At 40.1% G+C, this 72,089-nt stretch overlaps 1 protein-coding gene across 2 annotated transcripts; it reads left to right on the forward strand.

Moving 5' to 3' along the window:
• The first annotated feature begins 21,653 nt into the window (after nucleotides 1-21,653).
• ptchd4 (patched domain containing 4) lies at nucleotides 21,654-58,812 on the forward strand. 2 transcript variants are annotated; one of them, XM_062410798.1, is made up of 4 exons: nucleotides 21,705-22,253; nucleotides 31,400-31,895; nucleotides 52,886-54,455; nucleotides 54,504-58,812. In XM_062410798.1, exons 1-4 carry the CDS (start codon nucleotides 21,705-21,707, stop codon nucleotides 54,565-54,567), a joined length of 2,679 nt encoding a protein of 892 aa, XP_062266782.1. In that variant the 3' UTR covers nucleotides 54,568-58,812. The 2 variants fall into 2 exon arrangements, with proteins under 2 accessions (XP_062266783.1, XP_062266782.1); XM_062410799.1 differs by having other exon boundaries at nucleotides 21,654-22,078; nucleotides 31,399-31,895; nucleotides 52,886-58,812.
• The last annotated feature ends 13,277 nt before the right edge of the window (nucleotides 58,813-72,089 follow it).

Here is a 72,089-nt window from a genome sequence, read left to right on the forward strand (position 1 = left end):
AAATTTAATTTCAACTCTGCGGAAAACTTCCTGACAAGTTCACCATCTGTGCTCGGTGCAGCTCCTGCAATCAAGTGCTGGCGGAACAGGAAAGAGACAAAAACTCCAACTGAGGGATCAGGAAGGAGCAGGGAAAGCAGACAATACTCTCAGTGAGGGAGACGCTAGTCCCATATCTCTTTATTTGAATTTGATGAAATGATTGCTGACATACAAGTAGAACTCATGCAGAAGTGTTATTGATTTCACAGCTGGTGTCAGATTCCAGGAAAACAACATCGAAGAAGTGGTGCTAGTTTGAAAAGATGATCCGCAAACCTTAAGGTGCTGAAGTGAGTCATAATAAAAATACAAGATGGTTAATTTTAATAACTAGTTATTATAACCTATCAGAAAAGTTGTTCATCTCATAAACATTTTTGGCTGATCACGCAGGAGTGTTGTGAGTTATGGTCTGTATCCATTGAGAACCTCTTGGTATATTTAAACACATCAAGTCATTTCAACTATTAAAGTTATGTTAAACTAATAGTTACATTCAGACGTCAGTCCTTACGTAATTTTAACCTAATTTCCATAGAATCTGAAAAAGAAAGTACAAATGAATAAATGCTTTACCACTTTTGCCATTTTGCATCAATCAAACAAACAAAGATAATGTGGGAAAACATGATGGAATTATATGCATTTATCTTTGTTGTATTAATTTGAGGAACATTAGTTTCCATGTTGCACTAATTAAACACAACAAGTCTGTTCTCAGTGCACTTTGTACAATTTTATTTTCATTAATTCACCAACTTCTCCACCTCAGCCAAGCATAATTAAATAATTTCAAATTTTCTTCTAATATGTAAATGCACACAGCTCTGGAACACAATTTCTAGTTTGATTTGCGTCATTGCCCTCTTATAGGATTGTTGCTACCTGCGTTGTGTCAGGTGAACACCAAAGCTGCACTATTTTCCCCAGTATATTATCTATGTGGAGTGAAGGATGATTTGTCTGGATTTTTAGCTTTTCAACCGAAAATACTGTGACTTTTCAGTCATTGTCTATGTATGTGTTTACAGATTTGTCTACCCATTTGCAGATATGATAATGAAAAAGTCCAATTACACTCACCCATGAATTCTGAATACATATTTACATTTCTTTGTCCATATTTGCCAATTTGATGAAACACACAGTTTCTAAATATAAACTTGTCTGTGTGATGTTTTTTTTACACATATGTAAATCTGTTTCAAGACCCATGCACACACATTCTAAAGACAGATTTGCAATTTCCTGTACACTTTCACATATCTGACTACACACAGACGGATTGAGACTCACATTTGTCTATACTTTTGCAACAATAATGGCCCTATGATTGTCTTGAATAGCATTAGCAAAGCATTAGCATGGACATTATGTTGTTATCAATATAGAGTACAAAAGCATTCATGAAAAATATAAACAAGAATTATACACAGCTAATAGCAAAGGTCATTTATTAACTTTTTTATCAAAAGTCAGTTTTCAGCTGTGTGCTGTGTTTACCCTCTCACCAGAAGTGGAGGAATCCCAAAGTGTTCCATATGTGGGCTATTACAGAGGGGTGTCTCCAGTACTAGGGTTGAAATGCTCTTTTAAAAGCCAGAATAACGTGAAGCCTAGGATATAATGCCATAATAAATTAAATTAAGTTGATTATGGATATTTTGATTGATAATATTGCATATTATAGCTTATTGATTTCATCAATGGTGGTTTGTCTCATTGGAGGGGCTTTAATTATAAAGTCAGGGAGAGGCAGTCCTCTCTGAGTGCAGCTTGGGCCTGGATAGGCAGCAAGTGCTAGTGCCCTGTGGCTGGTACATAGCAGTGGTTCATAATTTGAGGAGCTTGTACATTGTTGTTTTTGTTTTTTGTAACCACAATTTGACCTTTGCATAATCCACTTTGTGCCTGTTTGGCGACGGCATTAAAAGAATGCCTTCTTGTTGCAAGATCTAAACTTTCATCTCCACTTGGTTCTTTTATGCATAAACTGAAAAGGTGCATACACATGTATGTGATCACTAGTGACTGTAGCCAGACGGCAGAATGAGATACAAGAAGGAAAACAATGTCTGAATAGCAGATAGCATTGTTAACCTTAACCACAAAGCATCTTTACTAGACATGTGCCAGCTGTTGCAGCTCATGTGATACATATTCCAGTGAGTCTTTCAAACAATTAGTAGAACTGTTATTATTTGTTTCCTGTCTGGATATTTATTTGCTCTGTTCAAACTCAACTGAGCATAACAGCTTCAGTGTGAGTGTTACGGGTCCCAAGATTGGGACCACAGCAGCAAAGTTAAATCTGTAGAAAACAGGAAGGATGCAGCAGCAAAAATGAGGCGATGCATTCATTTCTTTACCCAGACAGCATCTTATTAAAATATAACACAATTTCAATTACAAACATTAACAATATAGAATTAATAACAGCCTGTATGTGTGGGAGCTGATCTACACAATGTGTAAAGTAAACAATATTTTTCTCATCAACCTCCTGCAAGACGACAGGCAGGTAAAAATTACACACCTCACAGGCGAGTGTAGCTCCGCCCACCTAGTGGCGCGAATCTCACTCGCCTCACTGCCCAGCGGAGTTTCTCAGTTTTTACACATCTTAAATAAATAATCAAAACAACATTAACATAACTCAATGACACCCGTGGTGATCATGGGAAGCTTTAAGAGGTAACAAAGGTGACTCTCAGTCACTACTGACCTGTAGAAAACAGGAAGGATGCAACAGCAAAAATGAGACAATGCATTCATTTCTTTACCCAGACAGCATCTGGCATGTGGGCGGACGTCACCCCCAAAGAGAGGTACGGGGTGCAACTGCTCTCATGCCAAACGTTCCACCTAGGTGCTGCGATCATTCACTGATCTCTCTTCTTATTTATTAGAAATAACCTTAAATTTAAATTACTATTAAAGTAATCAAATAAATTACAATTACTGTTAAAGTAATTAAATAAATTTAAATTACTATTAAAGTAATTAAAAAAAATATTTTGGGGTATACCACACGAGCACAAATGTTGTGTTCATGCCTGAGGCACAAATGATTTGACCGGGCTGTTCATACTTCCCCAGATACCGACGGCAAAGTATCTGCCTGTCATCCAAGTTTACAGCCACAGTATCTGTCCGAGGAGTTCTGAAACCATTGATCACTGAGGTGAGCCACCCTCCGGGTCTAAATGTTTTCAATAGATGACACAAGCCTCCAGACTGCACAGTTGTTATCAGAGTTATTCGAGATGTGACTAATTTTGCTTGTTTTGTATTCAACCAACCACTAAGTCAAAAGGTGTAACTCAGTCCGTTGTCGAAAGACTAGTGTGGAAACAAGGGAGACTGTATATATAAATAAATAATAAAAATGCCAATTCAATCCGCTCATTCTTCACTGCCCGTCTTGTCCAGGTAAATGGTAAATGTTCTGTATTTATAAAACACTTTTCTAGTCTTGTCGACCACTCACAGCCCTTTAAGTAAAGTTTTTACCATTCAACTACTCACATACTCACACACAAACATAAAGTGCATATATGTGCAGCACTTTCTCTATGAAAAGGTGCAAATCTGCGTTCTATGTCTTGCCCAATGACACGTTGGCATACAGACTAGGGAAAACTGGGATCTTAATGCATATCTATTGTCAGACGACAGTAACAGCCAATTATCTTTTTTCTAAAAACAGGAGTTTGTTAAAAAACAAATAAATTCAATATGAAAATAATGATTTAAACTAAAATAAAATGTCATCGAAACTATAACAGAAAGTTATCTTCTTCATCCTCCTTAACCTTCTTCTTCTTCTTCTCTTCTGTCTCAAACTGCTTCCTGCCCCTCCTTTGGTCTTTGCTCTTCTTGAGTGTCCTTTTACTTCTTCTCTTTCTTTGGAGTCTCCTCTTCTGCTGCTGACTTCAGTGATGTTTTTTTTTAAAAGAATGAATCATTACTCCAACCCTTTCCTTGACCAATAACTATTTCTCCCTAAAAGTGAAACTTTGATCATTAAGTTTGAGAAAATGTTCTGAATGGTTTCGGTATTGATTTTGGAAACAATATTGTCCTGCAGATGGGAGCAGGGCACGCTGATTGGGCAACCAATCATTTTTAATGGTTGTCGTAAAAGATTAATTTGTAGTAAAACCTAGGTTATTTTACAGTTATTTTTAGTGAACGAGACAGGGCTCCTTAATGAAGGGGAATGGAGCTACTGCAGCTACTTCGAATGGTCATGAGGCCTAAAACTACAATTTCAGAGTCACCAGTTAAATTTGAAAATAAGTTTTGCCACAGGTCATACATTTGCACTCAACGTTTAATGGCTCCATCCAGCCCTAATGTAATATAACAGTGCATGTTGTAAACCAGCCTGTTTGGAATGGGCTGTTGTTTGGTAATGATGGTTACAGCTCTTTTCTGAAACTGTAAAAAATGAAGCTGTTGTCGTGATCGACAACTTAACTTACATTGATGAGTCCAATCTGCCGCTGATACAAATAGGAAACAAACCGATTTCACCCATGAGGAAAACTGTGATTGAACCGCTGACCCATGCCTTGTGTGAACCTGAGGAAATTTGTCAAGAAACTTGAGCCACATACAGACTAAATGATTTCTGGAACTAGTAGATACATCTTATTGTTATTCTTATACTCGTAGTCCATCTGCACCTGCCCCCCTAATGAATTGAAACTGTTGTGATCGTCCACTGTGATCTTGTTTCAGTGCAGCAACAGGATGGATTTATTGGGTGAGGAGGATCAGGGTACAAGTCAAACAACCTCTATCTCTGGTGTTGCAGACTTTTCTGTTCAGGATTTTTCGAGTGATTTGTCTCCTTCCTCCCTCCTCGTCTCTGGTAGACCTAACCCTGACCTGAGTCCAGGCCACATGAGCATTGTTTGACTTCCCTTAAACGCTGTTGTTTTTGATCCAGTCCAGTTTAAAGATACATTTCTTTTAGATGTTTCCTTAAGGTCTTGTTAAGGATTTACCATTTTGTTTTCCTTGCAGCCTCAACTGACCGTGAAAGATAATGCAGCTTGACAGTTTAATTGTGGCTCTTTTCAGACCCTTGATAATATCTAGGTGCTTTTGACCATGGGCTGCTTATAACGACTGCTCCAATTTGTCAGGCTTTAGTCTGCAGGATGGAAAAACGTCTCTTTGTAATTTAAGAGTCCATATAATCAAGCAGGAAAGGGAAAACAGGAGATCTGTATAAATTGATATTTGTCACTATAAGCCTCCCACAACCCACACATTGATGTTTCTATACAGCTCAACTTAAACAGGAAATATATTTGCAGGAAAAATGTTTGATATATTCAGTATCAAATTAATTGCGTCTTGCCAGATATAAACAAATTAACAATTTATGCTGATAACTGTGACAGCAAAACATAATCTGGTCATATTTTCTGAAAGCAATGTTCAACAAAAAACATTCTTAAATTTAGAGAATAAATGTATACTTTCATTTTACATGAGAATTATCAGAGATCTGCCTATTGCCTGCGTTAAATGAGGAATGTGGAATATTTTGCTAGGTCCATTTTAGTTTAGGTTTCACAACTAGCATAATGCTTAATAATTTGGCTCGTAACCTCCTGAATATCAAAATGATCAGGACTTTGAAAGGATTATGTCAGAAACTGAGTCTATTGTGAAAGAAGAACCACATGGACTTAAAGGCAATTCCCCCTTTTTTTTGGAGGAGGAAATGTTTGATGGTGGATTGATCCTCGGTTACTCCTATGCAGTGTTGCCACAGTTACTTTGAAAAAGTAACTTTGTTTCTTTACAGATTACTTGATTTTAAAAGTAACTTAGTTACTTTACAGACTAACTGATTTTAAAAGTAACTAAGTTAGATTACAAGTTACTTTATTAGTTACATTCAGCAGCTGCCGACAACGCCCCTGCCGCCTCAACATAAAAAAGACAACCGGTTTTGCCAACACTCGCTTTAATAGAAACTGCCGGAGGGTTCCCCCAGCGGGCGCCATAGCTGAGGTGATCCGCGAGAAGGGCCCGACACGCGTCCAGAGTCGCTGCCACCGATCGCCATACTCGGTCCCCTCCAACCAGTCCCCGCCTTCCGCACCGCCGACGGACACCACCCCGCGGCCCAAGAGAAAGAAAGCCAACGCAACAGCGATGCCGTGAGGCGTCGCGGACGAGGACCCCCCCCCCAAAAAAAACAACAACTCATTACTGCAGTCTCTGTGTTTTGCTTGTGCTTATTTACAGATGACTAGTTTGTCATTTTAATAGCAGCCTGCATCATTGTATATTTTACAGTCTTTGTCTCAGAATGTGTGGATTGAAGAATTCTCTCTCTCTCTCTCTCTCTCTCTCTCTCTCTCTCTCACTCTCTCTCAGAGTGAAACAGAGTATGTGGCAAACAATTTCAATTTATGAATGCAAATCACGACCCATCTCCTCTGTGCTCTTATCTCTGCAGTGTGTCTGTCTGTGTGTGTCACTGTGCACACAGTATGTAACACTGTGTATATTTGTATTCATCAAGTTGGTGTCAGTCATGCTTGCACACACACACAGATGCACGCACATACACGCACACGCACACACACACACACACACACACACACACACACACACACACACATAATTCTGCATACCAGCCTGCCTTCTCCATCTGGAGCTAAAAGGGAGATGGAATCTGCTCCGCTGATGAGTTTAATGATTTCATCCAGAGCAGCCAGCAGGTCAGGCCTTGAGCGCTCACACACATGCACACACACACACACACACACACAGACACACACACACACTCACACACACACACACACACACACACACACATACACACACAAACACACACAGAGACACACAAACACACATACATACACACAAACACACTTGCTTGGACTATATGATGAATTGAACCAATGTGGAAACATAAATAGGCGCAGATGCAATCGAATATCCACACATATTCTCATTCCCAAACGCTCACTCAGTCACCCACTGTACACACATTCATACAGACACAACTTGTCACGGCCCACACACTCAAAACATATTCACACCACTATGAGCACATTTCAGTGAGATTAGCAGCATAACAAAGATGTACCAGCTATTATACAGTTTTACGATGCATTATACACAGCACAACAGAACAACATGCAGGCAAATGAGGAAAATATGCATTACCAACAGAAATAATTACATTAAATAAAACACATCTATTGTCTAAATGTCTCAAAGTCATTCATGCTTCAAAATTTCTAGCTCGTCCATCAGCTGTGTGACATCCAGTCTGACAGTTATTCACTTTAACATCCATGCAGGTGTTCAGCACAACCATTCTCTGACACTTTGAACCGTTAAGGATAAATTATGTCTAAATTGTCCTCAATTTTGCAACACATGCTCTGCAAATACACACAACATAACCAAATACACAAACACCATTGACATTTAATTATGATTATTATTAAATTTGTGTCTTCATTCATGTTACTGAGGCTCTGTGAGCTCTCAGGTCCACTGTACTTCAAGGCCAAACTATCAATATGACCATAATAATCTAGAACTGTATCTGCTGCAGATGGTTAATTTCATGGCGTATGTAGCTCGTATTACTATAGTTCAGATTATATGATACTATAAAGAGGATATTAAATCACAAAAAAACTAGAGAAGTGTAAAGGACACCAACTTCCATCTTCTCTGATGTATAGAGAGTTAATGCAGAGTATATTTCAGCTACGAATAAATCAATGAATAAATTAGATTGCAGTAGCTCTAGGAACTGTGCAACAACACAGCAGATGGCGCTAATATATCTTGATGTTGGTTTCCAACCGCCAATAAACCGAACAAAGAAAAATTACTTATTAATTAATTAATAAGTGAATTATCATAATTGATCGGGAGCCTGGCTTTTAGCCATTTAACTTGCTTGTTGTTGTGAATTGCAAAGGGACCAGGAAGTGATGTGGACAGGGTAAAGCTAACTGAAGCTCTGTCATTCTCCTTGCACTCACTGTAACCAAACAGCTTCCCTCCTTCTGTGCTGCTTGAACTTTAACTAGGGTTGGGCAATATGACTTCAAATCAATCACAATTATTTCAAACTTTTGCATTACTCAGTGTCGGTCAAACAGAGACTCTGCTCCTCTGCTCTTTTCTAATCATCACATTCACAACTGATCTTTAGAGAAACCCACTGAATTCATAAATTATGTGTTCATGGATAAACGGGGAGTCATAATCTGCCTGAGTGTGGGACACACTCCTGCCTACGTGTGTGTGTATGTGCGTGTGTGTTGTCCCTGTTGCGCATAACACAAACTGACGATGTCCTTTATTTAGTAATTAATCAATGATTTTAATGATCGTTCTGGTCAGTTCAACCCTGATTTCCTGGTTGTGCGGTAAGTAACATCTCATGTTGTGAGCGAACTGTGTGCGTGCAAAATTACTTATTAATTTTTTTTCAATGTGTGGTTATACTGGTCAACTAAACTCAAGAGCAAATTAAACAAATGCTCAAGTCCTGTAGTCTACGTGTCCTAATAACTTCTGATAAGTGCTGGTGGTTATTGTTGTTGTGTAAAGTGAGCGCAGGCCAGAGGGGGAGTGCGGAGGGAGAACATGCAGCAGGGTGATACTGCAGGGAACTTAGCAGAAACCTGACAGTTCGGGGAACACATTGTCAACCAATTAACTAAACGAACCAAATGGACATGAGCAAGATTAGGTCGGTTGGAACTATAGTGGACCTTGTTGAGTGAACATCACAGAAAGCCTCCCAGTGGACAAATTTACAGTTTTACAAATATGCAAAGCTCATTAAGTGTTTTTGTCAAGCCCCTCTTTACAATTACCTCTTTCCTTTTGTGTAGTTTCCACTAATCTCTTTCTCCGGAAGCCCTCAGTATATAAGAGACTATATATTCTTTATTAAGTGTCTTGCTCAGGACTTAGCCGTAGATTTATGATGCTGTGAGCCCAGCAAAGGTTATCCACTCTGCGATCGTTCAGTCCTCCTCCTCCTCTTCTTCCTCTTCCTCCCTGCATCGGATTCCCCCTGAGACAATCAAATGACCTTCACCCTGACAGATTGTTTCAGCTGCATGATCAACACAGGCCACAATGACTCACCTCCAACAGAGTGACGAAGGAAGGGATGGGACGGAGGGTTTGTTAATGACACAAGGAGAAAGAGTGAGGAAGGGCTAGTGTGAGAGATAAGATGATGGGGAGACAGGTATATGGGAAGGAAGGGGAAGGGAAAGGGATACTTTCCATTATGCTTCTTCACTCGTCCCCATCACGGAGGAGGGGGGGAAATCCTCCCAGGAAACCCCCAGTCAATTCATTAGCAACTTCCTGCATGTGGAAGATGCTGGTGTGTGAAGGGTGGAGAGGAATACCAGCCGAGTGGGGGAGAGGCCTCTGGGACATGACGCAAATGGAAAAAAGCACTGTGAAGAGATTGGCCTTGCTCAGCAAAACAGTTAGCCAGGCTGTGTGATCAAAATAAAAAATAGTCTTCCTAAAGCATTAAAACTTAAATCCTATTTGTTTTAATTAAAAATAATGTTTGTTGTGTAAAGTATGTGCCATAATTAAGGACAAATATATTGAATTTTTGACTTTCAGGAGAGTGTAATTGAATTGTGTGTAATTTAAACTAAGAAAACATGACTAAATTCATGAAAATAAAGATTGGTATTTGATTCATTTTTCCTTTTTTTGTTAGGTTTTAGGACCAGACTAGATTTCAGATTGGATCAAATAAGTTATTAAGCCTTTTGGTTTAGCTTTACCTTTAGATTTTAGCGCACTCTGCCCTTTCTAGCTTACTATGACAAAGTAAGTTAGATTCCCAGTAATTCCCAGTTATTTAAAACTATTAATTTACTAATTTATTTTTTAAATGTATTTAGCAAACAAGATATGAATAGTAATACCAAAAATACAAATATTTCAACATGTCTTCCCTGATTTGGTCTGCTGGCTTTTTGGCCAAGCTACTGAAATCCTCATTGTTCACTATAAGTTAAGCAACTTTTCACAAGGCAGAATGACCACAGACCTCACCGAGCTGACCTGACTGTCCCCACTGACTGTAAATAACATGATGGCTCCCAAAAGTGAAGCCAAAATACCTTGATCACCCCCTGGTGGCTGGATGCAATATAGCCTGCTTCTGCCATGTTACAAGCGGGTAATGCCAAAGTAGCAAACTGGATGCCAAATTAATTTTTTCCCAAAGATCGGGTCTATCATTTTTGGTAATTTTTGTGCTGGTGTTTCTGGTCATTCTAGTCTTAATCAGTTATTTGATGCTGGAGGAAACAGGATGGAACATAATGATTGACAGCCGAGACTGGCTCCCGATCGGCTGCGCTCGTGTATCAGTGGGACCTCGATACCTCGGCTCCACTCCACAATTATTCCTGCACAGACACTGGCTCCAAATGAGTTCACCAGTGCAAGACGGCAGCACCTGAATCCAGGATATTTTGTCTTCATTTTTGTACAGTGGGAGGAAGTGGAGATGTATTCTCCCTCCTTATTTACAGTCATTGGTTTTCCTCCGTGCTCCACGGAGGAAAAGGCAGCTATGGGTGGAACTATGGGGAGTATGGGAGTGAGAAGGGATGAGAAGAACAGGTGGATGGGAGGTAACAGGCGAACGAGTGAATCAGGTGATAGGGTGGAGATAGAAGATTGCTGGAAGACATGAGCAGAAGAAGGAGTAATCCCTTATAGCCTGGAGGGCTTTACATTTCCAGAAATGCTATGTCAGCACGTTGGCAAATCGTTTGTGACAAGTGCTTGTGATTAATGAGGTTAGGAATGACTGCTCCAGCATCAGTTAACATGGCCATATTTTTTTACTCTGACTGCTTTACTGTGCATTTCAGAGGCAATCAGAAATCCTGTGCGCGGACACAGGCACCTTGTATGTCCGGAACTAACGCAAGTGTTATTTATGTGCTTCTCGATGATCTGTGTTGTAGATCATAGGTGGTGGATACAAGCATGCAGTGGCAGAAACAAGATTCAAATCCCTCCAGGTGATAATTCTGCAGAAGGCCTGTAGTCCATCAAAAATGTTCCTTGCCCGTTGTAACTCCCTTAAAGTTCAGTATAAACTGTGTACTATGATTGCTTTATAGGTTGTTGTTTGTTACACAGTAGACCTCTATAGCCTTTTAAATGGTTGTTGTATTTTTTGTTTGGTTATAATTGTTTGTGCAAATCAATTCAAAGCAACGTGCCACAATTACCGAGTCCAGCTTGACGCACACGTCCGCACAAGTGCGCACAGTGAGCCTGACGGTCAACCATTGTTCAAGAAGCAGTGCATGCACCTTTTAAAGGCTTCTATCGTAATCACAACTCGGGTGACTCTTTATGAACCAGCTCCACATCCTGATTCTGGCAAAGTTCAGAATCGAGTAAAAAAAAGAGAAGTGCAGCGATGATTGGGACTGAGCCATCAGGGCTCTTAGGTTTTTACTCAGAGTCTAAGAAGCTTAGGGCAGCAGAATCAGGGTGATAGCTGACATCCCCCTCACAATAAACATCTCCTCAGACAAGCTTTTACATAATTAATTTGTACTTCATTTTGATTGGATTCGTCTGCTTTACATGCCATTATCATCATATTTATTGTTGCTTCAGCAAGCGCTGTTGTTTTTCTTCAGCAGATAAAAACTGCTGTACAATTTCTCCATACAGTAGCTATAGCAGAAGAAAAGAAAAACAATCTCCAAACCCTAAATGGTATTCCATTGTTTTAAGAAAGCCGAAAGGAATTGACACAGTTTGTATTATCTCAGCTCAGCCTATCAGAAGGCTTATTGACAAGTGGTTGCATATGAATGAAATAATATTAAATTCAAGTGCCATATATAAAAGTGCCCAAAACACTATTTTTTCATCTTGAACTCTACCAATGTTCAGATTATCAGTGGATCACAGGTGAAAGAAACTAGTGTTGACTGTGAGGACATAGAATACCGTGACACTGAAATCTGATACTTGTCTGACAACATCTTACTTTGTCCACTTTTGAATTACCACAAGAGCATGCATGTCTGGAAAGCACAGTGCACAGAGTAATGCAAGTGATATGCTGTCCTAGTAAAATAAGGATTGGCTGCTTGTTTAGAGGTATTTTTAAAGAAGGTTAAAGACAAGAGGTGAGTTTGGGACACCGTGTACATTATTATATAAACCTAGTTATTGTTTGGTGTCACTCCATGTACTTATGTGGTTTAGCCCTTTTCTTCTCCAGGTTTTATTTTCAGAATTTTCATTTTGACTCCCAAAAGATGATGAACTGGTCCACTCTGTGACCAGATCAGAGTGGACCCCACCTCTATCAGCCGGGAGTGGTCTCAACTTCTGTCGGGAATTGAAGATTAACAATCTTCCCCTTACTGTAAATTCCCCCATTTAGAATTGTAAAAATGGGTTGTGCATCTCTAATAATCATGGCTAATGATATAACTGCAGCAGAGCTAAACTTGTGCAGTCGCCTGGAGGATAAAAGTTATGAATTATAGCTGTGGCTGAACTCCCTTCACTGACTGGGGAACTGTGGGTCAGTGGTGTGTGTGAATATTACTCCCTCTAGGCCACTTATGAGGCTTTGACAAAGCCACTGAGCCCTCGTTCTCAAAAACTCCTTTAACTCCCACATCAAGACGACTACAAAATCAGCCGGTTATCATCTTTTAACTGCAGCAGGAGACGTGACCAAACTAGAATAGCACATAACAGAGCGCTTATCTCCATGAAGGCCCAACAGCCAAATTACAAATTTGCTAATTTATTTCTCCAACATGGCCATAAAACTCTTTTGTACTTAGATGGATACAACTGATCAAATTAAACCAGCTCTGAGGTCTCTGCATTGGCGACCAGTGAATCACAGAATGGACTTCGAAATGTTGATCCACGATCTCTGACTGTCTTTCATACATTATTCCTAATATGTTTAAATCTCACTTGCGGTTTAATGCAGATCAAAAATCCTATATGTGTGAATATAAACTTTGATAATAGGAGTTAATCTTCTTCCTCTTGTTCAGTATTCTCAAAAGAAGAAACTCAAATAGTTAATTAATTATACCTGAATCAGCTCATTGTATACTTAGCTAATTGTATACTTGTTTCTGAAACATTTCTCTGTATTAAACAGATCTATTTTGTCCACTTCATTTTAATAAATAGTAGGCAGTGTCTCAATATTTAGGCCTTTCTTAGGAACCACGATTATCTGTATATGACCCGAGGTTGATTTAGTAAGCAACTGGAGGAAGGTCAAATTACCTCCGTGAGAAGGGACTAGTGCATTTTCGGAGGTTTTTAAACTTCTGAAAGTCTCCATAAAACAGGGTCTGGACTTTGTCTGGAGTTTGGCTTTCAAAAACAAAAAAAAAGTGGGAGATAGCGTTGTCTTTCCAAGTTGAGATCTTTGCCAGCCTCTTCTACATGTATGGCTCTTCTTTTTCATCCTGAGATACTTGTATTCGTTTCATTTCGTGTCAGGAACGTCTTTAGCTCACAATGAATCTTCAAGAACATGTCCTGCTTCTCTCATGAGCTCATTTGGCCTTTATCCAGAGCTTTTACTTGGGGGCTAGAGAGGGCGTTCTCCAACATGAAGGTTGCCGGTTCAATCCCCACTCTTCCCTATCTGCATGACAAAGTTTCGTTGGCAAGATACTGAACCCCTAAAAGGCCCCTCACAAATGTTGAGTATTCTAAAAAAGTAAGTCGCTTTGGACAAAAGCGTCAGCTAAATGACATGTAATGTAATGTAATGTAGACTTGCTGTTGTTGTTTGGTTGTTACATAGCAGGTCCCCACTGCCAATTAATGAGGACGGGCTGACAGATTGGAGTGTGCAATAAAACGGGTGGACATACTGACAGACGGAGGTGATTCATGACAAGCGTGTCTGTGTGTGTCATCACAGCTCTGTGAGGTGACAGGCCCTCCTTTCAGGGACTGCCAGTGCAACTGTTAGTAACCTCCACAGAACAGATGGAGAGGACAATCGGCACTTGGGGGTCATGACATATGCTTTTTATCATGTTGAAAATCCTGTACTGTATCTGCTACCTACATTTCCTTACCCTCATAAGGACATTGCTCAGTGCCTTCACTTCCCCCCTGCAGGCACAGCGATGTGATGGGAGAGCGTCGGTGAAGCTCAGAGGCCATAAAGATGCTAACTCTGCACAGGGCGTTCTCCATCCCCCACAAAGCAGCGGTCGACTTCCATCAGCTACCTCCTAGTTTCTTCTCTACACCCTTACCCTACTGCTCTGTCTCTGTGGATTAAAAGACCCTTTCATGTAGGTGAGTGGGGAGGGAGGGTGGGAGAGGGGGGTGGACCCAGAAGGGTATCTCTAGCGCTCACTCTCTCCTATGTGAAACTTTAAATCGAGTCCTGCAGGGGTTTGTCCATACTGCAGATTTATAAATCATGCTTCTTCAAGTGCAAGCACTATTGCATGTTCATGTTTCCTTCATTAATTATTAAAATCATGCATGTATGTGTCCAGATTTATTCCGGTTTTTCTACTTAGGAAAATAAAGCTGTGGTTTATCAGTTGTAATAAACATGGTCATCAAAACACCACAATATTATCTACTTGTCGACTTGTGTCCGTTAACTGCTGAGGGAATACATTTTTTTGGCATTTTTGCATGACATCCACTACCAACTATATTTAGAAGCCTCGTGTTCACAGTTATATGTAAGAGCAGAAAACTGTATTTAATGGAAGAGTTAAAGAGTTTAGGAAACAAATCCCAAGCTAACTGAAGTAAGGCTCAGACAAAAGGAGAATATAAAAGACTGCTAAAAAACATGAATGTTGTTTGTTTCAATATTTAAAAAAATCTGGTGTTGTGGGAAATTCTTTCTTCTGCAGAAGAGGGGATGTGGGTGGATGTGAGAGACTGGAATTTGTGAAACCTTTACCAAGGTGATTGCACATTGTTTTCAAAAGATGTAGAAGTGCTAAATCTGCCTACTTCTATTGACTCACTCATTTGCTAGTCTGTCTGTGAAGATTCTCAGTGATCAAGGTCATGTTATTTCCAGAGGTTGTTCAGAGGTTGTATATGGTTGTGCTTCCAAAAGCAAGTCCAGTTGCCTAAAAATACTAAAATAAAATAAAAAAATCCTTCATTAATCGCAATCAAGGTAAACGTTTTAAATTATTGTGATATTGATTTTTGTCAATATCACACTGGAAACAGCCACTTAAACGTATCAGAATAACATTTACTGAATAATCGATGCCAATGTTTTTTTATTTTATTTTCCTATCTTTATTCAAGAGCCCGGTCTTTCAGTTCAAGAGCAGGAGTTATTGATTGCAAGCTTTCACTAAAAACCCTCAGATATTTAGCTTTCTTCTCTCCAGCTTCCGCTCTTCTCCTCGTGCTCACTCTGCTCAAGCACAGTGGAAAGACTAACATCAATGATGACATAAGCTAACTTTTGGCTGCATATACATTTCTTTTATCTTCCAATACATAAGTAATAAGTATCAACCATGGGTCTGCTGTGACTGAAGGTTATATATGTAACAAAGCGGGAAATAATGCCTCCATGATTTTAAATTAATTCCGGCACAAAAGCTTATAGAAGCAGCAACTTACAGTGTCTGTTCCGGACATTTTGTACTGGAGAAATGAAAAGGAAATAAAAGATACCATACAATTGATGTTAAGAGTAAGGGATTCTGAGAGTCTGCTCTGGGCTGCTGTTAACTGGACACTTATATGAAACTGAGAGGAATTTCATCATCTTTGACTCTTTAAAAAATGAAAATAAGCGTATTTGTGTAAAACAAGACAAAAATGTGTCCCTAAGATAGACCCCGAAAAAATTGCTTATTGGTGCTTTATGGTCTTTTTGGGATTGTAGACAGGAGACTATAGGTAATTACCTTCTTGGAGAGCACAGCATGATGGCCAGTTAATGACAGCCAATCTGGGTTAAGTGGGTTTACTATGAACAGTTAGGACTCATTAGGGTCTAGTCTGTGGGGAACAGTGGAGTACAAGCCAAATCAATCAGTGACATCCGCTACCCAACGTGCAATTAGCGATCCCAGTAGATTTTTTTTCACCAAGTCAAATTAATAGGCAGATGGGAAAAAAATCTTCTTATCAAGATTGCTGGAGAAAGACTAGCCCGAGGCTAAATTTAGCTAAAACTGGTTAAACAAGTCTTTCACTAAAGATGAATGGTCATTTGAGGAGAAGCTACAGAAGCTACAGTGTTTCTGTTCTTAAGATAATTAAGTAAGGTCTGTGTCAAAATGTTAACTGTATCAATCAACCCATAGAGCAATATGAAAGCACCTGCTATGCACGCCATGCAGCGCTGCAATGGATTCAGCAGGTTGAGATGTGCTGTCATACAGGGAGAAGGGCACAGTCATCGCCTGTCACTGTTCCCAAATGTTATTGATGGAGCAGAGACAGAAATAGAAACATGGCCTTATGTGCAGGTATTTTTGGGACAGGAGTGACACTGATATTCTTTGTACTGACTGTGAGCTATTTTCAGGAAGCCAGACATGTTTTCTTTTAATTTCATTGTCAAAAAGAGATACTGATGTTTTGTCTATTAAGTGTAATAAACTAGAACATTTTAAAGGTTCAGCACAAGACAACAGTTCGGACTACAGCGTTTGTATAGTGGAGAACCCACAACCCAGACTTAGCTGGGTCTTGTGTCATGTGAATGCTGTTTTTTTCCCCATAATAACTCCAAGCAAACAATGACATTTTATACATGTCTTAGAAACAAGTTTGTAGAATACAGTTTTACTTGGGCCAGCACACAACTTGACTTTTTCAGTCCTATGAGCATAACTGCCATCATTTGTTTTCTCCTACAGCGCAGCCTGAGGCCGTTTTCAATTCTTCAACATTTGTTATTCCAGCATTGCGACAATGGCCTGTTACTGCTCCACTCCAGAGTTTTGTATATGCAGTTAATCTAACAAGGAGAGGTACTTATAAGGTTTCCCCCTAGCTCTTGTGAGAACTCAAAATGTTACGTAACATCATAAAATATGATGGAGATATAACAGAGCAAAAGACCATAAGTCAGCAGATCTGCAAATTATTTTCTTCAACCCTGAAATCTCAAGTTTCTCTAACGTTTTTAGTTTTACAGTGCAGGAGATAACCTAATTTTTCTTTGGTTTTGCAAGAAACCAGACTCATAAAAAATGTATCTACACTCTGTGACAACATCCAGTTACATTTCAAATGAGCTATTATGTGCACACTGGTTTACACTGGTTGACACAATGCTGTGATCAGGTCGCCACTTGTGACCCTCTCCACAGTGACCACAGATTTGGGTTTCAGAAGGGAAGCACTTGGCATCCATTCAGAGGCTAAATGGAATGTGGTCATTGTTTGGCCTTTAATGAAGTCATTCCAGAGCAGAGGATTTACAGTTCTGGAAAGATCAAATAATGAGGTTTTTCTCACTCATGAAATCTACAAAGCCTAAAGTGTACGTGCAGATGTGAATCGAAGCTTTAGTAATGTGTGACTACATCAGGGGTTTTCAACTGGTTTTGTACCAGGGAGCACCTTTCGGACTAAAAAATAATCCGCAGCCCACTGATGTGCCTACGCATGTGCATTCCTAAGTGTGTTTTTGTGCATGCATGTGGATAGAAGCAAGTTTTAACATTTGGTTTTCCATGTTGGTTTTATTTAAAAACGTCAAACAAATCTAGAAAAATCTGTGTAAAAAACAACAAAAACGGTTGATTTTCAGTGCCTAAGAATTTAAAACAAAATTAAAATGCAGTTTGTAGTTGTACTGGATCTCAGAACCATATGTACATCAATATATAACGTTCATGACTTAAATGTTCAGACATGTAGCTGACATGTTGAGAGAACGTTAAAGTAATGACGATCAATAACAATCAACATAAACTGGGGCTGAAGAGTAAGATGACAAAGTAATCCAGAATACGTCCAAATGATAATCATACAATATCACACAAACAATTGGGGCGTGCTTAGGCCCGATTTAAGCGCGTCTATTCATTCTGTGGGGAGAGCTTCTAATGGATAGATGTAAGTCTTAGAGCTCTCCTAAGAAATTGTTTCTGAACTAGCGAACGTGGTAAAGTTGACTGTTATTGCAATTAATTGTTTTGGCTATTATGCCAATTTATTTGATATTTTCATTATTAATTCTGCCCTTTTGGGCCTTCTGTTTGGGCAAATAAAAATTCCCATCATACAAACTACATCTCAAAGACCTCCTGAGAGTTTTTCTACCTAGCCCAACCGCTCTTCTACATCTACCTTTAACACGCATGTACAGGGGAAAACTACTGGCAGTTTCTAGCCCCAAGCCGGTTTCAAGGTTCCCCTCATCACCTTTATTTAATTTTAGACATATTTTTCATATTTTAGATATTTTTCACGAAATTCAAGAGTAATCTGGAAATGTGTTGAAATATCACAGACAATTTCACGGACCCCTGCAGTGCCGTCGTGGACCACCAGGGGGCCGCGGATCCCCGGTTGAAAACCCCTGGACTACATCATAAAATATCGTATTTCAGGGTTTGAAATTGAATGTCTGTATTTAAAGGGATCTTCCCTTTAAGGGTAAGGCATTTAATATAAAAGCAGCTTTAAAATATCTTCTGCCCCATTTCTGCCTCTCCTTGGCACTGAATAGACTGTGCCAACCATGAGCTCTTTGATATCAATGTTTGGTGTTAGATAAAGGACTTTTGCAGAAGGCTACTTCAACTCGACTGATAGCGTGCCACAATAGAAGTCTGTTTATCTAAAGTCCTCAGGAACAGGTCCCTTGTGCGAGTTGAAGAATCACGTTTTTGAATGCTGGAATTCTTGAAATTTCAAATAGTATTAAAAGATCATTTCAAAGAAGGATAAGAGTGGTGAGTCTCTGCAGTCGTCTAATAAACGGGATCCAGGTTGCGTCCTTCTAATCAGCAGGTACGTTCATACTGAGCCTGACAACCAGAGGGAACAAGTAAGAAGAAATATCCCTGCTGCATCCTTTGCTCACGTGGTTTGGTTGGCAGACTGGTGAATGAGGTTGAACTCATGCCAAGTTGTTATCGAGGTGCAGAGGTAGTGACTCTGCATGCCCTACTTTTTAATGCTACTTCCCTGTTGTCTCTGTGATTGTGAGATGTGCTGCTTGTACAATCGAACTCTCCCACGCTTACACAGTGAGAAGCCTGTCGTTCAGAGGACTCTTTCATGGCCTCCTTTGAATTCAAACTAGTAAGGGGCTTCACTGATGATTACCATTGTCAACCCAAGAGTATACAAATGGCAACTTCGATATATTAAAGCACGAGAGGAATCCTATTCCTGGGCTTTTTTAGTGATGAGATTTTAGACCAGGACAAGGGTCTGTGAGACTACTCAGGAAGCAGTGAGCAGCCACATGAGTGGGTTGGATAAATGTAGCAAACGCTGAAGCCTCTTATATTGAAAGCACAAATTATTTAAAAGGTTTCCATTTAGAGAGAGGATTTAGGGATTGAGAGAAACAAAACATATTTAACCCATTGAAATCTCTCTACAATATGGCACTTTTATAAAAATTAAAGACCTTTGGATATGTCTAAGAAAAACAACTGTCTGAAAATCTGGGTTACAAACTGAAAGTTCGGAGTCTGGGGTGTTTAAAAAAGACGTTACCCGTGATGAAACCTTGGATGAAACCATTTTTAGAATTGTAGTAACTGGTCAACCAACAAAAAAAATCAACATTTTTAAACCTAATGATATATAATGAACTGTCTTAACATATTTAAAACAACTCTGTTATACTGTGTGCATCACCACAAAAGACATTATTTTCTCTATCTATAAAGTTCATATAGACGTGTTGTTGGAATTGCGTCTGTAACAGTGAGGCTTTGTGCCACTCATCAGCAACACATGACATTGAATAACCATGTAATACTAGCGTCCTGCTCAGAAGCAGTTTGCTCAGTGCTGCCAATGGTGGCCGGAAGATATGTTGATATCATAACTGAATTTGTCTTAGCACTGGCTGCTGAAGCTTTGGTACCTCCGTAGCTGCACTAACAAACAGATAACTCAAGGTCAGGGAGATGCACCATGTCTGATGTCCAGAAGACAGGCCTCTATATAGATGCCTTTCAAATAATGTATAGCAGTTTCACAATGTCAATCACAAATACAAGTCGGGGAGTTGTGTGACAAATAGCCTGGAGGCTCCCATCTTCATTTGTCATCTATGGAAGCACAATAGATGGATAAGTACAAGTATGCCAGCATCTAGTTAAAAGAATACACTTGATTGACAGAAGTGTTAACTTCTGTCATATCTACACCAGTGGACCTAATGGGGACCAACGCCTGGTCCTAATGAGGCACAATGTCATGATTGAGGTCCTGGTTAAGGTTAGGGGTAAGATTTGAATTGTTGTTCGGTTAAGTTTACCCTTAGATATAAATTGGTCCTGGTAAAGGTTACTCATAAGATGTAATTTGAGGTTAGGTTAGATGATGTCAGTATTGCTATTCATGGTAATATGTATCGTTTTTGATCAGATCGCTACATATCTTGACGTAAGATCTTGACCCATTTACTGTGATACATATGGTATATTTGTACTAGCCGTTGCCAATAAGGACGGCTGTGCACGTGTGTGTGTGTGTGTGTTCTTCCTGACTTAGACCAGTGAACCCAACATACACGTGTGCTCCAGTCACATGTCTGGTCTGTACGAACCACTCAGCAAAGTGGGTTTTCCCCATTCATGGTGCCAACCATGACTCATCCCTGCGAGTGCTTGTGGTCTACCAGCAGCATCCCCCTGCAGAAAGACTTCACAACTTTCATGTTGCCTGTTGCCTCCACTGATCCTAAAATAACCAGGCACCCCCTCCCACACACAAACACATACACACGCCTCCCCCTCCATCCAGCATCCAGCCTCCTTCCCTCCTCTCAGACCCCCGCACACATGGTTACAGTTAAGTACATAAATCAGGCGCCACCGCCGCCGATGAGAGCTGTGGAGCCGGCAGACAGCGCAGTGTGAGCGCACATGCACATCACACCGCCACGTACGGCTCGTCGCTGCGGCTGCAGCCGGTGCAGCGAGGGAAGGAGACGCGCGGCTTCCTCCGGCACATGGAGGCGGAATGGCCTGAGAGCAAGACACGGAGGACTCAACTCGATCGGCCGCTGCACGATGATCTCCTGACTGTCTGCCTTGTCCTTGTGTGTGAGAGTGAGTGAGTGAGTGAGTGAGTGAGTGTGTGTGTGTGTGCGTGTGTGTGTGTGTGCGTGTGTGTGTGTGCGTGTGTGTGCGCGCGTGTGTGTGTGACAGTCTTGCTCGCGAATTGCTGCAGTGCTGTTTTTCCAGGTGTTGAGGTGCGTGCGTGTTAGTGTGTGTGCGTGCGTGCGCGTGTGTGTGTTTGTGTGCATGGTGCTGATGTTGTAGCCTCGTGTAATTATCTTACGAATGGGACTAAAGCCGGGGAACGGAGTCTGATGTCACATGTGCTTCATCGGAGGAAACGGGGCATCTGCAAGCGGGATTTTGTGGAGGATGCTGCGGCAAGTGATCCACAGAGGGCTCAAGGCTTCGTTCTACTGGCTGGGCTTATTCGTTAGCAGGCACCCCGTGTTCTTCCTCACCGTCCCCGCGGTCCTCACCATCATTTTCGGATCTACCGTGCTCAGCCGATTCAAGCCGGAGACGGACCTGGAGGTGCTGGTCGCCCCGACGCACAGCCTCGCCAAGATCGAGCGCAGTCTCGCCAACAGCCTGTTCCCGATCGACCAGTCGAAGCACAAGCTGTACTCGGATTTGCACACCCCGGGCAGATATGGCAGGCTGATCCTGCTCGCCAAGTCTGGGGGAAACATCCTGGAGCTGGCCGACCAGGTCCTGCAGGTCCACAAGCAGGTGCTGGATTTACGCTTCAATTACAAGGGGTTCAATTACACGTTCGCCCACCTCTGCGTCCTGAGCCACAGGGACAAGCGCTGCCTGCTGGATGATATCATCACCATCTTCGAAGACATCAGGCAGGCTGTGCTCTCCAACAGCACTTTCCACAAGGTGCCCGTGAGCTACCCGAACACCACACTAAAGGTGAGGTTTTATTGGGCACTGCAGCTCCTCTCTAAATGCATGACAGCCAGGCCTGTGTGTGTGTGTGTGCGCTCACATTGCCCCGCACCAACTCACCCCACCGTGGCGGTGACAGTGCAGCATGTGAATTGCAGTGGTGGCCCCTTGGAGCTCGCCATCATTTTCTGAATGAACACAGTGTTGGCTCAAGCTGTGGGGCTGTGCACGGCGACATGCAGCAGGCAGTGAGGGAACCCTCCACACAGACAACCAGTGTGCAGTTCTCAGCCTCCCTCCTTGGTGCAGGTGAATTGATTGGCTGCATACAGCCCCTCACTGCTGTGCTCTGCTCTTCCACACACACTCCCTCTTCCTCCCTCTTTCTCTCTCTCTCTCTCTCACACACACATACATAGGGATATCCTCTCTTTTTTTGATGCAGTGTCTCCCTCTGGCTTTTTCCTGCCTGCACATGCTTTGTAATGACAGGGCTACAGCAGCTGCTAGACTCAGGCATCCCGCTCGCCGGTATCTTCCTCTCTGTGGCCGTGTGGGATCTGACCGCACACATGCAGCGCTATTAGACACACACAGATGCTCATTCAGTAGGCAAATACACTAATGAATCGTGTGCAGATGTGCACTGCAGATTTTAGTCTGATGTGGTGATAGGGAGCCTGTGTGGGGCTTCAAAGTGGAAACACACAATTGAACTGAAGAAAGCTTAGTGTTTCCAAGTGGTACTGCTGACGGAAAGAAGACGATCAACTTGACAACGGCTATCAGCCTGGGTTGTTAACCAAAGCAAGACACAACCCCAAAACAAATCACGCTTTGAACAAGATATTGGGAAGTTGTAATCCCAACTGAATGACTGGTTTGAACCCTCTCAAATCCCAGAGATCTCTTTACAGCTAGCACCTGTACAAATCCTAGAGGGACATCACATCGGTGGGCTGGTGGACTTCAAGTCTCTTTACTAGCCCTCTCTGTGTGGCGTTTTTTCAGTGAACGTGCCCCATGCTTGTTCTGAAACTGGGATCACCATGGCTTGCTGTACGTGGAGGTAGCTGCAGGTCCCACAGTAACTTTGGTTTCTAAATATCCAGCATCCTCAACCCCCGGTGAATGCTTGTCTAAAACAAAAGCACTATCCTCCTCTGTGCCCAATGGCAGAAACCCTTTTTCTCTGCAGTAAATCAAGTCTTCATTATCCAGGGAGATTCCGTTTCCAGGGGGCTGAGAGGATTGCAAAGTGTGACAGCCTGACTTATAGGGAACCATTTGAGATGTAGATTTGTTAGGCAATTCATAATTCAATCACAGTTACTTTATTGTGATCAATTTGAGCAAAAAAAGATTAAATAATCAAATCTACTGCAGAAAGTCTGTTGGGGTTCGGTTTAATTTCAATAAATTAGCCAGCTTTTTGCATTTATATAGATTAAATTGTATCATCCCCACACCACAAGCCAAGTGCAGTGTGAAGGTTATTCTATAGGGAAGGTAACACTATTTGCATGCTGTGTGTATTACATGAAGGAAGGAGGCATTCAAAATGGTACACTGAGAAGCATCGACTCCACTCTACTGTACAGCTGTGCCAGAATGGACACACAGGTTACACACAGTCCCTTTAATGATCAGTTTCTTGGACACTAAATTGTGGGGTACATGCCGCTGTACTCTGCTTTTATCTCATAATGTCGGCTCAAACTGTCACGAGCCCATATCCAGCCTATGACAGGCCTGGGATTCAGCATGGCAGGTTGTAACTTCCATTGAGAGCTGCGCAGCAGTACGGTCTACGCGTGCAGCATCAGTGTCCGAGTGGAGCACGACGACCATTCATCATCCTCTTGCCTTATTTTTTTCATATATAAAAACTGGACATTTACGAGATACATGGTTTCGCAGAGGCATTGGCGACAATCTGATTTTATGTCTTCGCTTTGCTGTGGGGTTATAATACACGTAAAGTTGCACATGTAGAAATGATCGACTGAGAGTTTAATATGCCAAGAAAAGTAGACATTACTGTCGTTACTCCTGGATAACCAAGCAATTAGAATGAGTAACTACTCTATCACAAAAACATCTCATATCCCATCTCAAGGATCATGAGAGTGTGGTCCTTTACAGAATGCGGTAATAATTCTTCCTTAAATGACTCATTTTTACCTGTAAATGTCTCACCTTGTCATCTGGCCTTCGGATTGGTAAAGATTCATTACACCTCAAAATACGACAGAATGGCCTTTCTCACTCTGACACCCCTGCTGCTGCCCCAGTGCAGCTGAGCGTCCCTCAACCTCTTACTGTCTAATTTGCAAATGGAAAGCAAAGAAGGGGCGAGTCATATCCTTTGCACACCGTAATCAATACCATTTAAAAAAAAGACGTCATCATGATGTCATTGTGAAATGGCAGTGGGACATTAGAGGGGTCACTATTTTACCAGATAATCAAATCTTTTTTCGATCAATAGAAGCTTGAGGTTGTGTTTGTAGTCCATTTATGAACTATGCATGATGAATGTATTTAAACTTCATTGTGATTTCTTTTTGACGTAATTTCTCATATGCCATCATCCATCTATCCATTATGTCCACCGCTCATCCTTTAAAGGTTGTTGGAGTACATACATGTACACACACGTGCACAGTAAAAAAAACTTTCGTGATGTATAAAACCGCCATCATTGGAAATACTGTTTTTTAGCTTTTGCCAAATGACGATCAGCTCCATTGTAACTTGGCGCTGACAGAAGCTTCAGAGCCTCTTGAATACTGTGTTTATTCCTTTTTAATATCTGTTGATATCTGGATACAACTAACATTCTATATTTAGAATCATCTATCAAAGGACACCGTGACATGTGTAAAAGGGGCTGTCGAACCAACAGAGATTCATCATGGATTCTCCTCTGCTCAGCTTTGCAGCAGCCTTATAGTGAGCTTCAGCTCTTTAGTTAACTGTCCCTTCTGTAAATGAAGGTTGTTTTGGTTCACTGCCACCCCCTTGAAAAAGCGGTTTCAGGCTGCTGCAATAGGTACATACATACAAGTTCAATGAAAGCTGTTTATGAAACTTGATTCTGCTGCCTTCAAATGAGCGAAAAGAGTTAGAAACAGATTTCTTTCTTGTGATGTGACTGAATGTCAGCACTTTATTATTCTACAGTCAAATCTTCTCATCAAGGAAACGTGGCCCTTGTATCCTGTAGTCCAGCTATTCTTTACCCCTGCTAACTTGAGCCTACTTGATGTAAAATGATTTTGAAGTTTTTCTTTCTCATTACACAAAATGTATTCATACGGGCACAGACACTTGCACATTAGCAGCAGGTTCTCTGCAACATGAAGGATGTTTAATTCTCCCTTGAAGGCTGCTGTGACCTCTTTCCTCTCCAGCTCTCCTCACTCTGTATCAGGCTTGCTGCACTCTCCATGTTCCTGAATCCTCTTCCTCTATGTCGGCCTGTCCGACAAGCTGTCTGGGCTTATTCATTTGCCGGACTTCTTATACCTCATCCTGCTCTTTGAAGTCGCAACCAGGGTTTACTACTGTGCTTACTTTACATTAGTAGTATTTGTAAAAAAAGAAAGACAAAGAAAGGCCTACTTTTTGCGTAGTGGAGCTTTTTTCCCAGGATAAAATTCTTAAAATATATACGCTTTGTTTCGCCCTTTCTCCTTCTAAAGTTGTCAGCTGTCGTAAGAATATAAATAGATTAAAGAATGAAATAAAATACATGCAGCAATTGGAAGTAAATTCATTAACAATAGCCATCAGGACTAACAGATACAAACTACAGTGGTTCAATGGTTAGCACAGTCACCTCACAACAAGAAGAGTCCTGGGGATTTCTGATTGTTCTCACCATCTGTGTACTTTTTCACACAGTCCTGACACTGCAGACACAGAGTGTCTGCGCCAGTTTCCTCCAAGTACTCCGGCTTCCTCACACAGATGAGCATGTAGTCGTCTTGTATCATAAAGTCGTTTTGTTGCCCTCATCCAAACCAAGCCATCATTTGTAACAATTTGAGCCACAGACAAACTCATTACCTTTAAGGGGTTCTGATATTATACTGGTCTGTTTTTCAAAAAACTCTGTTTCTCAGTGTGTACATGTAAGAACTGAGCCTTTGGGAAACAATGACATTACAGTTTACTTTGTGAAGGCCCACCACCATTACTGTGGCTTTGTGTGATGATCATGTGTCAGACACAATAAAAACAATGGCGGCCATATGCAGGTTTTTGTTTGGTGAGCATTACATACAGTAGGTCTCATTACAAGTTGCAGCACACTACCAGCATTCAAGCACGTTTGCAATGTCATGATAATGAGATTAATAAATTGTTATCTCAACGTAGATACTGGGCCTCCACAGTGAGTGGTCTGGTACTCAAAATGGATTTATTTAAAAACACACATGTGCCATTTCTGAATTACATTTATCCATACACCAATAATAATGTGTCTGACAAGTGCTAAATCCTGGATAGATACATGAGAGGACTGTGAAATAGAGTGCTGGATTGAATGAAGTTATTTAATAGTTTGGCTTATATGCTGCTTGGCCATGTCAAGCCAAGGTCAATGTTTGTTTTACACCCCCCATTGTATTTAATAAATCATAACACTAAAGGTGAAAGCAGCAGTGGTGTGAAGCTGCAGGAAAACCACTGATATGCAGAGGATATGATCCATGGCACCTTCAAATCCTGCAGGAGAGCCGATGTGATCTGAGGATGGGAGGGAAGACAAGGCACGAGACTTGGCTGATAAGGTTACATATGTGTGTGTGTGTCAATAATTGGCTGGCCCCAGGGTGCGTTTGCTAACTCTGCAATAAGAAACAATCAATAGTGTCCTCAGATGTCTCCTCAAACTAGATTAAAAGCCCCAATCAAGTATTTTCATTATTAAGTGCTTTAATAGATAGCAGGTCTGGGTGATATTATTGAAATCAATACTAGGATATTAACATGAATGAATTTTCTTTGGCCATCGGTGGGTCATAAACTTAACATTTCTTGTACTTATATTCCTTCAGCCTCAGGGTTTCTATATATGTTTTGCTAATTGCATTTTTTTGGAGCAGATTTGATTAAGGGAAGAGATTCAGGAATTTTCTTTCATGCAAATTCACAATATCAGAAAATGTGTCTATTGTGAAATCTTTTTGTTAATTTTCAACCAAGAATGCAGAGGTTTTTAAGAAAAAACTAAAGATGACTGCTTCCTGTATCTTGCATGTACTTGGTGTGTAGGTTGTGCTTGTCCTCAGGAATTAATACGCTGGGCAAACAAGATGCATTACATTACCCACATAAAGGTCAGGGCAGACACAAGTCCTTGACAGGGTCAGTGACAGAAATGGTGCACAGTTTTGAAGACAATCCGTGTGACCAGGTCCAGAGTTACCTACATCTGTCCGTTGTGTTATTGACAACGTGCAGTGACAACAGCTGGTCAAACCATTTTATCCGGAAGTGGCAGAAAGATCGGTCTGAATAATAGATTATTGTGCAGAGTGCTCTACAATCTTTAATCAGAGTTCTGTGGTTAGCCTCCAGTAATTTGTGTTGTTCCTAAGCAAGTACAATAACGTTCGCGATGCAGTTGGTAGCAAACATCAACTTTACTTAGGGGGCCGATATCTAGGAGTGTATGCAATGAAGTGCTGCATTTTTTAAATGTATGGAGATTATCAAATATAAGGGTGCTAACATGCTACATTACGATTCAAACCTGCTGAACAGTGGCATGCTAACATTGTAAATGTGGGCATGTTGCATGCTCACAATTCTATTACATTTTATTGGAATGTATTTCCAAGTATAAAGTGCTGCTACATACAAAAACATATAGTGGTGTCTATGGCCTCATGTGTCGTTTTCCCTCCTCTGCTTTGTTAATGTATGAAAGGAGGCTGCACTGGACATGGTTGAATTGTCTCATCATGAGCCAAATAAACATCAGCTTCTCAGGGTCAGCCATGTTTGTTTTTTGTTCAAAGCCTTGCCATCACCGTGTATTGGAACATCAGTACAGCCGACACCCAAGTTGTCTGGAATGCAGCATTTGACCTGCAAACATGAGTAGCTCCTTTGACAAAAGGCTGTTGATAAACCAAAATATAATTTAGGTCGCCCTTGAAAAACCGTAGGAGTATATCAGCATTCTTGATTTGATGAGTTTTTCTATTTTTTTTATTTGTTAGAAAAGCCTTGAAGCACCTCTACCACCAGTCACATCCATCTTTTGTCAGGAAGCTCAAGAGATGTTACATCCCCCCTTTTCATATATCCTTCAAGTCCTCACAGATATCACATTGAGACACACACATGCACAAACACACACACACACAAACTGGAATACACACGCTTTGTGTGTGATGGCAAATCCCCACCTACTCCCACTCTGTCACTCTTTCTCTAACACACACACAGCGGTAGTCACGAAGATGAACAAGAGGAGAGAACAAACCTCAAGCACTTTCAAAACCTGAACTGAACAGACATTTTCCAGATGATTTGGATATTGTTGCCCTTATAATGTTGCATTGTTCACTATGTTACAGCTGGTTACATGTTGGTATGTGTTCCAGCCCTTTGTACACACTCAAAGCATGTAATGGCTCAGTGTTGGTTCCAAACGTTTCTAGATTAGCTTGTTGTGGGTATTGAGGTTCATATGAAATGCTGGAGGATGGATAGTCATTGTGGTGATAAATCACAGCTATGTGCAATTACATAATTGAAATGAGTGAGGTCCCTTCACAATTACACATTTGAAGCACTGACTGGAATTTATTCAGAGTAACAAGGACTCACATATATCATTTTATATGTAATGTAATAAATCAGTAGTCAGTTGTACGTTTTCAGACTGCAACAGGAAACCTGGCTGTTGGCCTATTGATGGGAACAGTAATGTCCCTTGAAGGTGCAGTGTCCACCATAACTGATTCATCCTGCTGCCCACGTCATGCCAGAGCAGAAAAATGCATCAATTTTTTGGTTGTTTTAAAATAAATTACCACCAGAAAGTAAATCAAACAATCACAGGGATTTATTTAGCCAGAAGCATGAGATTTAAATCGAGCTCCCTGCTGTGAAAAAGCAAACTGTGGCTGCTTGACTGTGGCTGGATATTATGTTAATAAGATTATATCTGCAATAAGCTGCAAATTAAAATTGACATTGTTCCAACAACAAAACAGTGTCATGCAGGGGTTCGAATTCGCATTACAATGTTGTGTGTGTATGTGTGTATGAATGTGCATTTGTGTGTGTTAATGATGCATCGGCGCATTCGTCATTAATGATCAAGTGGAGTTTTGAATGTGTGTCGCACCTTGCTGGGAGCCTTGTGTGACAGGGTGAAAATGCAGCACGATCAAAAAATTATGCTGCACTTAGATTGGAGATGAGTTAACGAATCTTTACCACTGAAAACTCAACCTGAACTCCATGAATCAGGATCAAGTGGACTGCAGTGGATATCTAGCTAGTAGTACCAGCTTTTGAAGCAGTGTCATATTCAGTAATTGTATATATATATGTCATTTTGAAACGTTTGAATGTTATTAAGACTTGATATTTTACTATTTAACCTTTAACTTCAATATAAGAAACAAGTCAACTTACATTTATCACTGTACACATTTTTTTGTCCTACCCATATACTGATCGAGCTCTGTTTGCTGTGTTGCGTTTAAAGGCCAAGTAACTGCGGTCATTTTGTATCGCTTTATATCAGAGTGCAGTACGTTTTTGTACAATCATCACATATGTTAATAAGCAGAGTACTTATCCACTAACATATCTCTCCAGACACATTTGAATATTAATAACTATATGTACAAAGGATTTTAATTTATATAATTTTATTTTCTGTTGAATCATTGTTAGACTCTAACTTCCTGAGCCATCATTCATAAACTACTAAACCGTTGTCACATTTATGTTGTGGTTGCCATGTAATCAATCATGCTGGATAATGTTCAGTGGTATATTTTTGGCTGGGGCGGATGCAGCTGTCACATAATTGATTGGATTCAGATCCACATTCCAGTCTGTGGTAAACCTTCATCAATGGAGGAGGGATAGTTACTTTTTAAAGAATCTGCCTGTGGAATTTCGACCCTAGGCTATCCTCAACGATAGACTTACCATTTAGAATTTAACATCAGATATCCTTGTGGAGAACATGTATGATGTCTGTGACCATTGGCATTTTGATATGTGTAGTATATATGTATTTCTACATAATAAAAACAAATTCCAGTTGCGCTTACAAATTAGTTACTTAAAAGCATTACTTTCCCTCAGACATTATTTTTCTTTGTCGTCTTGTTCCCTTCAGAAGTTCAATCTTTGTATCTGGTGAAAACTATTCATACAATGTTTATGCTCAACATGACAAAGGTTGAATGTAAAATGTATTCACCTTATTTGAAGAAGCTGCACCACCGCTCCTGCACATAGAGCTTTTCAGTAGAGCTTGACTCTGAACGCAGAACCCACATCAGTTGGCTTTGCTGTTGTTGTGAACAATCTGTTGTCGCGATTTGACATTGTCGCTTGCATAGATAAGTCTTAGCAATCACTGCTATAGAGTGCTGTTGCCTGTTTATTAAAATGTTATTATCCTTGAAATTACCATGTGTCTAAATCAGACCTAATTCAATACTGCACTTCCTTGGGTCCTTGACAGCACATATTCAAACTGTGAAGCTTATGACATGAATGGCTATGTACAGTGAGGTCAGTATACACACAGACAGGGATTTCTGGATTTGTTATTGATTTAAGTTGTGGCGCTCCACATCAACCTGTGCTATTTATCACTTGCTTTGTCCACAGATAGATTAGGAGTTCAACTTTGTGAGTCAACATGAAAACAAATAAGGATGAGATCTACCTCTGCACTGCTCTCTGTAGGCTAGAGGTTTCTAGCATGTTGCACAGCTGATCACTGATGTCCAAGAGTCCAAGTGTTTGCTGCCTGTTATCATCAGCAACATAAATGTGTTTATACCAGAGGGGCCATAGTAAAGTATAGTATTAGACTAAAAAGCTATAATAATGTATTTGTATGAGGATTGTTTCATCAGAGCTAATGTCAGATATCTCTACATCCCCTGCAGGATGGCCGTGTGTCCTTCATCGGCCACCAGTTGGGCGGCGTGTCCTATTCGGCCAACAGCCGGGACCAGCAGGTCAAGTTCGCCCGTGCAGTTCAAATCACCTACTACCTCCGCAACCACGGACCTGTGGTGCAGGATGCCATTGCAGAGCGCTGGGAGAATGAGTTTGGTGCCTTGGTCAGCCGGCTGTCCACGGCCGAGGCTCCCCACGCCTCCGACCAACTCCACATCCAGTCGCTCACCTCCTTCAGCCTATGGCGGGACTTCCACCAGACGGGCGTGCTGGCAAAGGGGGAGGTGCTGGTCAGCCTGGTGTTGGTGCTCCTGGCCGCCACCATCTCAAGCTCCATGAGGGACTGCCTGAGGGGGAAGCCGTTCCTGGGCCTCCTCGGCGTAATGACCATATGCATCGCCAACGTGACGGCCGCAGGGATCTTCTTTATATCAGACGGGAAGTTCAACTCTACACTGCTGGGGATCCCGTTCTTTGCCATGGGTGAGTGGGAGCATGCAGTGTGACTGAGACCGACTATGTGTCTTGTATCTGTGTGTGTATGAGTGTGTGCATGTGGTTAGTTAATGGGCTTATCCGGGTTTGACACTCACAGACGGTTGATTGGGGAAGGGATTAGCAGAATTGTGTTGGGCTTTTCCTTGGAGGGGGCCAAGAATGCTCATTGTTATTGGTATGTGGCATGTGTGTTTCCCTGTGTGTGCTAGCAGACAAGGTTGTGCAGCACATTCCTTTCTTAGGCCGTCTTACATGTCTGTGTGTGTAATTTTCGCATTGAGGACACGGCCCCTCAGTTGTGGTGCATGTTTTTCATTATTGCACTGAGCCTCAGGTGATATTATCCCGTTAATCAATGAGAAGCAACACACAACTCAGAATCCCAGAAAGCCTGATAATCAAATTACAAAAACACGTACAAAAAACGATTGATTTCATATTTTAAATTTTTAAGTCATATTTAGGTGGTGTCAGTGAACCATGATATGTAAAGGTAGAATTGAATTGCAGTGGAGGCTGGAAATAGGGCAAGTTGAATCATAATAAACAAAGAGCTGATAAAAAATTTGTAAATTGAATGCCTTTTGATTAATCCCTCTGGGGTTACAGAGACAAAAGGGTTGCCTTTTGAGGATGACTCTGCTGTAAATCAAAAGCCTGCACAGTCTGATATGTAATGGACAGTATTTTCAAAAGTCTACGATGGCATCAGGGCTCTATGCACAATCTTAGAAATACAGAGGCCATGCCCTTAAGTCCTCCTCCATCCCCTCTAACAAAGTAGATGGCTGTTTCTTTGACCCTATCATATAAGGTGGCTCGGCGGTATACTGCACATATTTAAATATGCTCAAAATATATCTTCCAGAATTTACATAATTGCGAAAAATCACAATTCAAGGTCATGTAATCAAGAGTCACACATCTTCCACACGAATGGATTCTGACTTAAAAAAAAAAGCTGAATCAACTTAACTACCAACCTCAATATTTGCCCCATATGATGAAATCACAGATAAATTATCGATATATTAAGAGATCAAGATGGTGACTCACTTGCCAGTAATCACAACAAAGTAAACAGAAATTAAATGTTTTGGCAAATACCATTTACTCTCAATGGGAGAGTGTGTGTATCGCCATTGTTCACGTTATGCTGCAGGAGACAACGTATTTCTATTGCTATTGAGCCACAATTTCATTATAAACTTTCAGTATAATGTAAATTAAGAGATCTGAGTCCAAACTAGGCTTCTGCATTTCGTCCAGTCCCCATTTCCATCCTTTAGCTATCTTGCCCTGTGGCCTGAGACAAGATTTGTTGACCAATCACTGGGCAGTTCAAGGAGAGCTGCGTCCGACATCCCTTCGAGGAAAAGCCTGTCCGGAATCAATGGCAGTAAATCCTTATGGAAAGGTTTCTACTCCAGCATCGGCATCAGCTGCAAAAGCAACCTGCAAAAAAAATTACTGAATTGTCAAAAAGATTCCCATCAAAAAGTCAAACAATAAACATAATAGGTCAAGCGTGGACTTATTACGAAATCTGTGCATCTGCTCGTCTGGTGGAAGGGAATCAGGTCAGAAATCCTCTATGCTAAAACATCAGTAGTGAACGTCCTAGGGATGAGATTTAACTATCAACAATATTCCCCAGCATTACCTACTACTGCAGCTTTAATAACACAATATAAATTCACAGTGCAATGCAGTGTAATATATAATGTTTGTTCTGTCATTTTGTGCATTCTTTGTTATCTCTTCCCCTTTTCATTTTTATTTCTCTCCTCACGTCTTCAGTTATTCTATATTTACACTATATCTTGCTCTCCTCGCTGTGCATTCCTAAGGTCACTGGATCCCCTGGGCTCTGGTATGGCTCTGCTACAGGCCAACAGACATAAGGGAAGTTTAAGTAATGTTCAGAAGCAGGAGGCTGGATCCACTGTGACCTATAAAGGCAGCAGAGGGGAGGAGAGGAGAGGAGAGGCGAGGAGAGGGCGATAAAGGTGCCGTGCTGAGAGAGGATAAGAGGGAAAGTCAAAGAGAAAGCAGCAAAGAAAAAAAACAGCTTGTGATGGATAGAAAAAAGAGGAGGGCGAGGGAACAGACAGACAGAGGTAGAGGCAGAAAGTCACATCCAGAAGGAGGAGGTGGAGAAGGGCAAAGAGACGGAGAGGACATGATTAAGTCTGTAATATCATGTGACAGGACCCGAGAGGCAGCAGATGTCCACCCTACTCTTGGGAGGTTCCGACTGAGACACACCCCTATCACTTTATCACCGCCACATCAGGGCAAACTCTTAGGACGGAAATGGATACTGATGCCCGATCTGTCAGTGAGGCGCCCCCTGTTGAGAGGTCATCACTGTCCAAAGCTCTCTCTAGACGCTTTAATTCAAATAGCAACTTGTAGTTGGAATTACTGACTGGATTATTTCATAGCCTGGGCAGTTGTCTTCATCAGTTAGTAATGTTTGAGTACCTTTCAACATCCTGGCTTTAATGTGGTTTGAGTCCAGGATGATGTTATTGTCTTCCTGCAGCCTGTTCAAGTCCAGGCTGTCAGGAAATTCATTCGACTCAGTAATAGGGCCAGACGAAAAAAAATAAAATGACAATAAGGTTTGATTTAGTTGTAATATTAAGATAATAAAGTTGTAATATTACAAGAATGAAGTCATAAATGAATGGGAATGGTCATAGATTATGATATTCAAAGGTCAAAGTCACGTGTAAAGTCACAAAATTACAAGGATAAAGTCATAATAATAAGAGAAAAAAGTTGCATATTTATGTGAGTAAAGTTGCAGTATAAAGAGAATAAAACCGTAAACTTAGGCATCGTGTGATGTGTGAAGAGGAACAGTAGAGGATCAGTCTGTCGTATGCATTAAAATGAGCAATGTGAAGCATTGTTATACTTTAGTAGAGGGCTCACAAATATCCAAATACTGATACAACTCTGCAATGTTATTTTCAGCTAATGAGTTAGCCCACAGCTGCGGCTGGCCACATGCTAACAAACATCTTTGCTGAAGCTGAGGTACCCAGACATATCTGAGCCTCATTCTGCACAGTCCCATGATTCATTCATGGCGCTGATATACACCATGGACCTAATTATCTGATCTGAATATAGTCCCATGGCTTCTTAGTTTGTTCTTGTGCCCTTCATCTCCTCTGTGGAGACAACAGAAACACTTGGGATCCCATAGTACGATTTAAAAACCCTATGTATAGAATAGTTATTAACACAGAATCTGAAATCATACCGATGGTGCAGGTTTTCCATGTAGACCCAAATGGACATTTCATTGTTCTTCGCCACGGTTTCTTTTTAATACTACAGCAAAAGCGCAAAAAAAGGTGCTTGTAGCAATGTTTGTTTGTGGCAACTGATGTGGGCTGAGTCTTCAATAGTGCCATGGTTTTCTCAGACTGTGAAAGTAATGAAATTGTGGACTTGGGCAGTTTCAATGTCTGCTCAAAGCATGGCAGTTACAGATAAGTTACGATACCACAACATGAGCCAGCTTTATTTTAGGATTCTTCTTTTAGTGCTGTTTGGGCTAAGTGTGATAGATTTAGAGATTTAGCTGTATCTTCATAACCAGAAAGGTGGTATTAAGGGACTAGGTGAAGTATGTTGACACTTAACCTACTCTATTAAAGTGCATCAGGCACTATAAGAAATTAGTAATTCAAATAATTTTCATACTATTTCATCATGTTGCCATTGTATTGTATTTGCTACAATATTTTGCTGTATTTTATTTTACCTTACAAAGGGACATACCTCCCCATACGTATTACACACATGAAAGTGGATGTCAATAGACTTTCGTGAAAGTATATTTCAGAAGCACGGATCACAAAAAAATGTATTGGTCCCTGCAGTAAACTTTGCTCCATCACATTGAAGTAGAAAAAGGTGTTACACAACCAAAATCATCCATTCCTAGAGCTCTCCATCTGTCAGGCCTGTGGTGTGAGGTGGCCAAATGAAGGCCTTGTCTGAGAGACAGCTCACCGTCCAATAGGTGTGTGTCTCCGGGCACTTGAAGCTGGATGGAAGTAAACTCTGACATAAATGTCACATATGTGTGTTGAGACACCACTCAGCACTGTGTGGTGTCGTGTTTACAGCAGACTGGTACACTGGTCAATAGTAAGATAACAGAGGGGAAAAAAAACTGTCAAGACCCTTGGTATAATAGGCAAGTCTATAGGGGATATTGGTATACCAAGTTATGCTAAAGAAAATTAGTAAACAAGAGGTTAAAACTGATTTTACGCAATACAAATGTTAAAATAGAAAACAAACATGTACTTAAAACATTTCTATAGAGCCCAGTAGATGTATGGAATCATATGAATGCCTACTTAAACAAGTTTGTTTTTAATTGGATTTTGAACAATATCACAGAATCAGTAAACCAAAACTTTGGTGCTATTGTCTAAAAAGCCCATTCACGACATGGGTGGAGCACATCTCTCAGATATGTAGGTGCCTGATGGTGCAGTGATCAGTTTATAATAATGAGAATTTTCTACTGAATTCTGTAAGTGACAGAGAGCCAGTGAAAGTAACTAAGGATGGGTGTTATGGGACCATCTGTTTGACCTAGTAAGAAGTCTAGCGGCAGAATTTTGGATTGCTTGTAGATGACTAAGGCCTGATTTGTCTAAAGAGTAAAGACCACCGCAGTAGTGAACAGTGGAGGAAACGTGAAATAGCATCTCTTATTTGCTATTTGAATGTATTTACTTATATATATATGATATTTCTAAGATAGAAGAAAGAAGATTTAGATAGTTGCTCTATGTGTGTGTATAATATAACCCCTAAATTAGGTAGACTAGAGCGTGAGGCTGAGGAAAGAAACCTTAAACTTTGTTTGATTGGAGGGACAACCTCATATTTGGCAACAATCAGATCGTCTTTTCTGTTTTTAGAGTTTGCAGTGGTCCAATCTCTGATAGCTGAAGCTTAGACAAATGATTTCTCATGATCTCATTCAAGGTCATCAAATACAGTGAGAATAACAGGAGCCCCAGAACGGAACCGTGTGGGACATCACATGGCAGTGGAGAGGAGTCAGAGCAAACGTCTCCATAAGAGACAGAGCAGGTTCTCCCAGTAAAATAAGCTGAAACCCAAAGTCACAGACTATGAATCTTAGTAGACATTTGGTGAACAGTTGGTGGCGCTACAGACGCATTGTGATTGCTAAAGATATGAGGTTTGATTGTCAGCCATACGAGGCACATAACCATAGAGCTGTCACTTCAATGTAACGACAAAACAATAAACAAAATGATCTTTTCAAAATTGGGACAAATTTTGATGGTATCCAATATTCAAGAGAGAATTTTCCTCTCTCCAAACTTAATTTGACTTGTCAAATGTAAAGCTTCATCTCTCACAATTTATTAGAACTAATCCATTATTCTCTCTGAACAATCCAACTGATGTCAACTCTGGCCTTTGAATCATGTAGCGGACGAAAACCCGGCACAGAGCAGGTACCATCACGTGGCGGCGGACCTTTGTTTAAAATGGACAAGCTTCCTCTCCTGCCTTTCTCCCCCGTGTCTATCTGCCGTGTCATCTTCGAGCCGGCCAATTACTGCTGAGCTGAGCTTGTCACTTTGTTCTCTCTCTGGATATGTGACGGCTGTTAGAAGTGCGAAAACAGGCAGGCAGAGGAGGAGAGGAAAGAAAGCAGAGGAAGGCTCATGAAACATGCATGCTGTGTCTTCCCAGAGGAAGTGATGCCTCTGACAGGGCCTAAATAAACTCTGGTATATTGACCTTCCCAAACTCTATTTTATTTACTCAACGCAACATGCAACTACTGTACATCCTACAGGGGCAAGATGGAACTCTGTAGTGCAGAGGTGTACATTTTTTTTCACACTAGCCATATTTGACTCATTGTGAGAACTTAAATTGCCTTGAATGGATACCTTGCACAAAGTGTATATATATTCTGAACTTAAGATCCAATAATATAACGTAGCTGTGAGTTCCAATGCCGAAGAAGACCATAGGATAAGATCAAAAGCTCCAAAAAAGGTAATTTTGTGGCTCTTGCATTTTCCTTGTTCATTGTTCTGTGCTGCTTCTTTTTGTTTGATATTTTCCAACACAAGCACCAATAGTGATATTTCTTGATATATGATCAATAAGCTGATATTGGCCCCAGCCAAACCTCATCCATTCTTTATTCACCTTATATGTTATGGGGCTACATGTGGAAACAAAACAACAACAAAAAACAACATCAAGGCCATTTTTTTACTGTGAAACTTTGCTAGTCTTCATATACTTAATAAAGGGTAATCTGTATTTGGTGGTAGGTAAATCAGGTGATAAGTTAGAAAGCACTGTCGGGTATGAAGCGATATGCATAAAACTTGCTGAGTATATTCAGCAGCTCTAGGTTTGAGCTGTGATACATTTTGGATATTAGTTTTTTATCTCCCCAGTTCCCAGGACTGTTTTTGCCTGTGGCGCTCCATCAAATTTTTAGCAACTATCATCTGCTCAGTGATGATTTATGGACCTTCTTGTCTCTTATATTAAAGTACAGAATACTTCTCTATAAGTATTCCTATACTATTTCTATAAGTTATACTTTTTTGTTCACATATCAGCCTGGAATATTAAAGTATATTTATCCAAATGGCAGTTAACATGAAAAAAATATAAAGCTCTTTGTTGACCTGAATTAATAATAATTTTCAGATTAAATCTCCGGCAAAGGTTTGATTGGTTGTTAGAGGAAGGGTCATCAAAGGCAATCTGCTTCATCAATCTGAACCTGTGTTGCCCTCGTACCTCTTTCTGAACACCGATGTTTTTTACACAATGACATTTTTTTTAAACCTGTGAGGGCAAAATAGATGGTGACACTCAACATTTGTGCACAGTGACCATCACTGCTGTCGGTGAAAATGCCCTCCGGGAATTCCTGCCTGTTTCACAAAGCAGCACTGGGAGAGTGAAGATCGATCCAGGGATGTTATTGCTGTGAGTGGCTCTGGGAGGAAGGAGGTATGACAGCTTCAGCGTCGTTATTTAGTGCATCAGGGAGGAATAATAAACCAGGTACATTAATTAATATAGCTCCATAATGACATTAAGTACCAAATCGTAAAAATGTGATGTTTCTGAAAAGAAAGTGATCAGAATATGCCTAATGTTTCCATCAGACACTGAATGTTCCTGTGGGCAACAGGAAGACAATTTGTTTGACGAGTGCTAGAATTATTTCTGACTTCATTCTTAGTGTCATGTTCAAATTGTATTAAGCTTTTCCAAACATGTCTTCCCTTCTCAATTCATAATGATATAATCAGTGTTCACTAGTCTGTGTCCACTCTTTAATTGAAGATTGTGAACTGTGAACTTTGCTGTATTTATAGTACAAAGAAACTCTGCTTCTTGCCGGTAAAACTGAGCGTTGTATCAAGAAGGAAAAAGGTTAAGTTGAATTAAATCAGATGATCGTGACTGTGGAGGGATGTAGCTGTCACAGTCACACATGACGATCAGGCAACCTAAACCCAGGAGGATCATTGGTTTCCTAGACAGAGGATGTGGAATCTGTTGCCTCTTACTTTGTATTTTTTCTGACAAAATAAGGCAATTAGAAATGTTTTGTTTGCTGATGCAAGAGGATGATACTAGTGCTGTCAGTTTAACGCGTTATTAACGGCGTTAACGCAAACCCATTTTAACGCCGTTAATTTTTTTATCGCGAGATTAACGCAGAGCTGCCAACTCTCACGGTTTTCGCCGTGTGACACACGCTTTTGCATGTTGGTGGTTAACTAAGTCACAATAATTTTTTAAAACATTATCGTATCAGGCCGCCGTGAAGTACAAGGAGCGGGCGAGTGTGTGTGTGTCTGTGTGTGTGTGTGTGGTTCCAGATAGCGCACCGTAGCCCCGCCCCCTGCACCCGCGCACTCGCTCAGAGAGACACAGTGAGATCAGAGCTCAGTGACTCACTGCTTCTTAACTATGGAAACAGTGAAAACACAGAGTTTCTCTGGTCTCAGCTGATCAGAGATCAGCGCCGCAGCTTCTCGATCAGTGCAGAAGCTGAAGTTGGTTTCTATGCGTCTCCAGTCTGACCTGCTCTCGCTTTTTGTTTTAATATTTCGCCAACTAAAATATATATTTTTAAGCTATAAGGCTACAGCTATATGTTTTTATTTATTTAACAAACAGGGTACTACTTATGTCATACATTTCCCACAAATATGGGGAGGACTCAAATAGCCCTACATAGTTCTGTGTTTAATTTATTTCAAAGTAGGCCGACACTTGCCTGTGTATTTTGTTTGTTTGTTATTTTGCTGCTGGTCTGTTTGAGAGGCCTGACTGCTATGTTCACAGCAAACATGAAAAAAAGAAAATATTAAGCCATGGTTTAACTGCACTATAGGTGAGTCCTTGTTTACCTGAAATGTGCACTTTATAATTTTATTTTGTAGCGCCCTGTTTGGCAATGTTGTTTTTCAATAAAATAAAACATTTGCATGAAGCGCGCCAATCCACTTTTCCATGTTGATAGAGCATTAAAAAAAAAAAATATTATGGGGAAAAAATAAATGAAGGGACATCTAGAATAGATACAAATTTGCGATTAATCGCGATTAACTTTGAGTTAACTATGACATAAATGAGATTAATTGCGATTAAATATTTTTAATCTATTGACAGCACTAGATGATACATATTGATGTTTTGAGCTTAACACTAACTCATCTTATTTGTGTTACCATGTTAATAATCCGACTTATATAAGAAAGGCATTGATCCTTGTGAGGTGATCGAAGTGATATTCTGATATTATAACTGTAATCAGAGACGTCTGCTGTGTCAGTGTTTGTGTGTGTGTATGTGTTTGCGAGAGAGAGAAGTGAGCAGCCGTGTCAGTATGTGTGTGTGTGTGTGTTTGTATTTCCAAATTATTAACATCCTGAATTTGGTCAAATGAATAAGAATTATGTTAAGAATAAAAAGCATGATACTTGCATTGCTCAACATTATTTGTGCATTTGCAATTAGAATAACATATATATTGATGTTATGCAGGACCTTTTGAGGTTTACTTTGATAGCACTTTTTCCCCAATCTTGTGATACTTAAAAAAATAAAATAAAAAGGATACGAATTCTCAGCAGATGTCTTCAAACAAAGCTCAAGCTCTGGCTCCAGCAGCAGCTACACAAACAAGCAAAGCAACACATGTTATTCTGTTTACAGCGTCATTTGTCAGCCTGTTTGCATCACAGGCAAGTCATTTGTATTCCCCATTGCCACATTACTGCCACCAACCTTGATGTAGTTGACTGAACCATAGTGTATCAGTGTGTGCCTCTCTTAAGGTTTACTCCCATACTTCATACCTTGTGATTATGGGGAGAGGCTTCATAATCAGTTCTTTTGGGATTTGTGATATTTGCCATAACAGTAAAGAACTGTGTTGGTCCAGTTTTGAAGTAAGTGAAAGAAAGCAATCAATGGAATCCATGTATGTGTGTGACAGCTTAAGTGTTTGTGTGTGTGTATGTGTGTGTGTGTTTGTGTGTGTGTGTTTGTGTGTGTGTGTGTGTGTGTGTGTGTGTGTGCCTAAAGCCTGAAACATGCTTCTGCGTTTTCACGGGCCCTTAAGCGCAAGAGCCCTTCCGGGTCCCTTACGTGCTTATGTATCCCTCCTTACGTGCTGATGGGTGTCGACCCCCTTTTCTAAAATTTACGGCAAAGCTCCGCAAGCTCACTCAGCCCGCAAGGCTGTGATTGGTCTGCTCTACATCCCGTCCGGTGTCTAGTTTTCGGTTCCATGCCCCACAATACGCGGAAATCAAGGAAGATTTAGAAGAACGAATATGGACCAAATAGAAGAGCACTTGGCAGAAGAGATCCGAAAGTATGACCACTTGTATAACCCGTCACTGACTGGCCAATTTGTCCGCCAGAAAAAGGCTACAAGGAGCCGGAGTGGCGATGTAAATAAATTTATAAGAAGTCTAATTATAAGAAGTTGCTCTTCAATGTCCAGCAGCTCCATCTCAATCAATTGTTGTTCGGTTGGAATCGTGAATACACTCTCTGCCATGGTTCACCGTGTGTTTGTAATGGAGAACACGACTGGTAGAAGGTAAATAAACAGTCAACAACGATTGCCACACCCACAAAGAAGGCGTCTCTCAGGTCGTCTTCGACAAAAAGCATTACCCCGCCTAGTGTTCTGGCGCGGAATTGCTTTGTAAGACGCGCAACGGTTGGGGAAGCATGAATGAAAACGAGTCTTGCGCCACAGCGGCGTGAAAAGACGCAGACGCAGTCGCAGAAGCATGTTTCAGGCTTAACTCGAAACCAAACCTAAAACATGTCTTCATCTTAAAATGTAGGTTGGCTTATGGGGACTTGATTTGTGTCCTCATAAGGAAGACAAGTCCCCACAACGTGAGTGTGTTAACAGATGTAGGTGCCGACAACATGGGTAATACTTGAATCTTTCACACTAGCACACACATACACACACACACACACACACACACACACACACATACATACACACACACACCGACACACACACACACACACACGCACACACAGTAAAACCAATAGGAAGCACATGTCATATACTGTCAGCAGCATGGAAAATTACTTGAGTACAAACCTGGATGCAGCATTGAGCTAATGTTGATAATGTTAAACCATTTAATTTTAAACCGTAACATTAAGTATTAAAGTCTTAATTATTTAAATCTATTGATTTACCAGTACGCAATAAAATATTAGAGAAATCTAATCAAAACCACAAGTATCCGATCAGATGCCTCCAAGTGTGACATATTAGATTACATAAATCAGGCAGCTGTATAATTATTGACTAATGTGTGACAGGGGAGTAATGAACACAATGGATCTGAGACCACTGCGGCTGATTGGTCTCAGATCTGCATCGAAGGGGACCATTACTCTCATGTTTAGGCTTTGAAAGAGAAATGATTATACTTGACAGACCAATGGAGGGGTTGTAACTGCCACACATAAAGCTAGGACCTAGAACATGTGTCCATTTATAGTGATAAAACTCATATGGTATTAGATATTTGCTAAAAACTTAAACTATGGATCATTATGTACATCTCCAAAAGGATGTTTAGAGATCAACTGGCAGAATTAAAAATCCCATTTATTTTCTGAAAACAGATTTTGATAAACATTCATTATATTGGAACCATCCGGTGTAAACTTACCCCAAGCTACGAGATTGTGTAACGATGTCATATGATTGGGTAGAAACCACAAGCCAGCTCTGTTTGAAGAAAAACACATTTCATATGCAATATCAAGTTGAAATACATTTGACTTATAGATCAAATGTATTATTTCTGTGTTGGAGAGGAAATAATGTAGTCTGTGGTTAGGATTTGTTATTCTATTGGGGGCCATTCGGGGTTCAGCATCTTGCCCAAGAACATTTGGCATGCAGATTGGGAAGACTGGGGATCGAACTGCCGACCTTCAGGTCGACCACTTTACCCTCAGCTATAGCCGCCCATGAAATCTAAGTAGTTATTAAGTACATTTTCCATTAGAGATGCGCCCTGGATGTCGTTTTAAAGGCATAATTGTGATGCGTAGCTCCTTCATTCTTAAAATAATTATGCATATAGTCTTGTACCTTTGCATTTCTTCTTTTTTCCAACGTTAAGTTTTCCTCTGATTCAAAGTAAGTTAATCTTCTGTTTATTCGTCGGAATTCAGTCCAAACCCAAAATATCACAGCTGCAACAAAATGTTAGGGGAGAGCGGGGTAATGTGAGACATTTTTTACATTTTACTCCCATCTAGGCGTGCTTAAATTATATATCAGTAAAATGTACACATTTCCCATTAATTCAGGATGTTTCCTAGCAATAAAAATGATCAGAATGTCTTAAGAACAAAGGGTAGTGAAAATATGATTGTTTTTTAAAAAGTGGTTTTGTGTCTCACTTTACCCCAACTAAGGGGTAAAGTGAGACAGACCAGAGAAATCAAGGGGGTAAGTGATCCATTTACTTTTTCCACTTTAAAACTACCATAACAACACATAGTTAAAAGTTAAAATCCTGGGATCTAGACTGACACATTCCAAAACTAATATCGGACTAGTTACAGAGTCATGGGGATTGGTCAATTAAGCACATTTATGATATTGTTTCTCTGTCCAATTGGCAGGGATAATGTTTTTCTCTGCATATTCACTGGTCAGCTAGTTGTTTAAAGTGTTTGGCAAGCTCCTCCTCCATCTCATCTGTGAATATTCTCTTTGCCTCAGCTACTGCAGCCTAGGCTATAGATTTTACTTCTCCTTTCTCTTTTTTCTTTATGAATCTTTTGAGGGTTGTCTTGTCAATATTTCTATCCCTTCCAAGTTTTCTTAAGGACTTCTTTCCTTGCCAGACACTCGCCATCTCTGTGAGGGGTGTTTGGCCCAAGGTTATCTTCCTGGTGTAGTTTCTTGGCATGATGGCTTTTCTAAAATGTTTATGACATTACAATTGAAACATATGTAATGTAATATTACACTACAATATTTTTAAGACTTAACTTGGGCTTCATGTCTAACTATACCCCACTGCAATATGTCTCACTTTACCCCACAGCCAACATTTTAGAAAAAACAACACCCATTAGCAATTCAGGCTAATCTTCAGCTAGCATCAATCACATGGTTTTATATGTTGGAAGTCCACCAACCTGTATGATATAAGTTTTTCTACCTGATTCAATTTGTTTTGACACAACAATTGATTAAGTTCAAAGCAAGAAAATTTAGCATCTCTAGTGATTTATTTAACTCTCAACAAACATGGGAAGTTGATTAAATCCCAGAGCAATTACTGCTTACGTTCAAATGAGCTTTATTTATTAATTATGCCCAAAGTTTACTCTGAATTTGGTTAGCACTGTTTTAAGTTCACTGCACCTGCTGCTTGGAATGCACTGCAAAAAACTCTAAAGTTAAAGGAGCTCATAAACCTTGAAACTTTGAAGACTCGTGTGAGAGAAATTGGAGGGGCTTCATACCGCACTTGTTCTTGTTTTGGTGGGAATCCGGAGCTTTAGTCCTGTTGCCTTATCTTAAGGGAACAGGGAACTTATCTTATTTGATCTGTGTTATGTGATTTTTGTGTGTCTTGTGACTGTTGACATTTTTTGTATGCTGCTGTCTTGGCCAGGCTTCCCTTGGAAAGAGGTCATTGTATCTCAACGGAACCGACCTGGTTAAATAAAGGCAAATAAAATAAAATAAAATTATGTAATAATAATAATATTGAACTTTATTTATACGGTTCTTATATGGTTCTTTCAAAAAATTAAATAATTGCAAAGTTAGCAAATACTATAAAAGCCTCATCCTAATGCAATAAAAGAGAAATATAAAAATACCAATCTACACAGATGAAGTGCCATTTTGAATTGAGTCACTGATTCCACTGATCTAATGCTGATGAGGTGTTGGTTCCACTGTGTTGGAGCTAAAACATTAAAAACATGACCCCTTTGCTAAAGCCTGGATCATTAGACTGTTAACAGCATTATATTATCTGTTCTCAGGGGCTTTGGAGAAGAGTCTAGGGTTACAAAGCAAGGCAAAAACTAGGGAGGTCATTCCCCTAAATACAATAATAACACAACTCAACAACAAGTCCACACACCACACCTCAGCAACAGACAGAGAAGCAACTTTATTAGATATTACAAACAATAAAAACCAAGCTTCTGAAATGAGGAATCTATGGACTGAAGGACACAAACATAAAGACAGTTTACTGCAGAGCAGCAACAGTAACATACTGTGGCTTTTTTCCTGCAGAGGGAGAGGACTTAATAATGCAAATGGATAAATGTGCGGTTTCACACCTGAAGGTACTTCCAGAGAATCTGTTTCAAACCTTGCCAGCCTCCTGCTCAAAATGCAAGATAATTATGCCACTGAACTGCAGGGGGAATGTGAGTGTATGTGAGCATTGTAGCAGCCCCGGCTGAATGATGGTGTGACTCTCTTACTGATGGTTCATAACGCTCCAAACATGCAGAGAACAGTGTGAACACACCGTAACAGCTTAGAGGAAAACAAACAAATACTACTTCTCTTAATATCCTCAAGAAGGACCTTAAAGGTGTGAAAAATATCCAACTACAGTTTTTTAGATTGTCCTGTATAAAGCTTGACTTTAACATGAATTACTATTTAAACAAACATGCAATCCCCTCCCCTTGATATATCTATTTATCTTAACAAAATGACAAACTCTTGATAGAGGCCTGCGTGTAGGCATTTTTAACTTATATAAAATGATGTGTCTCAGTATAAAGATACTTATCCCCACACATCATAAAGTTGTACACATGCATGTGGTAATAAGGAACCATTTATAACCACATTTAACAAAGCCAAATTTTAATAGCTAGTTTGCATGCTGGCATAATGACGAATATAGCGCACACAGAGATCTTGAACACTCACACCGCAGTTGTGACCTCAGTAAGAATCCAAAAAATCGACACACGTTGTGCCCCATATTAGCAAGGTGCTAAACCAATAAATAGTATGATTTCTCATTTGTTCACAAGGCAACTCTTCCATTCGAGCAAACACCTTTTAGATTACTGGCATTACTTTTTCAAAATAAAGGTCAATACAGTCAATAATAAAAATTATAAAAAGCAGAGGAACATGTATAAAAGTCTCTATTTCATACAAAATAATCGAAACCACAAATCATTATATTGGTTTAACTTAAATTCCGTGAAAATGTCATGTCGAAGGCTCATAAGGCTCAAAGCAGTATGTCTACATGTAGAAGCCCATTGCTCATAGTAAGAAATATAGTTAGAATATAAGTTTTAACTATATTTTAATGTAAATTGAAGCAAAGGAGGAAGGAATCCATGATACTAATACTAGAAAACTATTTAAAGAACAGCCTTAGCCTTGAGCTTCAGATAAAACATTTTATCACAAGAGTATGAGGAATATTAAGAACAACTTTTTTATAAACTTTAGTGAAACAATGAACAATATACCATGTATATGGTTGTTATAAAAATACAACCACTGGGATTTGTATTGAGCGTATTCACCCAGATATTGACCAGGACTTGAAGATTGCTTTTTGGCTTCCCCTGTGTTCGCCCTCACTTTCATTCCCCCTCATCTGCTTTTATTGAATTTGTGCAACCAGCAACCTCTCTGCAATATTGGCTCCTTTGTCATCACCACCTGTGTGATGAGCCAGAATAGTTAAACGTCATCCTGATTGGAGGAATCTTTTCAGGGGTCCAGATAATTTTTAAAGCAGAAATTTAGTTTAATGCCTCAGTTGCTTTTTGGTTTGGGCCAGGAGAGGAAGATATGCAAGACATATGCAGCCCCTAGCTTCTCTCTGCAGGACAGCCTGTGACAAACAGGACTTTTAAAATCCATTCGGGCTTGTACCTGTATCTTGCAGGTGCTTGAGATACAAGGCATCTTCATCCTTCCATTCTGAGCTACGGCTTCTCATCTTTCTCCCTGTCTTTATCCATCCCTGTGTCAGACTGCACAGGCTACCCCCCCATTAAAGAGGGGGGATCAGGTGATTCAGTTTGTCAATGTTGTAGATAGATTGGCAGAGGTTAACACCAGCTATACGTGTTGTTATGGTTTGAGAAATACCAGAATAAAGCCAGTATATCCTTGATTTAAGTCTTAAGTGCCTTCTGAGGCTCAAATTAAGCACATGGAGCCTAATGGAGATAGACACACACACACACAATGTGATTTCACTGATAGGCTCAGTTAAATAAAATAAGACTTCAGTACTTCAGTGACCTGGGCATCAAATTTCAGCTCAGAATAAAACAAGATAACACCTATCCCTTTCATTTACACAGAGCACCCCGGCATTAGACTGTATTTATATTAACAGTGCAGCTACCAGGGGAAGGAGTAATTATAGGGATTTGGGGTTTACAGTCATTCAAATGGACCTCCAACACTTTAGCTTTGTAAGACACAACATAGGACTGCATTGCATTGGCTCTTGAGTCTGTCCAATCAAGCACAGTCAGTATAATGTCCAAAAATGTAACATCAGCGGATTTACCATTTAAAGTACATAGTAATTTTGGAATGGCAATCATGTCAATAGATATTTTTTAACAGACATTTTCTGTCGGGTTGGGTTACATAAATAAAAAGTTGGTTGGAATCAGTTGCAGACATTTTAACTTCACTGAATTTGACAAAGAAAACCTACCAAAGGGTCTTAAATATGTATTTGATGGCTACATATTTAAGATTAGGCTATGTGAGGCAAATCCAGGCTTAAGCTAACCGCCCATCTCTAAATCTTTCACTAATTAATTTATCAATAGATTGATTTGTTTTGCTCAAATGTAGCTTGTTTCAGTCTGCGTGGATTTTAGGTGAAAGACTCATTGCCCCCATGATTTGACTTGATTGAGCTTAGCAATAAATTGTTTGTGTATCATTTACATTATTGATGACGGCCTGAGTGTGGAGAGGCGCAGCATGCAGATAGAGAATAACAGGGAACCGAGGACTGATCCTTGTGGCGCGACACAAAACAAAGCAACATTAGAGAAGGCTGCACCCAAAGCAGAGGACATGTTGTCCACTGTGATTGAGAGAACTAAAGTCATGAGTAAATGATAAGAGGTTTTAGTAAAACATTGCAAATTCTTAATAAAAATAAGAAAGAAAATACTGCAGGCATCACCTCATTGTCCTCCATAGCAACAGTAAAGAGCTTAAATAGGGAGCTCGAAAAGCAAAAATTCAGATTGACTTTACTGTAGACAGCTGTTCTTGTCCCAAAATGCTCCATTCATTGCACATAACTGTTCACAGATATTGACTCACCTCACTGCAGCTGTCAAAACCTGCAGTGTCAGAGGGAAATAAAGGGAGGTGAAATGAGGCAGCCTTTGTTTTTCGCTATCTGTATGCATGTGTTTGTGTGTGGGTGAAGAAGACGAGAGCTACAGCAAATGAGAGTCTGGTCTCCCCTGAAGACTCATTGTTGTGGCTATAAAGTTCAAAGATGGTAGTCTCGCTGTGTGTGTGGGACACTGGTTTAGTTTTATCACAGCAATAATCAAGGCTGGTGGGAATGCAGCAGTCTCTTGCTCTTACTCAGTTGCTGTGTTACGGAGGCCTCTGTAAGACGTCCAGTTTTGCATCTATCAGCATTCAGACATTGAGAGAACTTGTCATGTTTGTCCAAATATGATTAGCATTGAGCTTCAGTCATGCTCCCAGCCATGTGCTTATCTCTATCCCACCGTTTGACTCTCTTACCCATCAAGGCGCCTGCACTGTTCAGGCTTTCTTCCTTCCTTTGTCCTCTGGATGAAATTTTAAACACCTGTTTGTTATCAATCTCTTAGTTTATGTGTATCCTACAGGGTTAGTAACAAGAGCCTAACAGGGTTGATGTAGGTGTCAGATTATGATTTAGCTTCAGTATTGACCGAAACTGAAACTTGAGAGAAGAAAACATTAGATAATATTGCAGCAGTATCAAAAGCAGTAGCAATTATTTTGATAATAGATTAATCTTTCAATTACATTTAGATTATTAATCGGATATAAGGACAAATGCTAACTTATACAATGCTGTTATTGTGTGTATTACACACATCTATCACTTTATTATGATGATGTTCCAGATTCAGATATCTACTTATCATAATTAAAGTTCATGATATCTACAACACCATTCAGACAACGTTAAACTTCATTTAAGTTATCTTAAATTGAGGCAAATCAAAGATATTGTCACCTGGAATTAAATGTTATATCTGCAGTGGAACAATCAGAAAATTACGGTTTGGGTTTTGTTTCACTGCTGCTTCTCTTCATTCAGCCTGGAGGTCCCTCGCCCTATGCTGCCCTCGATGTCTCTCCTCGTTGAGTCTGAGAGCCGACAGTTGTTCAAAATGTGAATTATTTTTCTTAAAATCCCTTAAAGCTAATTTCACCTGCAGCATAACATCACTGTGGTATGAACCTCAACTGTGTATGATCCTCCAGTAAACCGTGAAGAAGAAGGATGGCTCCAACATGTTTTCTCTTCAGGTTCAAACAACAGTGTTGTGTTGCTGCTGTTCTATGTGAAATCAAATCAGTACATTGTGTAGATAACGGTCTTTTCTAAAGGCTTTAATGTAAAATGCTCCCACACTTTGGACGACTTGTGTCCACTGTATCTTTTTACTATTGTCACTTAATCAACACGTTTACTTTTAGTTTTTTAGGTCTGATCTTACGAACAACTGGTGCAATCAATCCCTGCAATGCAAATGGCCTAAATTGTGTAAAAAATACAAAACTGAGCTTTTAACCTGAATTTCACCTCAGGGCAACATTTCCAATTCTTAACTTAAATTACATAGAATATATGACGTCCCACTCAGAACATTGCATACTTCTTTTGTCTGAACCTTTGAATTGACTGCCTGCTGAGACATTTACGATGTGACTGTGGCATCCCTGGTTTGGATCCAGCTTGTACGCACAGATACGTAAACAAATGCACACATTTGTCAGATCCTTCTTCGGAGATAAGAACCAGGGACACTTTACCAGATGGGCTCACTGCCATTATCCACCTCCACCTGCCGACAATCAATCACTCTAATGAATCTGTGAGCTGTTCCAATCATGTCTGGAAAATAACATGCTTCTTAACATCCTATTTGGTAACCAGTGAAGGGAAACACACGCATTCGCCCATGGTGTAATGCTGGTGTGAATTTCCTCTCAGTCCAATCCCTATAAACCAACTGACACTAACTAATTGACTTGCAGAACAGCTTAATAAAGCTAAAAGCAGGAAGAGCCATCTAGGCGAGTCATTACTATGGCCTAATCCTTTATAGTTAATTAACTCCTTTCCCCCTTTCTGTCAAACAAAGGGAAATTTATAATACTGTCAATCCTCCCCTTACTTTCCTGTCCTCCTACAGTGCTCTAACTGAAAGGAATATTTTAAAGCTGATGTACGCAGAGAAACGAGTGCTCAATCCATCTTTCACTCTTACTGAAATATTTACGTAGTGAGGGAACATTAAATTAATTGTAGTCTTCAGAAATTTATAAGACAGTCTCCCCGATCACCACCCCCACCTTCCTCTTCAAATGTATGTTAATAATTCTTGCCATAAAAAAATCTTTTAGCAGCCAGTTAGCTGAATTAAAGGATGTCCTATCATGTTTGCTGCGACAGCTGACACTTGGATACCAGCTGGTTCATAAAAAATATATACAAATCTAATGTAACTTATACACTTGGTCTTGACCTTGTTATGTTTTGATTTGGCTCTTAAATAGGACTGAATAGAATATCTTTAAGAACAATCAAATTTTAATTTTTCCATGGACTTTTTTGCGACCACCTTGTTACCTAGTTTATATAAGTGCTATACAAATAAAATAATAATAATTATTATTATTAATATTATTAGAGTTGGACCCCTGAAGAGCCACTGGTTCCATAAGTACTTTTCCCCACTGCAAATCCTTTTTTCTTCTCCTTTCATGACGTTCACCCTCCCTGGCAGTAATACAAGCCTCTCCATTTTAATTTTTCATACAGAAACACATGAGCCCTAGCTGCAGTGGCAGTGCAGAGGAAGTGTGACACCGGCATGAATCAGTGTGTATTTAAAATAAAATGAGTTGTTGCAGTTTGGACCAAAACACAACACCATAGGGGCCATAGAGAGCATCACCGCTACAGAACTCATCCCAGAATCGATCATTTATTCCGTTTAATTTATCTTTGCCGACTTTTTCTCAGTGGTACTGGCACATGTAACAGAATTTTAAAGTAAGTAATATTCAATACTAGACTTCAAAGGAGGAAAAACCCAGCTGCACCGACCTCTATGCGCTGAAAGTTACTGGTCTGTTGAACACAGCCAGGCTTCACAGCTTCACGTTAACATCTGCCTGGGACACAAAGTTGCTCTCACCGAACTACTGCTGCAGAGGGTCTCGGAAAAACCATATTGTCACCACTGTTTGACAGTGCGAGCAGGATAATTACCCATGAGCATTGTGAGTCGGCACAATGCAGTTCATAATTTCTGTGGGGGGTTCCGCAGCGTGCTGGAGGCAGGATGTAACATTTACATTCCACTGCAACGAACAAGTCGTTTTTGTTTGAATTGACATCTTCTTTGGTGTCTTTTATGTGTGTTGCTGTTGTTGATGCTGATATATTTGTATTATTTTAGTTTTTCTAAAATAAGAGTTTGGTTCAATTTATTCTCACGTATGCTCACTCAGACATTGTCTTAACTCTTTACCAGGGGGCTGGAGGGAGAAGCTCCAGAGAAAGTGCGCAGCAATTGACTCGGACATTTGTGTTCTCACATACAGCCTTTCTTGAATAATGTCAAGAGATTATGTTCAGAGTTCAGTGCATGTCTGAAAGCACCTTCGGTTTAATTAGTCTTAAAGGTCAGTAGTTGGGTGATTTATACTGAAATTCACCTTAGGAGTCAGAGATTATCTCTTCACTTAGACATCTACCTTTACCAGATGCACTTAACGCACAGATGTTTAAAGCAATCCAACTATCTCTATTATTTATTTAATATCTATTCTATGACCTCAAATGTAACCAGGAGAGTTTTGATTCCTCCTTTGCAATGCATTAATTGTCTGTTTTCTTACACTGACTTCTCGAAACCAGGCTGTCTGAAATAATTCTTTCTAAGCAACATACATTTAAGGCCACAGAAAATCACAACTTCAGCAGTGTGTCTGATTCATTCTGCGATGACATGGACCATATTCTCTTCATGAAAACATACAAACTGGGCAGTTTTCTAACGTATAAAATGTTAACACATCTCTCTCTTGCTTCTTCCAGGCCATGGAACCAAAGGAGTGTTTGAGCTGCTAGCCGGCTGGAGGAGAACGAGGGAAACCCTCCCCTTCAAGGAACGTGTGGCGGACGCTTTTGCTGATGTGATGGTGTGCTACACCATGACAAGCTCACTCTACATCATCACCTTTGGCATGGGAGCAAGCCCTTTTACCAACATCGAGTCGGTGAAAATTTTCTGTCAGAGCATGTGCGTAGCCATACTGGTCAACTACTTCTACGTCTTCTCGTTCTATGGCTCCTGCCTGGTGTTTGCTGGACAGCTGGAGCAGAACCGCTACCACAGTGTTTTCTGTTGTAAAATCCCCTCAGTGGAGTATCTGGACCGCCAGCCCACATGGTTTAAAACTATGATGAGTGACGGCCATGACCTGTCCACGCACCACGACAGTGTACCCTACCAGAATCACTTCATCCAGCACTTCCTGCGAGAGCACTTCACAGAATGGATAACAAATACCTATGTGAAACCCTTTGTGGTCATTCTCTATCTCATCTACGCCTCTTTCTCATTCATGGGATGTTTACAAATTAGCGATGGATCAAATATTGTTAACCTGCTGGCAAGTAACTCTCCGAGTGTCTCGTATGCTCTAACCCAGCAGAAATACTTTAGCAACTACAGCCCTGTGATCGGGTTTTATATTTATGAGCCCATTGAGTACTGGAACTCCACGGTGCAGGAGCACCTTAAGACGCTTAGTCACGGCTTCAACAAGATCTCCTGGATGGACAACTTTTTCCACTACCTTCGGGTGGTGAATGTGAGTGCGTCAACTAAGAGCGACTTCATCACCATCCTTAAAGGCTCCTTCCTGCGCAGCCCGGAGTACCAGCACTTCACCGAGGACATCATATTCTCAAGGAATCGTGAGACTGACGAGTATGATATAATCGCCTCACGGATGTACCTGGTGGCGCGGACAACTGAGAAGAAGCGTGAGGAAGTGGTGGAGCTCCTGGAAAAGCTCCGTCCATTGATGCTTATCAACAGCATCAAGTTCATTGCCTTCAATCCAACATTTGTGTTCATGGACCGCTACAGCTCTTCTGTCATCTCCCCCATCCTGACCTCAGGCTTCAGTGTGCTCACCATCCTCATCCTCACTTTCTTCCTGGTTATCAACCCCTTAGGGAACTTCTGGCTCATCCTCACAGTAACGTCTGTGGAACTGGGCGTCTTGGGTTTGATGACCCTTTGGAACGTTGGCATGGACAGCATCTCAATCCTGTGCCTTATTTTTACCCTCAACTTCGCCATGGATCACTGTGTACCACACCTGTACACTTTTGTGCTGGCCAGCGAGCACACCAGGACGCAGTGCATCAAGTTGGCACTGGAGGAGCACGGGGCTGCCATACTGCAGAACACATCCTGCTTTGTGATCGGGATCATGCCCCTGGTGTTTGTGCCTTCCAATCTGACCTACACACTGTTCAAGTGCTCCCTCCTCACTGCAGGCTGCACTGTGCTGCACTGCTTCGTCATCCTGCCGGTCTTCTTAACCTTCTTCCCACCATCCAAAAAGAGACACAAGAAAAAGAAACGGGCCAAGCGGAAAGAGCGGGAGAGGGAGAGAGAGCGGGAAAGGGAGAGGGAAAGAGAAAGGGAGGAGATAGAGTGCATTGAAGTCAGGGAGAATCCTGATCATGTGACAAACGTTTGAGTAGTTTGTTATTTTAGCAGTGCACATCAGTGGGTCAGTTATTGGTTAAGGAGAGGTGTTCTCCAACTGTGAGGTGCCTCTACAGGTGCAGGGGAGCTTGATATGTCCCCTGAGGAGTGGACAACTGTCGCTCCAAAACAAAAGCAGCTAAGCTGGCCAGAGTAGAGCGCAGCGCCACTGGTCGGTCATGCAGACCTTCAGTCTGGACAGTGAAACTTGCTCATGGTTCTAAAGCTCTTTCCCAACTATTTGGTATTAAACACAAGTTAGTTGCCAGAACCTATGCTTGCTGCGTCTGTAGGTACATTCTAAACACACAGTGTGGTAGTCCATTATAGCAATAGCAATTCTAAGTTCATCTCCTGCTGCCCTTATCTCAAAGAAAGTGAGAGAGGAGCGAAGCAGTCTGTTAAAATAAGGAGACAAGGAAAAGTTGGTGAAAGTGCTAAGGGTGATAATACACAAGTGCACAGATTGAAAGTGGGCAGGCGACGACTGTGATCGCACCTCACTCCTCACACCTTGGTAACATCAAACAGATACAGAACCAAATTCTGTGGAAAGAGAGAAACTGTGGACCTGGAAGCACACTGCATGCTTTTCTGTAACATGAAATCAAGCTGAACCGGGCAGATGGCATACACTATGTCAATTGTGAAGAATTATCTTTCACATTGCATTATGTGAATAGTACGGTCAAGGTAATGAGGCAAATATGTCTTCATCCCAGAAGTCATCTGAGGTTTCATACAATGGCAAAGTATACTGCAGAGGGCTGCAGTGTATGAGGAGAAAGTGATAAGGAACTATTGGCTAGCAGTATTTGAAAAGGCAGTAAACCTGATTTTAGGCAGTAAACCTTATTGAGTACTTATATTAGAGTACTCGAGTAAATCCTAAACTGCTTCTGCAAACCACTAAAACCAAAAGTGAAGAGTGTCTTTCTATCCCAGAAGATTGATTACATTGGACATTTTCTGTGAGGGTACGAATGTGTTTGTGATCCACTCACAAAAGCTCCCTGGCGTGATACTGGTAAAAGGAAGGTCCAGATGTGATTCATTACTAGCAGTGGTGCCAAATGGTGTACAGAATTTTTTGTGCAACTGATTTCTATAAAAACAAACAACAAAAAGTATCAGTTTGATATTTGTCCCAGCTAATTTAAATGATTGCTATTCAGTGTCTTTTGAAACAGGCTTTAAATTAGGCAGCGAGGCACTTTTTGTGAAGAATGCTCTCTCTGAATAGCGTGACAAATTGAAACGAAGAGCTGAAGTATAACAAGGATTTATTTTGCTCCAAATGTAGTAAACTTCAATTAAAATTCACAATAACATATTAATAATACAAATAAGTAAAAGTCCAGCCCTGCAGCCTTGCTGAAGACCATCATGTTCACACCATTTGTCTATACAGAAATAGTGCGTTTGAAAAACAAAATTGTATTGCTTTTTTTTATTTTATATTTGGTTTTCAGCCCTCAAACTGTAATCAATTATAATTTTATGCAGCCGATGAATCGAAGTGTGCAATATAAGGTATGGATCATAATCACCTGGTGCTGCAGTTCCCTCAGCAGTGCATCTTTCTGCTTGTTCTTTTTATTGTACAACCCAAGACGTCACTGTTTTTGGTTCAACTACTTTCATCAACCTGGTTTGCAGCAGCAGGCAGCATTAGCCTGTGAAAAAAGCTTTATCAATTAATCTCTATAAAATACCCTGTTTATTAATTCAGTCTTGGAAGGCTAAACTGGCTGCTGTTTCACCGTGGGGTAAACAGTATTATCTGTGTCGGTCAAAGTCCGATAGGAATCTGTGGTGCAGTCAAAAAAACAAACGCACTCAAGGTCAGCAGGCCCAACAGAGACCGGTCTGAGCCTGACCTCTGGCAGGCAGATCTGAGCTGGTGGCATGTGATAGAGTGGCCTCCTGTGAGCAGATTAGGCTGATTGCAGACCTGTCAATAACGTCTGAGGACACTGACTGTTCTTAAAGGGCTGTCATTGAGGGAGAGGGAATGTCTCTCAGCTAATCAGGCAGCTGGAAGGAAGTTGGAAATATCCATACTGTACAACATGTCAGTGAGGGGCATCTGTCGTTTGACAACACGCTCATAACAAGTTATAAAAATGGCTGATAATCCTACTATTTGGATTTAAATCAGTAAAGTGATTAGAAATAAAGGTAAAAGAATAATGTCCTGCTATTGCAGAATTAGACAGTAAAGTGTTGAATTGTCAGGAACCTTATCTTTCATCAGAATTAATGTGTTTATGGCCAGCGACTTCCTGAAGCAGCTGCAGCGTGAGTGTCACGTCATGTAAAAGCCACGTCATGTATGTATAGCAAAAAGGCATGAAATATTTTTAAAATGGGAAAGAAATGCAGATAATAAATAATTTACCTCCCCAAAATGGACTGTTTGCATGGCACTGTATTGTATGTATGTATGCATGTATTTAATTTTTCTGTGCAAAGTCTACATTATCTTTTTTCTCTTTCTTTTGCTCTGCTATGGTTAAGTTTGTCGTCTCGATGGATGTTCTGTAACAACGTGTGCTGCAAAAGAACAAAATGAGTCATATCTGTTCCAAAACAAAAGCCAGAGGATATTTCATCTGTAAAATACCTGTAAATTATTCTTTTCTATATTTTCTAAAAAATATATATATACTATAGAAAGATTTTTAATGACAGAATTTTCTTAAAAAAATGAAAAGGGAAAAAAGTTGAACACAGTAGGCCAGTAACCAACAGTCAAATGTTTCCAGTATACAGTACTAGATCTTATTCCTTGCAAACTACAGTGTCAGTGTTTGTTGATGAGTCACATTTTTTATGTGGGAAACTGTTACCACCATTTTATTGTTTGTTTGTGTGTCTTGACTCCTTTATAACCTCTACCTGGCCTTCACATTTAGGGATATTACTCAGTACTCAACAGCCCTTTTGTAAACAACACGACGGCCCATCAGGCTTTGTTATGATCATTTTTAACCCGAAAAAAACACATTAGAAATTTACAGAACATAGACAGAATGTCCAGTTTATATCCGGAATTAAATTTATTACAATTTGCTGTCTGGCAGACCAAGCTTAGCAACTAAGATATCAATGTAAGGCATTATTCGTAACTCGTCTGGAACATCATTCCTAGATATGGGCGTCTTCCTCCTCATCGCTGGCTACAAAGCTATTGCCAATCAACCCTTGTCACCTTTCAGCTACTTTAAATTTAGCATCAATCCCAATACTCGCCTGTCTTATTAGGCTACTGTGTATTTGTTATCATAAGAAATTAAAAGAAGTCACAAGGAAAGAGTCACTGGTTATTGAAAGAGCATGTCATATTAATAATACATACTACGTATTATTTTCACCAATGAAAATGAAAACCTCTCAATAGCTCTGACTTCCCCAGCAAAAGCCTACTGGTTCTCATATTCTTGTTTCATTTATGATTTAAAACCCATTTATCATTAAAAAGGCTAAAATAATAAACAGTTGAGTACTGTAGTTATTTAATGTTACTCAGACCGGAGACGTGACAACTGAATATTGACATTCCTTTTGTGTTATACTCAGTATTTATGTACTCAAACGGTGTAATGGCGACCGCAAATTGTGAATTGTGGTTGGTTTAAAGGTGTGAACACATTTGTTTCTAAACGATGGACCATGTACGTGAGGAGAGCAACATTTGTGCCTCAGCAAAAAAAAATTGTGTAACCAACAACAAATAGTTCGAACTTCAAGTCAGTATGGAAAAGGAGGATTATACGTGGATATAAAAACTGTGTTACTGTATTCATAGGTGAATTAGGATGGCAGAGCACATGACTGTACCATTAAAGAGATTTGAGTCAGGTACTGCACAGGCACAGAACAGTACAAATTGTTGGGAGTAAAGACGATGTTTTGCGACAGAGTCTCCAAACTTAATTTAAAATCAGATTTGACTGGTGATTCAGTGCAATTGTAGTTGAGGTGCTCTTTCCTTATCCTTTCGATGGAGAATCAGTCTTCTATTTTCCGGGATGTTTTCAAGGTAGTTGCTCAGAGGCCGTAGTTTTCTAGATAATAACACCATTGACAGCTTTATTCTGAACATCTGGACTACTTTATAATTTCACTTGATAAGGTACCAGATGTGGTAGTCCGCATGCATTCTGAAGAGTACATGTTGCTTTACTCCCACATTTATACGTCTACTACATTACTATGTAAAAACTAACTTTAATCCATATTGGCAGCATTTTTTACTTCAAAATTAGATAGACTTTGTCAAACCTATTGAAGCGTTTACATTTTCAACACATTTAAAGAATAGGTTTCATTAGATCATTACAGCGGATATGTCCTTATAATAAATGGGCCTTGAATTAGTTGTTAGGTGAGGTTACCTCAAAATGCGGTTTGGGTACCATGTATGATAATCAAAAGGGGAACGCAGAATTGAAATAGCAATATAAATACATACAAATGACGAAGTGCAGTTATTTCAAAAGTCAGTCAGCATATAGGTGAGTGCACTATAAGTCTCATGGAGTGCTTTCCATACACTCGCACATTTTGTATTTCCACAACCAGGGACGGCAAAACATTTTCGTGAAACAGGGCAATAAAATTATGCAATCACTGCTTGTTGAATAATTGACGGTGCATGGTGAATTTGTTTCAACCAAAGCCTCAGAGGGCACATTACTGTTTTATCGTAACTCGTCCATCTCGTATGTCAAGCCACAAAAGTAAGCTCATGTACGGTCATTCATCAAACCTGTTATTTAATGGCATCTAGGTCAGCATTTTTCATAAGTGTTCAACAGTGTACAGGGCAGCACGCTCAATAGGGACAGGGTTATTTGGTAACCTTTGTCCTTCTGTCTAACTAACTATCTATCTATCTAATGATTTCCTCACATCATTATTGATTTAAAATACTAATATGTGGCATAACATTAAACTGCTGTTAAAATGCTGTTTCTGTGCTACAGCTTCTCTATTCTTGCCATCTTCCTAGGCCTGATGGGAATTTTTGGACCCAATCATCTGGAAACTGGATAGCAGATCCAGCTGACAGTACAATTAGTTGTTTGTTCTTATTATGCATTTGGAGGATTCTCTTTGTTTTTGCCAAAGTGTAAGCCTTATATATCATGTCTTCAAGGGTATTCCACCTAATTAAAGAAAGTACATATGCATTGTGATTTCTTTGGATGGTCCAGTCAGTTTGATCAGATTGGTCAGCTCATCTTCAAATCGAACACAGCACATAATTGCTGCAGAAGCAAATTGCTAATTAATGTAGTTTTAGGTCAAGATCCCTGACGAACATTAGGTAATGTTTGTCTAGATCCCTGTCGATGGGATGTAATGTAATCAAGTATTTTCAAACTAAGATGCGGCTTCACAGCCCTCGTCCAAAAATGCTGCAAACTTCACATTAGCTTCAGTTCTGAGGTTGACGTGATTGGGTCAGTTTTTCTGTGCCTGACTAACTGGGTGGTGTTCCCCTTTGAAATCGCCTGATAGCACCATAGCCCTGCTCTTCATATAACCAGAAGGATTACCTTACATAGGTCTTTCCAATATTTCAGTACAGATGTTGTGTAACTTACACTACATCCTCAGAACCTGGTTCGGGACAGATCGCTGTGAGGAGATGACACTGCTGATTGACTGCGTGATGTAGGTTAGAGGTCTAGTACTCTGAGTAGTTTGAGTTTGAGGGTAAATTATCATAATCCAGTTAAATTTGGGCTATTTGACGCTGTTTGATTTCAATGCCTCTCTTTTAACTATTTATTTCGCAAAACAATCATATGAAACTGCACTTGTGCTCTGAAACTGAGAAGAACCTCTATGTTCACATAGTGCAGTTTAGCTAAACTGTAAACCCCATCTCATTACCTAAAACCCCTGATAACCTTACTCCTCTTATTTACAGTAAAATATGTTTGAATAGTGTACTGGCTTTGTATGTTACACAAACCCGTGCACACAACAATACAAAAATAACATAAAAGTGCATGCTCTGCTTTTGTGTGGCTTGGTATTTGTGGTCGCCTTCGGAGGAGGCTGCAGAGTTTGAACCCTGTTTGGTTAATTTGCGCCTCTTACAAAACATCCGGAAGATTTAGCCTCATTTGACTGACTCTGACAGAGTGAGTGGGGGAAAATAGAGTGAGGCAAGGATGAGGGAAACGTAAGAAGGAGGAAGAGATATAGAAAAGGGGATGCCAGCAAGAGAGGAGGTAAGCCCTCATTTGAATTTGAGAAGATTTCAGCAGCAGGAATGATGGGAGGTTTTTCAGGGGGAGGAGAGTTTCATTATGCAGGAAATGTTCACATTAAGTGCTTTACTGATGTAGAGAGTCTTATTGGCTCAGTTTGTTTGCAGCTAGTATAGAAAGTTGGTCGGTTGTGACAAATGCTGATTTGGAGGAAAGTGAGATTTGACCTCTAATATTAAGACAATGTCCGGACACCCTTTTTTTTAAATCAGGTTAAGAGAATAGCGTCATTATAATAACAGATTAGGCGATTTATTGAATTACATATTCTAGTGGGTTAATCCAGCATGCAAGTATTGCACTGCCATAAAGTTGGTGGACACGAGAGAAACAGATAAAATATAAATACGGTCAAATCATCACAATTTCAAATGTAATTTTTTATATACATGAATGTTTCAGAGGCGGACCTCTGTCCCCTCTTCACTTCCAATCTGTGTAAGCAAGGGAGCAATTAAAAATAAAAAACATTTGCATCCAGTGGCCAATCCCAAAGTAGCTTCACGTGAATCTCAACTTTGGTAAACATGAACTTGACATTTTTTGCTTCGCATTTGCGTATGTGTGCCAATAACTTTGTTTATTTTTTCACCCAAGATATTTGTGTTTTGGTGGCTTTTATTGTTGTTGTTTTTTCAAGTGTTTATCGCTGATTTCAGGTGAGGGGTTAAGTTGGATAATGTTTTTTTCTTAATTCCCTTAAAGTTAATTTATGTGATGGTACATGAAAACAAACTGAAAAAACCACACACCGCAAATATTACAAATACTTGTACCAGAAAATAAAGGCCTATTCATAAATGTAAAATAGGTGCTCAACATGCTCTATCATTCATATTTGTAACATTTCAGAAAACAAATACAGTACAAAATGAAGTATAACAAGGTAACTGTCTCACAGACAACCTGCATGGAGCTTTTAGGCTCCTGCATTGGTGCTGAGACAGAGGCCTGCTTTCCGTCAGGCTCCAAAAACATTTGGTCCATACTTACACAGGCTCCCTGCTCAAATTTGAGTTTCCAAATTAACATAACACTGATAGGGTTTTGTTTGTTTTGTCAATGTTGCCTCTTCGATGTACTACACAATTGTTGTTCAACAGTTTAACAGCAATGCCCATGATGAGTTCACTGAACTCAATGTGCTGGAGTGCTCTTTGAAAGCTCATTAAATGAGAGGTCATGGTGTGTTTTGCATACAGGTTGCATAGAGAAATCAGAAGCACTGCTGTGTGTGTGTATGTGTATGTGAGCTCCATATTGCATGGCAATGGAAGTTTTACTGCACACAGCAACATCATAGTGTTTTTTTTTTTTTACTTCCTGAACTGACAGAGACTGGCAGTGTTAGCTCCTGCTGTCGTGTTGAGCTCTGTTGCAGCATTATTGCACCAAGCTGCCTTGGCCGGGGATATTTTTGGCTCCCACCTTGTCTTAATCCCGGCGTGATTCTCTGATGGATTATTCATGCTTCCCCCCCCCTCTCCTGAGCACCTTCCTTAAACACCACCACCAATATTCCCCTTGATATGTTCGTATCTTTATTACCGTGCCTGTGTGGTACCAGGTGTCTGTTCCCATGCTGGGGATCAGGTTTATAATTTATATAATGTATCTGCTGTTCGCCACATACACTCCAAATAGATAAATAAATACTGAATCAATAATCCCGTTAACAATGCAGCCGACCTTTTAATGTATCCCTCTACTCTCCCTTTCATTGAGATTGCTTTTGCTCATAACCCGTTGACGTAGTCTGAATCCCCTGCTGAGTTCTGCTGCGATAATTACTGCCTGAGAATTGTTCTGCTTTGCTCTTGTTCTCCCACTCTGCTCAAAGAAAGAACATGAAGACTTTCAACACTGAATATAGTTGATAATATGGTGTATGAGGATATATTTCAGGGGAGGCTGAAAGTCCTTCGCTGAAAATGAGAGAGCGGTGAGTGAAAGTACTCTGTAAATTTGTATTTACAGTTTTGTGATGATGTGTGCAAGGCTATTAACAACAGATGTTAGAAAGTTGATGGCTTAACAGACAATCGGGCAGGACCACCGGAATCATGGGACAGTGTAACCAATAGTTAAAGCGAGAGAACCATGTGACACAAGGAAGAGGCACAGGATCAAAATCCCATTCACTGTCACCATGTTTCCTCTCGACTGCACTGCCTCTTAGTGAATGATAGATTGACCTGATGTTTATTCATGGATAGGAAGACAATGAGAAAAAGTATCCATAAGATGTTATATTAAAGTAAAAAAACAAATTTTAACATGTCAAATCAGATGTTTGAAATCAGAATAGGTCCCATTAAATCCTAGAAGAAGACAAATAAATCCAGATCAACAAGGAAAAGCCGAGATAAATAAGTGATGCATATTACAGATGTATTGCAGGCATTGATGCTTCTTTTTTATTTAAACAGCTGTATCTCTTATTGTACGTTAAGGTCGAATAAATAAGTCTTAGTTTGGTGGTGTACTGGATATGGGAAAAACCAGGACCGACCCTGACCCTGTCTGTCTCTTTAAGAGCCATATCTGGGGGCCTGATGTTCTGTGTGCTTGTGTGTGTTCTTGTACTGGGATCACTAGCCATGTCATACTTTATATACTGTACATATGTAATCAAGCATCGCTGGCTCGACCCGAGAACCCACTGTTACTGCTACTCAGAAGAAGTGCTGCTTTTTTATAAAAATGTTGACACTTATAGATATTATTATTTTTCAAGGAAATATCAGCTGTTTAATCCATCATGAAAATCGGAGTTGCACCATTAAAAAAGGGTTCGTCACCAAGTTTTCAAGTTTTTAAAATAAATATTTAGCACAAACATTGTTTTAAATAGACAAAAACATTATGATACACATTCAATGTCCTTCTGGGCAGTGTTATAACACATGGTAATAATTATTATACACAGATTCAAATTTAAATCCGTCTCAAGTCTGCAATTCTTTAAGGAAATGAAGGTTTTGGATAATCCTCCACTGCAGTTGCATGAATCTGTTACAACACGGATACATGACATGCACTGGGCCTGTTGTAGAACCTATAAGTAGTTTCTGATGTTCCGAAACATGCACACATTATCCAACAGAGATTAAATAGAAGCAAATACATCTACTCAGCTTGTGAAATATAAACACAAACCTTTCACGGCAGCAGCCCATGAAGAGTCTTCCATAGTTAGAGATTTTGGAATATTAGCCGTCTCCCGGACACCCTGGAGTATAGTGATGAAAGATGAAGGATATAATAAACCAGAAACAGCTAGGGGAAAAATCTGCAGAAGGAACAGAATGAAATCACGGGGCTAAAATATAATCCTGAATCCCTTTTGGGAAGCTTTTCACAGTGAATGCTTGAGCAGCCGACCGCATCATCTGCCCAGATTTTTCCGATTCTGGCTTTGACTGGCAAATCAAAATGCTCTGAATGTACATGTGGAAGGATTGTGAACAGAGTTCGGTCCCAGGCTTGTGTACTGCACATCACTGTTGTAGCCAGGAGCTGATGACAGCAGCCAGAACTAGAACTACAGTGAGTAGATGATTTATGGGAAGGTCTCAGTTTCAGTTTATTAGAAGACGTATGCTTTTGAATGCTTTGAATATTTTAAATATAAACTCTTTTTCTACTGCCTGCTGTGTTGAAACTATAAATTATATGCATATGGTCAATCTTTTTATACCTGACAGACAAAAAAGATGATTTTCATTAAAAGAGCTTTTGTCTATAAATTTCTTATGACTGCTGTTGTTTTGTTGTCTATTTCAGGCCTTTGCACATCAGCAGAGGTGCGAATAAACAGCACGAAATAGTGAATTATTCAAAGGGGAATCTTGACATGAATGTGATATGATCTGTTGAATATATTGGAAAATAAAGAGTGATTCAGAATCTAGCGTTAATGATCTGCTTTAACTTAATAAAAAGGTAAAGATAGATGAAATACCTGGATTAATAATACAAATAATTGTCATAATTATGATATTAATACATAAGTTAGAATGAAATTCATATAAGAGAACAGATTTCAGTTCATACTATGTTCATTTCTTTAGGACAGGAGTTGGGTCGCCTGCTATTGATCGTAGCTTCAAGTAGTTACATCAAATCCTCTGAAGGACAGAAATGACTGTGAGCAAAAGATGCTTTTAAAGACTTTGAAATTTGGCAAATAAATATATATCAGTCTGAATAGAGGTGAAAGCTGCTATAAAGACACAAACCATCCACACTCACATTCACACTTATAAATACAATTCTGCACTTAACCTAAACTGAGTGACTCTGGACTGTGGAAAAAGTCACAGTTCCACATAAAATCCAGAAAGATGTAAACTCCAAACAGAACAGCCTCCAGTCAGCTGGAGGTTCAAACCCACAACCTTCATGAGGCGAGCTTAGTTGGGGCAGTGGTGTTGTTGTTTTTTTGTCACACTCGAGGTCAACGTCTATAATCTGTGGCTTGTGGCTGGTTTCAGATCAGTCTTAGTTGGTTCTTTGTGCAGCTCTGATTCCTATTTAAACACTAGTTACAGCAATCACCAGATCTCCTGCATGAGTCTGTATTACAGCGTTTATGGATTTACTGGAACTCGAGAAATAACAACTGACAGGCGCATTTTACGAATAATATTAACAATAAATGTATTTATGTAGCACCTTTCAAAAACAAAGTTACAACAGGCTTTAAGTGAATTTCAAGAATCAAATATAACAGATATAAATAAGCCATGCGATAAAAATTTGTCATGAGAAGAGATTTAAAGGAAGACACTTGCCTGAGATCTTCAGACAGGAAGTTCCAAGGTTGCCGGGCCCGGATTTCAAAGGTCACCTTGACGGACCAGGCGAGTTTTAGAACTGTCTAGAACAAATTCAAGTCTATAACTCACAGGTGAGGGGCAGCAAAGATTAGCCTGACATGATCGCTTCTTTAAGTGTGTATTAAAAGCCTAGCAGCAGCAAATTGAGGATTAATTGGACTCTTTCAAAGTTTCTCTTACTGATACCACAAATTATTATTGCATTACAATCGGCAGGTCTTCAAGAAATAAGGGCTGGAAGACCTCTTCTTAGTCTGCAGATGACAGCAAAGACCTGATGTTCTTTAAGTGTCTCAAAGCAGGACTGCACAACTTTGGTCAACTGAGCATCGAACGACAGGGTCAGTGCAAACCAGAGGCCGGTATTACAACAAGTACCATTTAGCCTACTACTTTAATCTTATCATCACATGAAATTAAAGTTTGTCATCTCAGAATAAATGAAAACTACTTTTTTGCTCTGGGTTAAAAAACTTTTTACCTTGTAACTCTGGTTGAGCTTCATATGAAAGCCCATGTTTTTGCCAGGACAAGGAAAAAAGAATATTGAAATAATTACTGAAATTTAAATAATTACTGATTATAAATCAAAATTTGAGTTAAACCTCAATTCTCATCAACATTTCTGATAAATCTCATTTAAATAGTCTGAACATTATTTCATAATCTGTTAACCTTGATACTGTGAGGAGTATTTAGATGATTTTTCTTAGTGAAAGGACTTGTATACCACAATGTAAATATAATCCAACACAACTTCTGTATTCAAAAAGTTTTTCAAGTGAAATTGCATTTAACATTCGTTAAGGATCAAAAGCAAAGAGGCAGGTAATAGGCCCCGCTGCTGCTGGATTATTATTGATGATTATTATATTTTACAGTCAGACTGTAGTTTCATGTAGGCAACATTTTACTGCTGTGGCTGATTACGGTGAAGCTTATTTTAACTGATCATTCTACTGGCTATGATCTGTTACAAGTCATTTGATGTTTTACACAGTGAAGTAATAACAAATATAAAAAATAGCTCTTACAAAAAAACTAAAAAGCAGCATGCGATTCAAATAATTAAAAGTGCCTTATGTTGTATTATGTGCTGCCAGGTGGGGTTTCTTGCCTCTACATCTGTGGAAAATAATGGAAAGCTCATCAGTACTAATTTCAAAAGTCATTTAGATAATGAAAACACTAGGTCAGAGTAACAAAAAAAAGAGCAGCCAACAACAAGGAGTTAGAAATCCCTCCAACCAGCTCCCCTCTGAATCTCTTCAGAAAACTTATCACATGTAATCTGTTTCTTCTCGTCCCGACAGCTGCTACTGCTGTGGTCACTATCCCTGCAGCTGTAAGGGCCAGTGCAGGCGCCGCCATCATCACCATCATCACCACAAACACCAACTGCAGTTAACTGTGGTAACTCTTACTGACCTGAGGTCTCCTGAAATATCAGCATCTACCTGCAGCTTCCTTGAGAGGCAATATGAAAAAAAAATGTATATACAAGAGGGAGAATCAGAAATCGTCTTCAAGTCCAGGCCATGTAAAATACAATCCACACAATTACTTGAAGGTTCTTGAGAACTTCAGAGAAAGAGCAATTGCGCCACCTAGAGTACAAATTCACTTTCAGCCCTGGAGTGTGTGTGTGTGCGTGTTATTTAAATAAAAGAGGTTGGATACTTCTGCAGTATAATTGTATCTGTCTATCCATCTATCTATCTATCTCTCTATCTATGTATATATATGTATCTATCGTTCTATATTTCAAAGTTTGACATTTTTATACTTTAATCTATAACATATTTAATCATTACCAATGAATCTTGTTTGAACTATTTGTAAAAACATATATATATAATCTTCTTTATTCTATACTTCCTCTAACACTTAACATAATATGTTATAACAGATCATATCGATCCTCTGCAGTCGTGACTGCTGGTCTATGTTGTTCGTACATTTAGCCACTAGAGTGCAGTGCCCTCAGTGATAAAATAAATCTCAGTGTACACACGTGGTTTTTCCAAAGGTTGTATTCTGATCATTTCTAAAATATTTCTCTTTAGGGGATTAGAATTATAACTGATGGCTATGATTTTCTGTGTTGACACCTTTTTTTCATTTTTGGTGAAATTTGCTTTCTAAATTCTTGTGACTTTCTTTCCTTTGCTGTAGTAGATATTTGGCTATCGATGTCTAGCCCTTCTCACTCCGGTCTGTGCTCGACGTAATGACTCCTGGTTTCTTCAGAGCTGATTGTCCTCGGAGCTGTGATTCGTAACAGCAGCACCAGTCCCTGTGAACATCAGTCAGGGGGAGTGTCGGATGTGATCATGAAGAACGGCAGGGAAGTCGAACACGCTTGATGAGAAATCTGTGTTACGACAGTGATCGGTGTTCGGCGTGTGCACCTCAGATTCTCTCAAAAACGTATCCGTGTGGTTCAACAGGAGGCTGTGTTATATAAAACACATATACAGCACAACACTAAAATAAATAAGGTTTTAGGGTAAAGGTTACATTTTGACCGAATCTACACACTATGTCTTTTAAACAGTCCTTTCCTACAATCTGGTTTTAATTGGTGTTTAATACAATCACTCACAGCCACACAACTAGGCTATAGCAGATTTGTGGCTCCTGGGGCTCTGTGCAAAGTCTAATGAAACACTGCGTCAGAAGAAGCTAAACTGCTAGAGATGTTGGTTGACCAGTTGACATTTTGTTTTCGGGTTTATGGTTCTAAAAGTTGTGCAGTGCAGCAGCGGATCCCATTTTAGTACACATTGCTGTGAAAATACTCTGATACAGTTACTTATTTCGTTATTATAACATTTTGAAAGCAGCTAAATCCTGCTTTTAAACACCTTCTTAGTTTTAAGCACAGGTTTAAGAATGTTAATAATGTTAATATTTGTCAATGTTTCGTAGGATATTGCTGTTTTTATGTGCAGTGTGTAACATTTTAAGTTGAATGGGACTCAGGGATTCTCTTTTGTCTTATTGACGTGATACAGTTGGACAGCGAATCAGGACCATGGTGAAGAAACTTAAAGAATAAAGTCACATTCTTACGTTGCTAAAATACTGTAGTTAATCTGAGATGTGGTGAAGGAAATTGAAATAGTAGTTCAAGTAGCTCGTAACATTGTCACATACAATGATACAAGAAAATTGTTGAACAAATTAAGATTACAATTTATTTATATTAACACATTTGATCAGATTAATTTAATTCATTTGTTTTTTCAGGGTTTTAGGTTTGTCAACTTGTTCAGTGTACTCCTCTCTCCTTTCTGAATGACTACAGAAGAGCATCTCATTATGAACAACACTGGGAAACAGTGTGTGTGTGATACACAGTGGCTTGGTCTTGTGTCTCATTTATTTCTAAATCCAATTCTCATGTCCGAGCCCTGTTCAGTTATTTTATTTTTTTCAGTGTACTTTCATCATATCAAGTGAATGTAATCCTTGTAATCCCATAATCTAATTCTGCTCATTTAGGTATATCAGATGATTCGATGCTGCAGCCGGACACGTTTTAGACACAATCTGCTGTTCACATGCTGCTTGGTTCAACTCAGGAAACACAAGGAGAACGTGAGACTCTCCACTGACTTCACTGGCTCATCATGGTGTTTTATTATTTTAATTATTTAATAAAGGCTTACCTTCTCTGTTCAGGGTTAAACAGGGATACATTGAAGCTTGGTTGATTTACTGTATCAAAATCTTAATTTTCCAAAGCTTCTCTCAGCAGCTGCTGCTCTTTCAGGCAGAATGGTTTCTGCCTTCATCGACGCGAGGATAAGTTGTAGACATGACCTGAACTTCCTCCTCAGCCTCATCATCAGCCATTTCCTCCTGAGAGTCGTCAATCTTTCTCAGCAGGATTTCTCCAGGTGAGGCAGGCATGTTAGTGATGCCTTCGCCGCAGAGAGGAGAGACAGGGACTTTGGAATCATCCTTTGAGTCGCCCATCTGGCAGACAATCATCTTATTAAATACGCCGTACGCACTGAGAGAAGCATGAACACGCAATCAATCAGTAAATAAACACAATTTATCTAATCATGCACCTGTCAAACTGATGCTGCTGATAGCAACACACAGTCATTTACTACAAGCTGGTGTCCAGCTCCTCCTCAATGTGTCTCATGGTCACAAACAGATGCTGCAGAGCCTCAGCAGCAGTGATCCTCAGCTCAGGGTCCATCTGCAGAAGAAGCTTCAGCAGGTTGACAAATGCTCTCTGATCGATCATCTCTATGGGCTCCTGGATCTCTGGGTAAATCTGGATTTGAAACAAAGATGATCGTTCAGTTTATCTGCTTCCTGTCTCTCAGCAACAGAGCTTGGCGGACGTGCGTTAACAAGAAGGTCGGTGGTTTGATTCCAGCCTCCCCCTTCCTCTGTGCTGAAGTGTATTGATGTTTGATTGATGTGTGATAGAGAAAATGCTTCACATACGCCTCTGAGTGTGTGTGTAAGTAAATACAGACCATTTGCCATTTTTAAGAAAAGGGCCACTTACTGTTTCAAGCTGATCCAGGGAACCGATGGTCGGCCACCTCTCTGGCCACATCTCTTTAGGCTCAATCCCAGTGTCCTGCTTGAATTCCAATGGGCTCTGCAACAACAGAACCTATATCAGATACTTCCTCCTAAAGCTGTCGACCATTTCAAACTGTTCTCTGGATAGGAGATTAAATTAATTTCAACAGCTCATGTAAAAGAAAAACAAGGCAAAACATACCTTCATTCATCCATTTAGAGATTTCCCAGGGCTTGTTCTCCTTGAAGAACCTACGGGTGTATTTTCCTGCATTGAGGAGGTGGTCATCTGGTTTGCCCAGGACATCGACCATGCTCCTAATCTGGAGAGAGAATATAAAGAATCACATCAGTTTACATCCTACAGCAAGACTCTGGATGGGTTTGGACAATTGTCTGTTGCTGTGTGTCAGAAGATGTGCAGTCAAATCAAGATATATTAGATTACTCACCATCTGAAACTGGCAGTGTATATTAAACAGGTGCTTCCTGAGGTACAATAATGACAGAAGACACCCAAGACCCCACAGGTCGATTGCTCCGGAGATGGGGAGACCCACGGAGACTTCAGGGGCCCTGTTTATAGAGGACAAGACCAAGAAGCGCTCTTAAGGACATTGTCAGATTCAATGTGTTTATTTAAAACTGACTCAACAGTGATTTACAGCCGAATTACTGAACTGCAAACAGGTCCAAAGATGAGCTTCCCAGATTGAACCCACCTGTAACTAAGCGGCTGCATCACCATGTGTCTCACTTCAGAGGTCCTTAACGACAAGCCGAAGTTGATTAGTTTGATCCGGAATGGCTCGTTCTGGTGGTTAACCAGCATCACATTATCTGGCCTCAAGTCACAGTGGATGACCCCGAGTCCCCTCAGGGCTTCTATTGTCATCAGCAGCTGCAGGGCCAGAGGAAGAAATGTTGAGGGTGGCTGCGGTTGAGGGGTAGAGTGATCGTCCTCAAACCTGAAGGTCAGCAGTTCGATCCTCAGTCTGACCCATCAGCATGTCGAAGTGTCCTTGGGCAAGATGCTGAACCCTGAATGGCCCCCCCATTGAATAACAAAGTGATGCGAATAGATGCCCTGTATGAATGTGTGTGTGAATGGGTGAATGTAAAACTGTACTGTAAAGCACTTTGAGTGGTCATCAAGACTAGAAAAGCCGTATATAAAAACAAAGCTATTTAACCATTTAAACACAATGTAGACCAGCATGCAGATGTGTACAGATCAACAAGGAACATGATTTAAGACTTTTTAAGTATACTGCAATACTTGTTTATTATACACTTTTTGTTTGAGGCCATAGATGTTACCTGGTGTGCTATCGGCCGTATCTCACTGACAGACATTGGCATGTTGTGTCCGTCACTGAGAAGCTCGTCCAGATTCCTGTCCAGCTTTTGAAACAAAAGACAGGTGCGTCCTCTCTGCTGGAACTTTTCATAGACTGGGTCCAGAACGCTCAAGACTTCCATAATCTTGATCTGTGAGAAGGAACAGTACTAAATTAGCAGTTAATTTATTCAACGCGACAAAAATGTAACAAAAACTTTAAGCTGGCACTAAAAGACTATCCTCTCTTTTCGTGATTATGTCTTTGTCAGACAAAATCATCACGGCAACATCCTGCTTTGGGCACAAGTCCATGCCCTTGGCAACTTTGCCGATGGTTCCTTCACCAATAATGTCCAGATTGTTGAAGTAACTCTTCTCGCTAATCAATTCTGTGAGAAAGCAGGAGAACGTGTGAATGTCACAACATGTGAGTCGTGAGTTTCATCCAGTCAATACATGATGCAAACGTGAAGCTGAAGCATCA

This window comes from Platichthys flesus, chromosome 18, assembly GCF_949316205.1.
Source record: "Platichthys flesus chromosome 18, fPlaFle2.1, whole genome shotgun sequence".
NCBI lineage: Eukaryota > Metazoa > Chordata > Actinopteri > Pleuronectiformes > Pleuronectidae > Platichthys > Platichthys flesus.

Bases quoted from the DNA above. Each gene is read 5' to 3' on its own strand.
- ptchd4 (XM_062410798.1), top strand. From the start codon at position 21,705: ATGCTGCGGCAAGTGATCCACAGAGGGCTCAAGGCTTCGTTCTACTGG. The intron at 31,896-52,885 runs GTGAGTGGGAGC...TGCTTCTTCCAG, and splicing joins GATCCCGTTCTTTGCCATGG to GCCATGGAACCAAAGGAGTG. The intron at 54,456-54,503 runs GCGGAAAGAGCG...GGAGAGGGAAAG, and splicing joins AAGAAAAAGAAACGGGCCAA to AGAAAGGGAGGAGATAGAGT.